Below are 71,025 nucleotides of genomic sequence, written 5' to 3'. Positions count from 1 at the left end.
CGACAGCCGCTCCCTGACACCCCGGAGTGGTTTGATTACTGGGCCTGTGTCCTGGGATCGGAGGGATTCACATCAAGGAGACACTACTGGGAGGTGGAGGTGGGGAACAAGACATGGTGGGTTGTGGGAGTGACCCGACAGTCCGCCGAGAGGAAAAGGAATCGACCTGATACCTGAGACCGGATACTGGATCATGAGGCTGTTCCCTGGAATTGGCTTTTTAGCCAACACCTCCCCTTCACCGACCCCCCTCACCCCGAGTGTGAAGCCCCGGAAGATCGGGGTGTACCTGGACTATGAGGGCGGACAGGTGTCATTTTACAATGCGGACAACATGTCCCATCTCCACACTTTCACTGAGAGAATCTTTCCCTTCTTCAATCCGGGATGGAATGACGGCGGGAAAAACTCCGCCCCGCTGACAATCTGCGGGGTTAAAGGTCACTAACAGGTCCATCCCATAATTTCACCCTGCCTCCTGCCAGCTGCAAACTGATGGGCGTCGGTCTCAGTCACAGGTGGTGCGGATGGTCCAAATGTCACCTGAGGTCAGGGCGGCTACAACCCAGTGACAATGTGTTGTTGGTGAGATTTGTTTGTTTAATCGGTGCAGGGGAACAAACTCGTGGCAACTGTTCCAGAGACTCCTGTAAAATTAAATAAAAACCTCAAGAACATCGAGAATCATCGGGGCCCAGAGACAGAGGAGAATTAAAACACGGGCAGAAATACACCAAGGGAACCAGAGACTCCAGCTGGGAAGTTAAAGGTAAAGAGGGGCAGGGGAGAGGAACTAGGGTGAGATAGAACACCAGTGGGAAGGACATGACAAAGGGACCATCCGAGACACGGCAAATTAAATAATACCCGAGGGAAGGAAAAAGTAAAAGGGGCACCAGATAGAAGTGAAATCAAAAGGGAACAGGAGGGAGTATCAGAAACATGGGAAAACCCAGGGGATGGAAATGATCAGAACATTCAAGCGTGTGGAGTGTTTACAATAGAGAGTGGACAAGGTCATCACCTGTGGAGAGAGAAGACAGGTTAACATTCCGGGAATACACCCTGCATCGGAACTGGGAACTGAAAGATCAGCAAGGGCCTGTGTAGGGCTGGGGAACTAAACGTGTTGTTTGTTTTATTTACACCTTGCTCCAGACTCTGGCTCCTTACAATGCCCATCCCTGGAATTTAGACGGTTATGGGCTGATTTAATCAAAGTTTTCAAGATATTAAGGGGAACTGATAGGGTAGAGGGTAGATAGAGAGAAACTATTTCTGCTGCTTGGGGAGTCTAGGACTAGTGGACAGAATCTAAAAATTGGAGCCAGATCTTTCAGGAGTGAAATTAGGAAACACTTCTACACACAAAGGGTGGTAGAATTTTGGAACACTTTTCCACAAACCGCAATTGCTGCTGGGTCAATTGTTAATTTTAATCCTGAGATTGATAGATTTTTGTTAACCAAAGGTATTAAGCGATATGGGCCAAAGGCGGGTGTATGGAGTTAGGTCACAGATCAGCCATGATCTCATTGAATGGTGGAACAGGCTCGAGGGGCTGAATGGCCTCCTGCTGTTTCTATCCTGAACTAATGGGGCTGATTTTAAGAGCCCCCACCTGGTGTAACCGGAGTGAGAGTCACCTGGAAATGGCACTAAAGTTTACACTGGAGCTTCAGCCATCGCCACCTTGGGTAGGGTCCTGAGATGGGCAGTGGGAACACCCGCCTGTTTCAGGGGGAAACAACGTCATTTGTAAACCGGGGTCCCGTGAAGTACAGAGGACCCGGATTGTAATTTTCAGATACAAATGGGCGGAGTGTGGGCGCGTTGAGCGACCGAACCAGCTGCTCTTCAAACACCCGCTGGAGGCCGCTCGGAAATCAGACAAAGTTTCTTTTCATTTTTTTTAAACAGATCTCTCTCTCGCTCCTAAAATCTACAGATTAAAAAAACCATATTCCTGACTTCATTTAACCATTACTTTCTGATTTACTTCATTTTGTTCACAAATATTTTCAACCTCCCTCGTGTTCCGCCCCCTTCAAGTACGTTTCTTATTCTTTTTTCATAGAAGTGCGAACGTTCCATGTTGAAAGTTTCTTCTGGATTTTTTATTCGTTCCTGGGATGTGGGGGTCGCTGGCAAGGCCAGCATTTACTGCCCATCCCTAATTGTCCTGAAGGTGTTGCTGAGCCGCCTTCTTCAAACGCTGCAGTCTGTGTGGTGAAGGTTCTCCCAGTGTTGTTAGGGAGGGAGTCCCAGGATTTTGACCCAGCGACAGTGAAGTAACGACCGATATATTTCCAAGTCAGGATGGTGGGGAACTTGGAGGTGGTGGTGTTCCCATGCCCCTGCTGCCCTTATCCATCTAGGCGGTAGAGATCGCGGGTTTAAGAGGTGCTGTTGAAGAGGCCTTGGCGAGTTGCTGCAGTGCATCTTGTAGATGGTACACACTGCAGTCACAGTGCGCCGGTGGTGGAGGGAGTGAATGTTTAAGGTGGTGGATGGGGTGTCAATCAAGCGGGCTGCTTTGTGCTGGATGGTGTCGAGCTTCTTGAGTGGTGTTGGAGCTGCACTCATCCAGGCAAGTGGAGAGTATTCCATCACACTCCTGACTTGTGCCTTGTAGGTGGTGGAAAGGCTTTGGGGAGTCAGGTGGTGATCGGAAGTGATTTGACCAAATCAGTTGTGAATATTCTTGTGCATTATTTTTTCAGTTTTAAGCCATGAAACAAGCCACTGTGACAGGTTAATGATTTAGATCAGTGTTTCTTACTAATGAAATTAATAAATTGGTTGATTGCTTCTCCAAATAGTTGTGATTATTATTTCATTGTTGCATTATATAAGTCATGAATCAGACATTACATACTTCCATTTCATTTATTTTCTTATATTAAGTCAGTATGAATAATATTTACATTCTTGTACTCTTGTCTGGTATTCTTAAGATGAGCACACTTATTGGGGATTTTACAGGTTAAGTAAGAAAACAGGAAAGGCCCTCCGTACCAGGGCTGAGAATGTCCATTACAGGTCTCCACACTCTATACTGGGTGGGTCCTTTAAATGCGCCCAGAGACAGGCTGCCTTCCACTATGTTTGGCTGATAGTCGTCTTCACTAATAATGTAAATATCAAATATTTAACAGCAGAAAATAAAAGAAGCTCTTCAATATGCTACTTTATAATAGGCTTATATTCACTAGAGTTTAGAAGAATGAGAGGGGATCTCATGGAAACTTATAAAATTCTAACAGGACTAGACAGACTAGATGCAGGAAGGATGTTCCCGATGGCGTGGGGAGTCCAGAACCAGGGGTCACTGTCTAAGGATAAGGGGTACACCATTTAGGACTGAGATGAGGAGGAATTTCTTCACCCAGAGAGTAGTGAACCTGTGGAATTCTCTGCCACACAGGCTAGTTGAGGCCATTTCATTAAATATATTCAAGAAGGAGTTGGATATATTTCTTGAGGCTAAAGGGATATGGGGAGAAAGCCGGGACAGGGTACTGAATTTGGATGATCAGCCATGATCTCATTAAATGGCAGAGCGGGTTCGAGGGGCCGAATGGCCTACTCCTGCTCCTATCTTCTATGTTTCTATAATGTTGTTCAGTTATTTTTGGAGAGCGTGTCGTACCTCTGCTCCTCGGGCGTACTCTCCTGAAATAGAGAGAAACACAAATGTTAACACACAGCAGACCGCTGGCAGAGCTCAAACAGACTAAACAAGGCTGGACTTTGCAGCATGAAAGAGCTCGAGAGTCAATAGTAAAGTGTGGAGCAACTCGCTGATCTCAGCTGCCAAAAACCTGAAGGCAAAGCTTTGGGCCTTTGAGAGGAGCGGACGAGAACTAATGGAAGGAAACGATTGTAAAGCTAATTAGCAAAGGCAGGTGGATAGTATTGGACTAATTGAGTCAAAGTTTAGTGAAGTGGATGGGCTGGTACTCAATATTACGGGCGAGTCACTGGGGAGCTGTGACTGGGTTTTTACAAACAGGTACAGGGTCAGCAAGAAACAGAAATAAGTGCTGGAGGAAACCGAGCACACAATAGAGGATGCACTGACGACAGGAAGAACGCTTGTAAAGACACTGAGAAAGGCACAACAATGTGCAGATACAAGAACATAGGAAGAGTCGTCGGCCATTCAGCCCCTCGAGCCTGTTCCACCATTCAATTAGATCAAGCACTAACTCCTAATGCAGAAGACCAAGTCATGGAGGAAGAAGTAGTTCAGAAGCCAGAGAACAGGGTTAGGGCAAAGATGCAGTTGGTGAGGTGCAGGGAGATTCTGGCTGTAGGGAGGTGGGTAGTGATGAGTGTGGTAATGATGAGGAGTTGGTTACCTAGAGATAGGTCTGTGCACATTGAAGATAAATGACAAAAGGTACTGGAGGAGCAGGAAGGGCTAAATGACAATGTAAGAAATCATGTAAGGGCTCTGAAACCTCCCATGTAAGGATGGCCTAGAAAATCAAGGCAATTTCCTTTGTTATACTTCCTGTTTATGGTGAAAAATATGTTTTGCAAAGAAAATCGCGAATATGAATAACTGTCCGTCAATCAGCTGCGAAAATAATACTGGGGCTTTGAAAAGTAAATGGCGTTCCCCTTGTGATAACAAAGGGAGCGAGATGGCCAAATAAAAACAATGGAACTGGTCAGGAACGTTGAAGTAGCTGCAAGAAGCATTTCCATTGGATAGGAGGGCGAAGGCCAGGAGGAAATGTGATCCCACATGACTTTGATTAAAGAGTGGAATCTAGACAGCAGGTGGGTGATATACAAGAACCAGGTAACATTAGCAAGGGTAAACTAGGGGCCAAAAGATGGGAACATCTACAGTAAGCTGTATAGACGGGAATGCTGAATGTATTAGGAACAAGCAATTCTGAAACGAGTCTACTGTAGCACTCGGGAACTACAGTGTTGTGGGAATATTATAAACATGGCTGACTGCAGAGGATGGTGCACAGGAACAGGAGGAGGCCATTCAGCCCTTCGAGCCTGTTCCACCATTCAGTTCGATCATGGCTGATCTGTACCTCAACTGCATTTACCCGCCTTTGCTCCATATCCCTCGATGCCCTTAACCAACAGAAATCTACCCATCTCAGTCTTGGAAATTTTGAATTGTTTGATCCTGGCATCCACAGTCTTTTGAAAGAAGTCACACAACACCAGGTTATAGTCCAACAGCTTTATTTGAAATCACAAGCTTTCGGAGCGCTGCTCCTTCGTCAGGTGAAGTGAAGAGTTGCATACAGACACAGTATATATAGTCAGAGAGTTCTGCCAGATGATTACAGGTAATCTTTCTAACTGCCCTTTATCACACCTCGGCAGAGAAATAATCACAGCAATCACAGGTGTGAATGGTGTCCAAACAGGTCAGTCAGGAAACCATTACATCAAAGAACAATGAGGTGGGGTCAAACGTTGCAGATGCTGGGGTCTGTATGAAAAACAAAAAACGATTTTTTTTGCTGGGAATCACAGCAGGTCCGGCCGCATCTTTTGAGGGAGAAAGTTCCAGATTTCCACAACCCTTTCTGTGAATGAATAAAAAAAGTATTAAGGCACAATAGAGTAGGCAGGAAGGATGTGATGCAGCCTTGGATGTCAAAGACACCTAGGAGATTAAAGCTGTTCATCCTGTGAAAGAGCGGTTCAATTTATTCCCACACCCCAGCCTTTTCCCCAGAACCCTGAAAATTAGTCTCTTCAAGTCCATGTCCAATTGCCTGTTGAAAGTTCCTATGGAATCTGCTTCCACCACCCTTTCAGGTTCCAAATCTTAACAACCCTTTGTGAAAAAATATCTCCACATTTCCCCTCTAGTTCTCGTGCCAATTATTTTAAATCTATGACCTCTGGCTACCAATCCACCCGCCAGAAGAAACAGTTTCTCCCTGTTTGCTCAATCAAAACCCCTCAGAATTTTGAATACCTCTATTAGGTGTCGCCTTAACCTTCTCTGCTCGAAGGAGAACAATCCCAGCTTCTGCAATCTCTCCACATAACTGAAGTTCCTCATTCCTACTATCATCCTAGTAAACCTTCTTACCCTCACCCTTACATCCTTCCTAAAGTGTGGTTCCCAGAATTCTACACAATACTCCAGCTGAGGCCTAACCAGTGATTTGTAAAGGTTTAGCATGACTTCCGTGTTTTGAATTCAATGCCCCCATTTACAAAGCCAAGTATCCCACAAGCTTTCTTGACGGCCTTATCAACTTGCCCAACCACCTTCAGAGATTTGTGAACGTGCCCCCCAGGTCCCTCTGTGCTTCCACAACCCTCACAATAGAACCATTTAGATTATACTGCCTCTCCATGTTGTTCCTCCCAAAGTGCACCACTTCACACTTACTGCATTCAATTGTATCGCTCATGTGTCTGCCCATTTCACCAGTCTGCCTTTGTCCTCCTGAAGTCTGCTCCTATCCTGCTCACTGTTCACTACGTTGCCAAGTTTTGTATCATCCGCAAACTTCAAAATTGTACTTTCTACACCCGAGTTCAGGTTATTTATATACAAGGAAAGCTCATCGTGAATTGTCTCGGATTTCCCACAGATTTGTCTCCATTCTGAATAATATCTAATATCATCCTTTTCCTCATTCAATTCTTCGACAAAATTCCACTCTTTTCATCCAAAATATAGCGCGATTTAGAAAATTCAGAGTCGATGAGGTTCTGCGATTGGTTCGACTGTTCCTGTGAAGACAAAAAAAAGAGTTTGTTAAAGAAGGAAGCAAAACTATCGCAGGTCACAAGCACATTGATCACCATGCTTAATAAACACTGAGCCACGCTGCTGAAAATGCACAGGGATAGAGTTCTGTTATCCGGGCATGGGGTGCATCACACGCTACCTGTACAGGTGCAGCCCACAACAGCCCACTGAGAATTCACCTTCATTTCACAGATGCTCTCTTGTTGCTTAAACTAAAAGTCTTCAAAAATGGTTTTCTTCTGCTCCTGGAATTGAAACAGCTCCAGTATATCGACAGAAATTGTCAACATCCATTTATATAGCGCCTTTAATGGAGTAAAACGTCCCAAGGTGCTTCACAGGAGTAGTACAAGACAAAAAAAAATTGACACCGATACATATAAGGAGAATGTAGGGCAGGTGACCAAAAGCTTGGTCAAAGAGGAAGGTTTTAAGGAGCGTCTTAAAGGAGGAAGGAGAATTAGCGAGGCAGAGGGGTTTAGGCAGGGAATTCCAGAGCTTAGGGCCTCGGCAACAGAAGGCACGGCCACCAATGGTTGAGCAATTATAATCAGGGATGCTCAAGAGGGCAGAATTAGAGGAGTGCAGATATCTCGGGGGTTGTGGGGCTGGAGGAGATTACAGAGATAGGGAGAGGGGAGGCGTGGAGGGATTTGAAAACAAGGATGAGAGTTTTGAAATCGAGGCGTGCTTAACTGGGAGCCAATGCAGGTCAGCGAGCACAGGGGAGATGGGCGAACGGGTCTTGGTGTGAGTGAGGATAAAGTTCAAGTCTATACGAGGTGGAAGATGGGAGGCCAGCCAGGAGTGCGTTGGAGTCATCAAATCGAGAATGAACAAAGTCATGGATGAGGGTTTCAGCAGCGGATGAGCTGAGGGAAGGGCGGAGACGGGCGAAGTTACGGAGGTGCAAATAGGTGGTCTTTGATATGCTGCGATATGTGGTCGGAAGCTCATTTCAGGGTCAAATATGACACCAAGGTTGCGAACAGTGTGGTTCAGCCTCAGACAGATGTAAGGGAGAGGGATGGAGTCAGTGGCTAGGGAACGGAGTCTGTGGTGGAGACCGAAAACAATGGCTTCAGTCTTCCCAATATTTAATTGGAGAAAATTTTTGCTCATCACAAACTGTATGTCGGAGGAGCAGTCTGAGAATTTAGAGACCGTGGCGGGGTTGAGAGAAGAGGTAGTGAGGTAGAGCTGGGTGTCGTCAGCGTACATGTGGAAACTGACGTCTGGTGGTGGTGAAAAGCGCTGTATAAATGTAAGTCTTTATGTTCATTAGGGCCCATCACCACTTTATGCTTTGCGCAGTGTTGCCAAGGTAAAAAAGCTCTTGCAAGACAGAGCACTATTTTTAAACCGTATACAGAGGAAATGACTCCTCGGTGCGGGGAAACGACCACACTCACCATTTATAAAAATATAGATGCAGACACAAAGGTCAAGCCTGCGGCAGGTGTAATCTTTGCCCGGCAGCCAGCATGCTCGGTTAAAATAAAGCTGCAGGCTTTGAAATGGGCCTACCAAGGGAAAAATTCCAGCTTGAACCAATTTCCCAATACAAATTAAATGAGATTTAATGAGCTCGGGGGAGGAGGAAAGACTGCGCAAGTGGTAGAGCATTGATTCAGTGACATGGTTTAGCTCACCACGCTGGAGTAAGTATTTAATACCAGACAAAAACATCAGCAAAAAAAGGCTCACATACAAGTTTAACTTGCTTGGCAAAGTGCTCGCAAATGAGACACGTGTTCCTTCTGAAATCGGGACAGAAATACAGTACTACGCATCACCTCACACTTGTACAGAGCTGCTTTTGAAATGGGTTTTGCACATCTCCCTACTACAGAGTTAGTGTAGAATTACAGCACACAAACAGGCCGTTCGGTCCAACTGCTCCGTGCCAGTGTTTATGCCCTACACGAGCCACCTCCCACCCCATTCGGCATATCCTTCTATTCCTGATGTGTCCTGGCCAATATTTACCCCTTAACCAACACCACCAGAACAGAATATCTGGTCATTTTTCTCTCTGCTGTTTGTGGGAGCTTGCTGTGCGTACGTTTGCCTACATTACACTGACTGCTCTTTAGAAGTACCTCATTGACAATGAAGTGTTTCGGGGGCCCTGAGGGTGTTAAAGGTGCTTCATAAATGCAAGGTATTTCCTTCAATCAACCAAACTGGCAGCCAGGGGAAAATGAGCTGCTTGGTTGGTGGAGGTTATAGGTTGTTGACTTTAATCAGAGAAATCAGAGAAAGTTACAGCACAGAAGGAGGCCATCTTGTCCGTGCCGGTCCACAAAGAGCTATCCAGCCCTAATCCCACTTTCCAGCTCTTGCTCCATAGCCATGTAGGTTGCAGCACTTCAGGTGCATATCCAAGCACTATTTAAATGTGATGAGGGTTTCTGCCTCTACCACCCTTTCAGGCAGGGAGTTCCAGGCCCCCACCACCCTCAGTGAAAACATTGCTCCTCAAATCCCCTCTAAACCTCCGACCAATTACTTTAAATCTATACCCCCTGGTTATCGACCCCTCTGCTCAGGGGAATAGGTCCTTCCTATCCACACTATCTAGGCCCCTCATAATTTTATACACCTCAATTAGGTCTCCGCTCAGCCTCCTCTGTTCCAAAGAAAACAACCCCAGCCTATCCAATCTTTCCTCATAGCGAAAATTCCCCAGCCCAGGCAACATTCTCGTAAATCTCCTCTGCACCCTCTCTAGTCCAATCACATCCTTCCTGTAATGTGGGGACCAGAACTGCACGCAGTATTCTAGCTGTGGCCTAACTAGTGTTTTATACAGTTCAAGTACAACCTCCCTGCTCTTATATTCTGTGCCTCGGCTAATAAAGGCAAGTATCCCGTACGCCTTCTTAACCACCTTATCTACCTGTCCTGCTACCTTCAGGGATCTGTGGACATGCGCTCCAAGGTCCCTCTGATCCTCTGCACTTCTCAGTGCCCTACCATTTATTATGTATTCCCTTGCCTTGCCTTAATGAAAAGACATCGACAAGCTTTGCTGCCTTTTTACTGAAATACTCCTGGATTTCCCTCAGCATTGCACATGGTTTGCAGCACAGAAACAGGCCAACTGGTCGGTGCTGGTGTTTATGCTCCACACGAGCCTCCTCCCACCCCTCTTCATCTCACCCCATCAGCTGATCCTTTCTCTCTCGTGTGTTTATCCAGCTTCCCCTTAAATGCATCGATGCTATTCGCCTCAACCACTCCATGTGGTAGCGAGTTCCACATTCTCACCCCTCTCTGGGTGAAGAAGTAATCCTGTAAAATCTGCCCCTTTACAGAGTGTGACAGGAGGGCGATAATTGCACCAGAACTGCCCCCAACTCCCGCTGTCTATTTTTCTGGATTACCAATTTGTTTTTTTTTTTTTAAAACTCAGAAGGTTGTGGGTTCAAGTCCCGCTCCAGAACCTTGAGCACAAAAGTCTAGGCTGACTCTCGCAGTGCAGTACTGAGGGAGTGCTGCACTGTCGGAGGTGCCTCTTTCGGATGAGACCTTAAACCGAGGCCCCGTCTGCCATCTCAACTGGATGTAAAAGATCCCATGGCACTATTTTGAAGAAGTGCAGGCGGAGTCCTCCCCAGTGTCCTGGCCAATATTTATCCATCGCCCAACATCACAAAAACAGGTTATTTGGTAGCTAACGCGTTGCTGTTTGTGGGAGCTTGCTGTGCACAAATCGGCTCCCATGTTTCCTGCATTACAACCGTGAGTACACTTCAAAAATACTTCCAGATCACTACAACTCGCTGTGTAAAGTTAAAAGTTTCATAAGAACATAAGAAATAGGAGCAGGAGTCGGCTATTTGGCCCTTCGAGCCTGCTCCGCCATTCAATAAGATCATGGCTGATCTTCTACCTCATCTCCACTTTCCTGCACGATCCCCATATCCCTGGATTCCCTTAATATTCAAAAATCTGTCTGGAATATACTCAACGACTGAGCCTCCACAGCCCTCTGGGGTAGAGAATTCCAAAGATTCACCACCCTCTGAGTGAAGAAATTTCTCCTCATCTCAGTCCTAAATGGCCGACCCCTTATTCTGAGACTGTGACCCCTGGTTCTAGACACCCCAGCCAGGGGAAACATTCTCCCTGCATCTACCCTGTCAGCCCTGTAAGAATTTTTTTCTGTTGCTTCATGTCTCCTCTGGTTCTTTATCGAATCACATTAAATCTGGGTCAAACAAAGTGTGACACCGAGCCACATAAGGAGAGATTAGGACAGGTGACCAAAAGCTGGTTGAAGAGGCCGGTTTTAAGGAGTGTCTTAAAGGAGGAGAGAGGTCGAGAGGCTTAGGAGAGAATTGCAGAGCTCAGGGCCTCGGCAGCTGAAGACACGGCTGCGGTTTGTTAATTTAAAAATTATACAATATATCGTGACACTCCAAATAACAGACTTGGCAGGTATGTAATTAGGAGCATTACCTTACAATGGATTCCACATTAGAGCTGCACCATCTGCAGTACATCCTGTCCCCACCAGACAGTACTATGGCTCACTCACTGGTCAGCAGACCCTGTCAGTGCAAACACAATTTCAATCAGTTTCCCCCTCTGTGTAACAATCCACAGACCCCCCCACCCTCCTCCTCGCCCCAGTCCCCCGCTCCTCCTCGCCCCCGTCCCCCCCGCCCCCGTACCCCCCTCCTCCTCGCCCCCGTCACCCCCTCCTCCCCGCCCCCCTCCTCCCCCTCGCCCCAGTCCCCCCTCCTCCTCCTCGCCCCAGTACCCCCTCCTCCTCGCCCCAGTACCCCCTCCTCCTCGCCCCAGTATCCCCCTTCTCCTCGCCCCAGTACCCCCCTCCTCCTCGCCCCAGTCTCCTCCTCCTCCTCACCCCAGTCCCCTCCTCCTCCTTACCCCAGTCCCCTCCTCCTCCTTACCCCAGTCCCCTCCTCCTCCTTACCCCAGTCCCCTCCTCCTCCTTACCCCAGTCCCCTCCTCCTCCTTACCCCAGTCCCCCCTCCTCCTTACCCCAGTCCCCCCTCCTCCCCTCCTCCTTACCCCAGTCCGCCCCTCCTCCTTACCCCAGTCCGCCCCTCCTCCTTACCCCAGTCCCCCCTCCTCCCCTCCTCCTTACCCCAGTCTCCCCCTCCTCCTTACCCCAGTCCCCCCTCCTCCTTACCCCAGTCAATTCAATTCAATTCGCTTTATTGGCATGACAAGTTACATCTTATGTTGCCAAAGCATCGAAAAACATTCATGTTTGTACACAAAAATACAGATCTATCCATACAGTGTATAAACAGATATATCCCTGAGTGTATAAATATACTTTCATATAATTTATATATACTCTTTTCTTATATTTAGTGGTTGTCCCTCTGTTTATGGCAAGCTGTAACATAGTGTGCCGCTAGTGTTACACAATTTCTCTCTTCCCCTAGTAGGTATGGGAGTTTTTGGTCGTCATTCAAATTTCTGAATTCCGGGCATATTTTTGTGAATTTTGGGTAGAAATTCTCCCTTATGCCCTGATATTTTCTACAAGCTGTGAGGAAGTGCATCTCTGTCTCCACCACTCCCTGACTGCAGTGAGAGCATATCCTGTCCTCTCTTGGTAGCCGGGTCTGCCTGTGTCTACCTTTTTTGATCGCCAGGCTATGTTCACTAAGTCTGTACATTGTCAAGGTTTTTCTCAGTTTGCTATCCTTTACCATGGTCAGGTAATCAGCCATGTTGTATTGTCTGTTTAGGGCCAAGTGGCAATTGAGTTTGCTTTGGGTTTTTGTTGTTTCTGCCCAATATGACAGATATTTTTCCTTTTGCTTAGCGACGATTGTGTTGGGTCGAATTCTTTGTGTTACGCTGTCACTGTCCTGGGGCTGGTTATTGTTAGTAGTGACTTCACTGAGTCCCAGGACTAGTTGACTGAGGGTATTCTTCTTTATGGTCCACTCTTGGCATTTCAGGGCTTCGTAATGATAGCATTGGGGGTTGCTCATTTCTAGGTGTTTCCAAAATTTGGTAGCTTTTTTTTGGATAGTGATTATTAATGGATATTGGCCTAGTTCTGCCCTGCATGCATTGTTTACGGTTTTCCTTTGAGTCCGGAGGATACTTTTACAGAATTCTGCATGTAGGATCTCAATTGGGTGTTTGTCCCATTTTGCAAATTCTTGTTGCGTTAGCGGTCCCCACACCTCACTGCCATAGAGTGCAATTGGTTCAATTAATGATTTGAAAATTTTGAGCCAAATGCTAATTGGGATTTCTATTTGGATTGATTTTTTAATGGCATAGAAAGCCCTTCTTGCTTTCTCTTTCAGTTCATTCACAGCCAGTTTGAAATTTCCCGTAGAACTGATTTTTAAGCCCAAGTATGTGTAGTTAGTGGTTTGTTCAATTTTGGTTGTTCCTAGTGTGAAATTTATTTTGGGTCCCTGATGTCTGGATCTTTGCTGGAACACAAGGACTTTGGTTTTTTGGGGATTTATTGTCAGGGCCCAAGTCTGGCAGTACGACTCCAGCAGATCCAGGTTCTGCTGTAGACCCTCCTTAGTTGGTGACAGCAGAACCAGGTCATCTGCATAGAGGAGGAATTTAACCTTGGATTCATATAGGGTGAGGCCGGGTGCTGTAGATTGTTCAAGTAGTTTTGCCAATTCATTTATCTAAATATTAAAGAGTGTCGGTGAGATTGGCGAGCCCTGCGTCACCCCCCCCCCGCCCCTGTGGGAAGTATTTTGTTTGTTTGTCTCCAATTTTAACTGCACATTTGTTGTTTGTATACATTGATTTAATTACATCATATGTTTTTCCCCCTACCCCGCTTTCGATAAGTTTTAGGAATAAACCGTCGTGCCAGATGGAATCGAAAGCCTTCTGGAAATCTATAAAGCATGCGTAGATTTTGCTTTTGTTTTGATGAACGTGTTTGTCAATTAGGGTCTGTAGGGTGAAGATATGATCTGATGTTCTGTAGTTTGGCAGGAATCCAATTTGGCTTTTACTCAAGACATTGTGCTCAAGGAAGTTTATAAGTCTTTTGTTTATGATACTACAGAATACCTTCCCCAGGTTACTGTTTACACAGATGCCTCGATAGTTATTTGGGTCGACTTTGTCCCCACTTTTGTATATGGGCGTTATGAGTCCTTTGTTCCAGATATCAGGGAAGTAACTGACACTCAGAACCAAGTTGAAGAGTTTTAGGATAGCCAGTTTCATTTTATCGTCTGTGTGTTTAATCATCTCGCTTAGTATGCCGTCTGCCCCGCAAGCTTTTCCTGGTCGCAGGTCCTTGAGTTTTCAAAAAGTTCTTTTTCTGTTATTATGGAGTCTAGCGGGTTTTGGTTATCTTTTATGGCCATTTCTAGCTTTTCCAGTTTTTTTGCATATTTGGTGTTGCTCTGGCCTTAGTGTGTTTTTCTGGTATAATTTTTCAAAGTGGTTTTCCCATGTGTCTCCATTTTGAATGGCCAATTCGTCGTGTTGTTTTTTGTGTAATGTATTCCAGTTGTCCCAGAAACAATTGGAATCAATGGATTCCTCAATGGAGCTGAGTGTATTCTTAATATATTGCTCTTTTTTGGTTCTGAGTGTGTTTCTGTATTGTGTTAGTGTCTGACAATAAGTAAAGCGTAATTCCTCGTTTTCTGGATGTCTGTGTTTTTGGTTTGATATTTTTCTAAGTTTTTTCCTCATGTTATGGCAATCTGGGTCAAACCATTTTTCATAGTTTTTTGTTTTGGGTTTGTTCTTGCGAGCTTTCAAGTTTGACCTTATTGCCAAATTATCAAAAATATTGTTTAGGTTATTCACTGCCCGATTTACGCCTTCTTTATTGTGAGTGTATATGTTATCCAGAAAGGTGTCCAAGAGAGCTTGAGTTGATTCATTGCTAATTGCTTTCTGGTATTTTTCCGTGTCGTTTTTGGCCCCTCCTCCTTACCCCAGTCCCCCCCCTCCTCCTCCCCTCCTCCTTACCCCAGTCCGCCCCCTCCTCCTCCTCGCCCCAGACCGCCCCCTCCTCCTCCTCGCCCCAGTCCGCCCCCTCCTCCTCCTCGCCCCAGTCCGCCCCCTCCTCCTCCTCCTCGCCCCAGTCCGCCCCCTCCTCCTCCTCGCCCCAGTCCCCCCCTCCTCCTCCTCGCCCCAGTCCCCCCCCTCCTCCCCCTCGCCCCAGTCCCCCCCCTCCTCCCCCTCGCCCCAGTCCCCCCCCTCCCCCTCGCCCCAGTCCCCCCCTCCCCCTCGCCCCAGTCCCCCCTCCCCCTCGCCCCAGTCCCCCCTCCCCCTCGCCCCAGTCCCCCCCTCCCCCTCGCCCCAGTCCCCCCCTCCCCCTCGCCCCAGTCCCCCCTCCCCCTCGCCCCAGTCCCCCCTCCCCCTCGCCCCAGTCCCCCCCTCCCCCTCGCCCCAGTCCCCCCCTCCCCCTCGCCCCAGTCCCCCCCTCCCCCTCGCCCCAGTCCCCCCCTCCCCCTCGCCCCAGTCCCCCCCTCCCCCTCGCCCCAGTCCCCCCTCCCCCTCGTCCCCCCTCCTCCTCACCACAGTCCCCCCTCCTCCTCACCACAGTCCCCCCTCCTCCTCACCACAGTCCCCCCTCCTCCTCACCACAGTCCCCCCTCCTCCTCACCACAGCCCCCCTCCTCCTCACCACAGCCCCCCTCCTCCTCACCACAGCCCCCCTCCTCCTCACCACAGTCCCCCCTCCTCCTCACCACAGTCCCCCCTCCTCCTCACCACAGTCCCCCCTCCTCCTCACCACAGTCCCCCCTCCTCCTCACCACAGCCCCCCTCCTCCTCACCACAGCCCCCCTCCTCCTCACCACAGTCCCCCCTCCTCCTCACCACAGTCCCCCCTCCTCCTCACCACAGTCCCCCCTCCTCCTCACCACAGTCCCCCCACCTCCTCACCACAGTCCCCCCACCTCCTCACCACAGTCCCCCCCCCCTCCTCACCAGTCTCCCCCCCTCCTCACCACAGTCCCCCCCCCTCCTCACCACAGTCCCCCCCCCCTCCTCACCACAGTCCCCCCACCTCCTCACCACAGTCCCCCCACCTCCTCACCACAGTCCCCCCACCTCCTCACCACAGTCCCCCCACCTCCTCACCACAGTCCCCCCACCTCCTCACCACAGTCCCCCCACCTCCTCACCACAGTCCCCCCACCTCCTCACCACAGTCCCCCCACCTCCTCACCACAGTCCCCCCACCTCCTCACCACAGTCCCCCCACCTCCTCACCACAGTCCCCCCACCTCCTCACCACAGTCCCCCCACCTCCTCACCACAGTCCCCCCACCTCCTCACCACAGTCCCCCCACCTCCTCACCACAGTCCCCCCACCTCCTCACCACAGTCCCCCCACCTCCTCACCACAGTCCCCCCACCTCCTCACCACAGTCCCCCCACCTCCTCACCACAGTCCCCCCACCTCCTCACCACAGTCCCCCCACCTCCTCACCACAGTCCCCCCACCTCCTCACCACAGTCCCCCCACCTCCTCACCACAGTCCCCCCACCTCCTCACCACAGTCCCCCCACCTCCTCACCACAGTCCCCCCACCTCCTCACCACAGTCCCCCCACCTCCTCACCACAGTCCCCCCACCTCCTCACCACAGTCCCCCCCCCCTCCTCACCACAGTCCCCCCCCCTCCTCACCACAGTCCCCCCCCTCCTCACCACAGTCCCCCCCCTCCTCACCAGTCTCCCCCCCTCTCACCACAGTCCCCCCCCCCTCATAGAGTCATAGAGTTTTACAGCACAGAAAGAGGCCCTTCGGCCCATCGTGTCTGCGCCGCCCATCCATCCCTGTCCAGTCTAATCCCATTTTCCAGCATTTGGTCCATAGCCTTGTATGCAATGGCATTTCAAGTGCTCATCCAAATGCTTCTTGAATGTTGTGAGGGTTCCTGCCTCTACCACCCTTTCAGACATTGAATTCCACATTCCAACCACCCTCTGGGTGAAAAAGTTCCTCCTCAAATCCCCTCTAAATCTCCTGCCCCTTACCCTGAACCTATGCCCCCTTGTTATTGACCCCCCCACTAAGGGGAAAAGTTCCTCTTTATCTACCCTATCTATGCCCCTCATCATTTTGTACACCTCAATCAGGTCCCCCCTCAGCCTTCTCTGCGCCAAGGAAAACAACCCCAGCCTGTCCAGCCTCTCTTCATAGCTGAGGCGCTCCATCCCAGGTAACATCCTGGCGAATCTTCTCTGCACCCTCTCCAAAGCAATCACATCCTTCCTATAGTGAGGCAACCAGAACTGCACACAGTACTCCAGCTGTGGCCTCACCAGCGTTTTGTACAGCTCCATCATAACCTCCCTGCTCTTATATTCTATGCCTCGGCTAATGAAGGCAAGTATCCCATATGCTTTTAACCACCTTATCTACCTGCTCCGCTGCCTTCAGGGATCTATGTACATGTACACCAAGGTCCCTCTGACCCTCTGTACTTCCTAGGGTCCTACCACTCATTGTGTATTCCCTTGCCTTATTTGTCCGTCCAAAATGCATCACCTCGCACTTTTCAGGGTTAAATTCCATTTGCCACTTTTCCGCCCATCTGACCAACCCGTTTATATCGTCCTGTAGCCTGAGGCTTTCTTCTTCGCAATTTACCACCCCACCGATTTTTGTGTCATCTGCGAACTTACTGATCATACCTTTTACATTCTCATCCAAATCATTTATGTAGATCACAAACAACAAGGGACCCAGCACCGATCCCTGAGGTACCCCACTGGACACAGGCTTCCAGTCACAAAAGCAACCTTCGACCATCACCCTCTGCCTCCTGCCACTCAGCCAGTTTAGGATCCAACGCGCCAAGGCACCCTGGATCCCATGGGCTCTTACCTTCTTGACCAGTCTCCTATGCGGGACTTTGTCAAAAGCTTTACTGAAGTCCATGTAAACCACATCCACAGCATTTCCCTCATCCACCCCCGTAGTCACCCCCTCGAAAAATTCAATCAGATTTGTCAGACATGATTTACCCTTGACAAAGCCATGCTGACTATCCCCGATTAATCCTTGCCTCTCCAAGCGGAGATTAATTTTGTCCCTCAGAATTTTTTCCAATAATTTCCCCACCACAGATGTTAGACTCACTGGCCTGTAATTCCCTGGTTTATCCCTGCTACCCTTCTTGAATAATGGTACTACGTTAGCTGTTCTCCAGTCCTCTGGTACATCCCCTGTGGCCAGAGAGGTTCTGAAAATTTGTGTCAGAGCCCCTGCAATCTCCTCCTTTGCCTCCCACAGCAGCCTGGGATACATCTCGTCCGGGCCTGGGGATTTATCCACTTTTTGGCCTGCTAAAACCGCTAGCACCTCCTCCCTCTCGATGCTAATATGTTCAAGTATGTCACAGTCCCCTTGCCCGATTTCTATGTCTGCATCGTCTTTCTCCATAGTGAACACAGATGCAAAAAATTCATTTAAAACCCCGCCTACATCCTCTGGCTCTACACACAGATTGCCACTTTGGTCCCTAATGGGCCCTACCCTTTCCCTGGTTATCCTCTTGCCCTTAATATACTTATAAAACATCTTAGGATTTTCCTTTATTTTGCTCGCCAGTGTTATTTCATGGCCCCTCCTCGCCCTCCTAATTTCTTTTTTAAGTATGCCCCTGCACTTTTTATACTCTAGGGCTTCTTCCATCTTTAGTCTTTTGTAACTGCCAAAAGCCCCCCTTTTATTTCTAATGCATTTTTGTATATCCCTTGTCATCCAAGGTTCCCTTTGCTTGTTGGTCCCACCCTTGACCTTTACAGGAACATGTTGGCGTTGTACTCTCTCTATTTCCCTTCTGAAAGTCTCCCACTGTTTTGATGTGGATTTTCCTATAAGTAGCTGCTCCCAGTCCACTTTGGCCAGATCCTGCCTTATCATATTAAAATCGGCCTTCCCCCAATTTAGAACCCTTATTTCCGGGCCGTCTTTGTCTTTTTCCATGACCACCTTAAATCTCACCGAATTATGGTCACTGTCGCCAAAATGCTCTCCTACTGACACTTCCACCACTTGCCCGGCTACATTCCCCAGAATTAGGTCCAGTACCGCCCCCTCTCTTGTAGGACTTTCTACATGTTGGCTCAAAAAGCTCTCCTGGATGCACTTTAAGAATTCTGCACCCTCTAAGCCTTTCACACTCTGACTGTCCCAATTTATATTGGGGAAGTTGAAATCCCCCACTATTTTTACCCTATTATTTTCGCACTTTTCTGAGATTTGCCTACATATCTGTTCCTCTATCTCCCCCTGACTGTTTGGGGGCCTATAGTACACTCCCAGCAAAGTGCTTGCCCCCTTTTTGTTTTTAAGTTCTACCCATATGGCCTCATTAGAGGAACCCGCTAATATATCATCCCTCCTGACAGCAGTAATTGACTCCTTAATTAATATTGCAACACCCCCTCCCCTTTTACACCCCCCTCTGTCTCGCCTGAAGATTCTATACCCCGGAATATTGAGCTGCCAGTCCTGACCCTCCCTCAACCATGTCTCCGTGATAGCAACAATATCGTACTCCCATGTGTTCAACAACAACTTCAGTTCATCCACCTTATTTGCAAGACTCCTTGCATTAAAATAAATGCCTTCCAGCCCTGCCATATTCCCTTTTGCCTTCACATATTTGCTCTGCCTTCCCAGCTGACTTGTTTTTCCCTCTGTATTTGGCTGTAAATCACCCCCTACTATAGCTCCACTCTGTACCCCAACCCCCTGCCAAGTTAGTTTAAACACTCCCCAGCAGTGCTAGCAAACCTCCCCGCAAGGATATTGGTTCCCCTCTGGTTTAGGTGTAAACCGTCTGACTTGTACAAGTCCCACCTTTCCCAGAAGCAGACCCAGTGATCCAGGAAACTAAAGCCCTTCCCCCTGCACCATCCCTTTAGCCACGCATTCATCTGTTCTATCTTCCTATTCCTATACTTACTAGCACGTGGCACCGGGAGTAATCCAGAGATTACAACCTTTGAGGTCCTGCTCTTTAATCCTTCACCTAGCTCCCTAAATTCTTGCTGCAGGACCTCATCCCTCTTTTTACCTATGTCGTTGGTACCAATGTGGACCACGACCACTGGCTGTTCACCCTCCCCCTCCAGAATGCCCTGCAGCCGCTCAGTGACATCCTTGACCCTGGCACCAGGGAGGCAACAAACCATCCTGGATTCACGTCTACGGCCACAGAAACGCCTATCTGTTCCCCTTACTATAGAATCCCCTACCACTATTGCTCTCCCACTCTTTTTCCCCCCTTCCTGGGCAGCAGGAGCACCCCCAGTGCCAGGAAGCTGGCTGCTGCTGCCTTCCCCTGGTGAGTCATCCCCCTTAACAGTATCCAAAGCGGTATACTTGTTTGAAAGGGGGATGTCTGCGGGGGTTCCCTGCACTACCTGCCTGCCTTTGTTGCTCCGCCTGATGGTCACCCCCTGTGCTGCCCTACCCTGAGGCGTGAACAACTCGCTAAACGTGCTATCCACGAGCCTCTCAGCATCGCGCATGCTCCAAAATTCATCCACCCGCAGCTCGAGCGCCACAATGCGGTCTACAAGTAGCTGCAGCTGGATGCATTTCCCGCACACATGGTCGTCAGGGACACTGGCAGCATCCCTGACTTCCCACATAGAGCAGGAGGAGCAGAACACGGGTCTGAACTCTCCTGCCATGACTTACTCCTTTAATTAATTTTTCAAATTTATTCAATACCCCAGTTACAGGTATGCTCTAGGGCGCTTTATTTACCAACTATCCCCACTACACCACAGAATTTTAACACCACAGAATTCAAGCTTGTATTGAAAAAAGAAAAATACTCACCAACCAATCACCTACCTGCTCCCTGGTGATGTCACACACTGATTACTTTTTACCTCTCTCCCCGCTGCTGAGTTGGTCTGGCCTCGCTGGTGCCTCCGGTTTTTATACCGGTCTCACCACGCTGCTCCCGCTGGTCCCGACTGGTCTCGGGCCTCGCTGCTCTCCGGTTTTTATACCGGGCTCCTCACCACGCTGCTCCCGCTGGTCCCGGGCCTCGCTGCTCTCTCGGTTTTTATACCGGGCTCCTCACCACGCTGCTCCCGCTGGTCCCGGGCCTCGCTGCTCTCCGGTTTTTATACCGGGCTCCTCACCACGCTGCTCCCGCTGGTCCCGACTGGTCTCGGGCCTCCCCTCCTCACCACAGTCCACCCCCCCCTCCTCACCCCAGTCCCCCCCTCACTCCAGTCCCCCCCCCCTCCCCTCCTCACCCCAGGTCCCCCCCCCTCCTCACCCCAGGTCCCCCCCCCCTCCTCACCCCAGGTCCCCCCCCCCTCCTCACCCCAGGTCTCCCCCCCCTCCTCACCCCAGGTCTCCCCCCCCTCCTCACCCCAGGTCTCCCCCCCCCTCCTCACCCCAGGTCTCCCCCCCCCTCCTCACCCCAGGTCCCCCCCCCTCCTCACCCCAGGTCCCCCCCCCCATCCTCACCCCAGTCCCCCCCCCCATCCTCACCCCAGTCCCCCCCCCCATCCTCACCCCAGTCCCCTCCTTCTTACCCCAGTCCCCACCTCCCCCTCCTTACCCCAGTCCCCACCTCCCCCTCCTTAACCCAGTCCCCCCCTCCCCACCCCAGGTCCCCCCCCCCCAGTCCCCTCCTTCTTACCCCAGTCCCCACCTCCCTAACCCAGTCCCCACCTCCCCCTCCTTAACCCAGTCCCCACCTCCCCCTCCTTAACCCAGTCCCCACCTCCCCCTCCCCACCCCAGTACCACCCTCCCCCCTCCTTACCCCAGTTCCCCCTCCTCCTTACCCCAGTTCCCCCTCCTCCTTACCCCAGTCCCCCCTGCTTGCCCCAGTCCCCCCCTCCTCCTCCTCCTCCTCCTTACCCCAGTCCCTCCTCCTTACCCCAGTCCTGTCTGGTCAGCAGGTTATCGGTGAAGAAGCGACTGTCCAGCTCGCTCACCAAACAACAAGAATCCAAAGTTTGAAATAAATCCCCGAGTATAAAACCAGGCGGCGGCCGCCGTGAGCCGCTCCAACTGGCCGAGACCAGAGCCCAGCGCGGCGTCACTGCCGCTCGGCCCCAACTCACTGCCCAAGCTCCGAGTCCGAGTCCGACTCCCACTGAGGCCCCGCCCGGGAACCCGCCCCTCTCTCTGAGTGACAGGCGCTCCGGCCAATCCGCTTCCCCCGGGAGAGCCCCGCCCCTCACTCTGAGTGACAGGCGCTCCGGCCAATCTACTTCCACCGAGAGAGCCCCGCCCCGGAAATACGCCCTCTTAGTCTGAGTGACAGGCGCTCCAACCAATCTGCAGCCCCGGGGGGGGGGGCTCCTCACCGGGCCGCCACTGGCCAATCAGCGCCGCCGGGAGGCGGGGTTTGCGGCGATGATTTGGGTTGACAGAGGCTCGCGCTCGGAACTGGCCGGTTGGGTTTAAATATTTATTTTTTAAGGGGCGTCAATCTGTGTCCCTGTGAGTGGGCGAGGTGTCTCCTGCTGCGATGTGCGTGTGTACAATTGGTCAGTGTGGGAGCAATATTTGTTCAGGTTGGGCTGTTTTCTCTCGAAGCCCAGGAGCTAGTCCACGTTCCACGGCCCGGGGCCCACTTCTCCCTGTCCCGGGTCGGCCTATGGCCGCCATGCTCGGCTCCCCTCCTCCCAGTCGGAATTCCTTCCCGCCGAGGAGCTGCCGGCCGATGTGCTCCAACTAGTCAAGATGGCGGCCGTGACGGTCCGGTGCTGAGATCGCGCTCCCTGTTTCGGGCGGCCAGCTCTTGCTGCTCGCTCCCGCAACCGGAGCGAGGTGCTCGGCGAGTCGGGCAGAGGCAGTGCAGCGCCTCGGCTGGAAGGAATTCTGACTGGGAGGAGGGGAGCCGAGCATAGCGGCCATAGGCCGACCCGGGAGAGGGAGAAGTAGGCCCCGGGCCGTGGAACGTGGAGCCGGCGGCGTTGAAGAGGAGGCCGAATTGGAGCATTCACATCCCGACGATGTGTTCGCGGAGTCGGGCAGAGGAGCGCAGCGCTACGAGCAGCAGATTCAACGACAAGCTGCAGCACGTCGGCCGGCGGCTCCATTTCGGGGAACTCGCAGTCCGACTGGGGGGAGGGGAGCCGGGCATGGTGGCCAGAGCAGGAGAAGCAGGCCACCACACGTGGAGCCGGCAACAGTGAGGAGGCGGCCGCGGTGAGGAGGAGGATGGAGCGGCTGAGGGACATCGTGTTCCCACTGCCACGGGAAGCCATTGTATTGACTCTGAACGCGGCGCTATATGTATGGCTGACGCGTCCCTACGGGGAACAAGCATTCCATTGTACTTGTTACATGTGGCAAATAAATCTAATCTGAATCTGAGCTGGAAAGTGGGATTAGGCGGGATGGATCCTTCCGGGCGGCACAGACACGATGTGTCGAAAGGCCTCCTTCTGGGCCATAAATTTTACTGATTCTATTCTCTGATGTGGGATACAGGGCATTCTTCATCTCCGGTATGGTCATAGCAAATCAAACCAAATGTCAATATCTCAGGCAGATATCCAGGCCAAAGCTTGCGGTGTAACAGCGGATATCTTGTAGGCTGCCTGTGAATTTCCTCTGCGGGCAGCGCTCAATGATGGGCTCCAGGGTCTGATTAGGAGCTCCACAGTCACAGGATGGAGATGCTTTAATCTTCCATCTATGGAGAAGGTGGCAGCATCGACCATGAGTGGTTCTGGGGCAGTGGATGGTTGTCCACTGTTTGTGAGGAAGGTTTGATCTTTGGAGCTAAGGCGGGTAAATGGAGTTGAGGTGCTGTAGAAGTGCATTAGCGTAGAAATATATATTCACATATACTCTCATATTAAAATGGAGTCTGCAACTTTCAGAAGGTCAAAATGGCTTCACACAGGGAAACAGGCAGGTCCATATTAGGAAGCGGTGGAAGGAAAATGATATGACTGTCTTCAGCTTGCAGGCTAGGCAGTTCTACAAACAAGATAAGCATGGTAGAACAAAAGCATGATTACCGAAGGACATTTACTGTAAACATTGTATGAATGTCCAGAACCAAAATGAGAGACAAACTGTCTCCATTGTATAAGATTAGTTAACTTTATCCAAAGGTATTCCTGCATCATGACTATTGATTATCTGTTGGCTAACCATATCTTAAGACACTGAGGCTCCGCTGACCCTCTAGTCATCTTCTTGTTGACCTTAAACATTCCTTACTCATTCCTTTCTTAGATGTTTACTTCGTTATTAATTATGTCTCACTACCATACCATGTGATAACAGGTTTTGATCTTTGTGTATAAAAAGAGGTGTTTTTGTCCATGTATTCGGAGAAGTCACGATAGCCTTTGCCTACGTGAAGCTCCCCTTGCTAGCAAGTAGATTAAATAAAGTCTGCCTTTGTCGATCACTTTGTTTCACAGAGTCTTATTGAACAGTCGAAACTTCGACAGTGCAGATCAGCCCCGATCTCATTGAAACATAGAAACATAGAGATAGGAACAGGAGTAGGCCATTCGGCCCTTCGAGCCTGCTCCGCCATTCAATGAGATCATGGCTGATCTTCGTCTGAGATCATAGCTGATCTCACCAGTTCAGGACCCCGTCCCCGCCTTTTCTCCGTAACCCTTAATCCCCTTAGCCTTCAGAAATATATCCAATTCTCTCTTGAAAATATTTATTGAATTAGCCTTCACAGCCCTCTGTGGCAGGGAATTCCACAGGCTCACCACTCTTTGAGTGAAGAAATTCTTCCTCATCTCTGTTTTAAATGATTTGCCCGCTATTTTTAGACTGTGGCCCCTGGTCCTGTGCTCCCCGGCCATTGGAAACATTCTCTCTGAATTCAGCCTGTCCAGGCCTGCCATAATTTTATATGTTTCGATGAGATCCCCTCTCAATCTTCTAAACTCCAGTGAGTACAAGCCCAAACTATTTAATCTCTCTTCGTAGGTCATTCCCGCCATTCCAGGTATCAGCCTGGTGAATCGCCGTTGCACTCTTTCCATGGCAAGAACATCCTTCCGCAGATGGGGCGACCAAAACTGTACACAATACTCCAGATGCGGTCTCACCAGCACCTTGTACAGCTGTAGTAAGGTATCCCTATTCCTATACTCGAACCCCCTTGATATGAAGGCCAACATACCATTTGCCTTCTTGATCGCCTGTTGCACCTGCATGCTCTCCTTCAGTGACTGGTGCACAAGAACACCCAGGTCCCTCTGCACTTCCCCATCTCCCAATCTATTGCCATTTAGATAATAATCTACCCTCCTGTTTTTACCCCCAAAGTGGATAACCTCGCATTTATCCACATTATAGTGCATCTGCCACGTATCTGCCCATTCCCCCAACCTGTCCAAATCGCACTGTAGCCTCCTGACATCCTCATCAGAGCCCACCCCTCCTCCTAGTTTAGTGTCGTCAGCGAATTTGGAAATATTGCATCCAATTCCCTGATCCAGATCATTTATATATATTGTGAACAGCTGGGGTCCCAGGACAGATCCTTGCGGCACCCCGCTGGTCACTGCCTGCCACTCCGAAAACGAGCCGTTTATTCCAACTCTCTGTTTTCTATCCGCCAGCCAGTTCTCTATCCACGTTAATACTTTGCCCCCAATCCCATGAGCCTTAATTTTACATGATAATCTTTTGTGTGGAACCTTATCGAAGGCTTTCTGGAAGTCAAGGTACACCACATCCACTGGCTCTCCCCCATCTATTTTACCAGTTACTTCCTCAAAAAATTCCAGCAGATTAGTCAAACACGATTTACCCTTTGTAAATCCATGTTGACTCTGTCCGATCCTTTCCCCATTTGTCAAGTGCTCCGCTATTTTATCCTTAATAATGGACTCTAGCATTTTGCCCACAACCGATGTAAGGCTTACTGGTCTATAATTCCCTGCTTTCTCTCTACCCCCCTTTTTAAATATTGGGGTAACATTAGCTACCCTCCAATCCACGGGTACTGTTCCCGAGTCAATGGAGTTCCGGAAGATGATCCTTAGAGCATCTGCTATCTCCAGGGCCACCTCCTTAAGTACCCTAGGATGTAGTTTATCAGGCCCCGGGGATTTGTCGGCCTTCAGTCCCCTCAACTTACCCAACACCATATCCCTAGAGATACTAATTTCTGTCAGCTCCTCCCTCTCATTAGTCCCTATGTTTGCCGATATTCCTGGGAGGTTATTTGTGTCCTCCTTTGTGAATACAGAACCAAAGTATGAGTTTAATTGGTCTGCCATTTCCTTATTCTCCATTATATATTCTCCCGAATCGGACTGCAAGGGACCGACTTGGGATTTTACCAGTCTTTTCCTCCTGATATACCGATAAAAGCTTTTGCAGTCTGTCTTTATGTTTGCTGCAAGTTTACTTTCGTATTCTATTTTCCCCTTCCTGATTAATCCCTTTGTCCTCTTTTGCTGTATCTTGTACTGCCCCCAATCTTCCGGTCTGGTGCTTTTTTTTGCCAGTTGATATGCCCTTTTTTTTGATTTTATGCTGTCCCTAATTTCCCTCGTTATCCACGGTTGAGTCACCTTTTTAGGTTTATTTTTATGCCAAACCGGTATAAACATGTTCTGGAATTCTTCCATTCTATCTTTGAATGCTTGCCATTGTCTCTCCACTGTCAATCCCCCCAGAAACACCACCCAATCAATCTTACCCAATTCCCGTCTCATACCCTCGTAATTCCCTTTATTTAAGTTCTGGACCTTAGTCTCGGATTCAATTTCCTCACTCTCCATCTCGACTGAGAGCTCGATCATATTATGATCGCTCTGACCCAAGGGGCCTCGTACAAGAAGATTGCTGATAAGTCCCTTCTCATTGCACAATACCCAGTCTAAAATGGCCTGATCTCGAGTCGGCTCCTCGACATATTGGTCCAGATAACCGTCCCGAAAACATTCCAGGAATTCCTCCTCCTCAGAATTTTTACTAATTTGGGTAGTCCAATCAATATGTAAATTAAAGTCACCCATGATGACAGCTGTGCTCTTATCGCACGCTTCTCTAATTTCCCTTTTTATGCCTTCCCTCACCTCCATATTACTATTTGGAGGCCTATATATCACACCCACTAACGTTTTCCTCCCCTTGCTATTTCTCATTTCTACCCATACAGATTCCGTTTCATCCGAGTTAATATCCTTCCTTTCCATTGCATTAATCCCCTCCTTTACCAGCAATGCTACCCCACCTCCCCTACCTTTTTGCCGATCCTTCCTAAATATTGTATATCCCTGGATGTTAAGTTCCCAGCCTTGCCCACCCTGCAGCCACGTTTCTGTAATCCCAATCAAATCATACTTGTTTACCTCTATTTCCACAACTAATTCATCCACCTTGTTCCTAATGCTTCTAGCATTAAGATACAAAGCCTTCAGGCTTGCTTTTTTCACACTCTCATTATGAATTAGTTTGGCCCTTTGTGTTTCTCTCCTTTGCTTATTGCTTCTCACCTTTCTACCATCTATTTCTGACTTCATATGACTTCCCTCTTTTCCACTACCTAGGTTCCCATCCCCCTGCCAAATTAGTTTAAATCCTCCCGAACCGCCCTAGAAAATATTACCCCGAGGACATCGGCTCCCTCACAGTTCAGGTGTAGACCGTCCCCTTGGTACAGGTCACTCCTCCCCAAGAACTGGTTCCAATGCCTCAAGAATTTAAATCCCTCTCCCTTGCACCACTGCTCAAGCCACGTATTTAGCTTATCTATCTTACTCTCTCTAAACTTATTAGCTCGTGGCACTGGTAGCAATCCAGAGATTACTACCTTTGAGGTCCTACTTTTCAATTTAGCTCCTAACTCCCTAAATTCAGCTTGTAGGACCTCCTCCCTCTTTTTACCTACATCGTTGGTACCTACATGTACCACGACAACTGGCTGATCCCCCTCCCCCTTCAGAATGCTCTGCACCCGCTCCGAGACATCCTTGACCCTTGCACCAGGGAGGCAACATACCATCTTGGAGTCTCGGTCTCGGCCACAGAAACTCCTATCTATCCCCCTTACAATTGAATCCCCTATCACTATAGCCCTATCCCTCTTTTTCCCACCCTTCTGTGCAGCAGAGCCAGTCATGGTGCCCTGAACCTGGCTGCTGGTGCCTTCCCCTGATAAGTCATCTCCCCCAACAGTACCCAAAACGGTAAACCTGTTTTGGAGGGAGATGACCGCAGGTGACTCCTGCACTACCTTCCTGCCTTTACCCTGCCTTTTGGTCACCCATTTACTGTCTGAGCTAGCCTTTACCTGCGGTGTGACCAACTCACTGAATGTGCTATCCACAACATCCTCAGCATCGCGTATGCTCCAGAGTGAGTCCATTCGCAGCTCCAGCGCTGCCATGCGGTCCGCTAGGAGCTGCAGCTGGACACACTTCCTGCACACATAGTTGTCAGGGACAGTGTCCCTGATTTCCCACATGGCACAGGAGGAGCATGACACGGGTCTGAGCTGCCCTTCCATGACTTAACCCTTACAATACCTTTTTATTTACTACGATTTAGCTTAATTATTGAATTCTACTTAGAATAAGTTTGTGAAAGTACTCACCAACCAGTCACCTACCTGTTTTCTGGTGTTGTATTTTCACTGCCGCCTTCTGTCCTGGAACCTTTTCCACCTAGGTTAGGCTCCTGAAATAAAATAAATTGAACCTACCTTTTCAACTTCCCCTAACCCCTAAAAGGTTAGAGGAGGTGGAAGGGTGGGAGACACTACACTGGAGTGTTTCGGGTTTAGCAACAGCTCCACCTATATAAGAGTTACTGGCCTCCTGCTCTCCCGACTGCACCAGCTGCTCCCTGGTGACGTCACACACTGATTACTATTTACCCCTCTCCTCTGCTGTTGATTTGGTACGCCTCGCAACTGCCGCCGGTTTTTAAGCCGGCCTCCTCCTCGCTGCTCTCTGCTGCTCTCTGCTGCTCCGAGTGGTCGGGCCTCGCAACTGCCGCCGGTTTTTAAGCCGGCCTCCTCCTCGCTGCTCTCTGCAGGCCTCGGTGCTCGCGCCGATTTTTCTACCGGGCTCCTCCTCGCCTCACTGCTCCCTGGAACTGGTCGGGCCTCGGTGCTCGCGCCGGTTTTTCTCCCGGCTCCTCCTCGCCTCACTGCTCCCTGGAACTGGTCGGGCCTCGGTGCTCGCGCCGGTTTTTATACCGGGCTCCTCCTCGCCTCACTGCTCCCTGGAACTGGTCGGGCCTCGGTGCTCGCGCCGGTTTTTCTACCGGGCTCCTCCTCGCCTCACTGCTCCCTGGAACTGGTCGGGCCTCGGTGCTCGCGCCGGTTTTTCTACCGGGCTCCTCCTCGCCTCACTGCTCCCTGGAACTGGTCGGGCCTCGGTGCTCGCGCCGGTTTTTCTACCGGGCTCCTCCTCGCCTCACTGCTCCCTGGAACTGGTCGGGCCTCGGTGCTCGCGCCGGTTTTTCTACCGGGCTCCTCCTCGCCTCACTGCTCCCTGGAACTGGTCGGGCCTCGGTGCTCGCGCCGGTTTTTATACCGGGCTCCTCCTCGCCTCACTGCTCCCTGGAACTGGTCGGGCCTCGGTGCTCGCGCCGGTTTTTATACCGGGCTCCTCCTCGCCTCACTGCTCCCTGGAACTGGTCGGGCCTCGGTGCTCGCGCCGGTTTTTATACCGGGCTCCTCCTCGCCTCACTGCTCCCTGGAACTGGTCGGGCCTCGGTGCTCGCGCCGGTTTTTATACCGGGCTCCTCCTCGCCTCACTGCTCCCTGGAACTGGTCGGGCCTCGGTGCTCGCGCCGGTTTTTATACCGGGCTCCTCCTCGCCTCACTGCTCCCTGGAACTGGTCGGGCCTCGGTGCTCGCGCCGGTTTTTCTACCGGGCTCCTCCTCGCCTCACTGCTCCCTGGAACTGGTCGGGCCTCGGTGCTCGCGCCGGTTTTTATACCGGGCTCCTCCTCGCCTCACTGCTCCCTGGTGGAAAAACTCTCCAGGGGCTGAATGGCCCCCTCCTGTTCCCACAACTCGCTCAGTCTGCTAATGGGCAGAGGGGCTGCCCTTCAGGTCAGATGTTAATCCAAGGCCGCGTCTGCCTCAAGTGGGTGATTCAGATCCCGCAGCAAAGAGGAGCCGGGGAGTTCTCCCGGTGTCCGGCCCAACATTCCTCCCTCAACCAGCACCGCCAAAGAGAGATTAACTGGTCATTCATCTCATTGGCTCTCTGTGGGATCTTGCTGTGTGTAAAATGACTGCTGCATTTTCCTCACTAACCACGGCTACTGCACTGGCGAGTAACGCATTGCGGGTGCAGTGAGTTTCTGGGCTGGGTTGAGACACTGTTTGATCGCAAGTCTTTCATTGTTACAAAGTGCACCGCCAGCACCTGCTGGCAGGATATCAGTGCTGCAGGAAAGAATTCCCCATTAAAACGGCCCAAGAAGCGGTGACTGTCTCTGAAGGTTCACAAGGACAGTGATGCCCCTGGAGGGGGAGGGGGGAAGGGCCCCATTGGCTCAGAGAATAAATGCCTCCAGGATTTAATGTCCTTCAGGTATATAACAGCCTTGGAGTTGATGGTGTTAGTGGAGGGTTTTGTTTGGTTGATGTGGAAGTTGGCTCTGTGCTTGTGGTTAATGGGGTAGAAATTCGACCTGGTTGTCCCGGTTTGTGGGGGTAAAATGGGCGCAGTGAGGGACAGATTTAGGGACCAATGTCTGGCGCCCAATTGGCTCGCACCATTTTCAGGCCTTCTTGGAGTTCTCCCCAGTGTCCGGGTCAATATTTCACAGAATCACACAGCACAGGAGGAGGTCACTCGGCCCTTCGTGCCTGTGCCAGCTCTTTGAAAGAGCGAAACAATTAACCCCACTCCACTGCCCTTTCCCCACAGCCCTTCTCTAGTCTCTCCACGTAACTGAAGTCCCGCATCCCTGGTACCAGTCCAGTAAACTGTACTTCCCAGAATTGGACACAATACTCCAGCTGGGGCCGAACCAGTGATTTAGGAAGGTTCAGCATAACTTCCTTGCTATTGTAATCTATGACTCTGTTTATAAAGCTCAGGATACTGTCTATTATTTAGCAGCCATCTCACCTTGTCCTGCCACCTTCAAAGATTTCTGTACAAACACCCCCAGGTCTCTCTCTTCCTGCACCCACTTTAAAATTGGACCATTTATGTTATATTGCCTCTCCCCATTCTTCCTACCGAAATGCCTCACATCACACTCTGTTGAATTGCATCTGCCATGTGTCTGCCCATTTCACCAGTCTGTCTATATCCTCCTGAAGTCTATTACTATCCTCCTCACTGTTTACTGCCTGTCCGAGTTTTGTGTCATCTGCAAACTTTGAAATGTTGCCCTTTTATAACCAAGTGAAATTGAGTTAAGATGCAGACCAACCAATATCTAATAAATGGCGGAAGAGGCTCGAGGGGCTGAATGGCCTACTCCTGTTCCTGTGTTAGCCTAGAAATTTATGTAATTAGCAATTAATGAGATCTGGAAAAGAAGCCGGACCCATTCTCAACAAAAGATCCACCCAATGCCAAGTCACCAGATAGCAGGAGAAACAGGCCCCCTGGCTGATCCTTCCCCACCCCGAACCCTGGTATCCTAAGACCCATCTCTGCACCTCCACTGTCTCTCTGCTTCAGATAGTGTGTCTCACCAGCAATCCAGCCTGGACCCTCCCTGGTCTGTGTGTCTCAGTAAACACACCAAGCAGCGCTCGGCAATTCTGACACCACCTTCTGATTTAGGCACAGACTCTGAAGACATAGTCCAGCTATTCACAATATATATATTAATGATCTAGACAAGGGAACTAGATGTAATATCTCCAAGTTTGCAGACGACACAAAGCTGGGTGGGCGTGTCTGCTGTGAGGAGGATGCCGAGAAACTCCAGTATGATTTGGACAGGTTGGGTGATTGGGCAGAAGCATAGCAGATTCAATATAACGTGGATAAATGCGAGGTTATCCACTTTGGTGTCAAAAACAGGAAGGCAGATTATTATCTGAATGGCAATAGATTGGGAGACGGTGAAGTGCAATGAGACCTGGGTGTCCTTGTGCACCAGTCGCTGAAGATAAGCATGCAGGTGCAGCAGGCGGTTAAGAAGGCAAATGGAATGTTGGCCTTCGTAGCGAGAGGGTTTGAGTACAGGAGCAAGGATGTCTTGCTGCAGTTGTACAGGGCCTTGGTGAGACCACATCTTGAGTATTGTGTGCAGTTTTGGTCACCTTATCTGAGGAAGGATGTTCTTGCCATGGAAGGAGTGCAGCGAAGATTCACCAGGCTGATACCTGGGATGGCAGGAATGATGTATGAGGAGAGATTGGGTCGATTGGGCTTGTACTCGCTGGAGTTTAGAAGAATGAGAGGGGATCTCATTGAAACGTATAAAATTCTGACAGGACTGGACAGACTAGATGCTGGAAGGATGTTCCCGATGGTTGGGGAGTCCAGAACCAGGGGGTCACAGTCTAAGGATAAGGGGTAAGCCATTTAGGACTGAGATGAGGAAGAATTTTTTCACCCAGAGAGTGGTGAACCTGTGGAATTCTCTACCACAGAAGGCAGTGGAGGCCAATTCATTAAATGTATTCAAGAAGGAGTTAGATATATTTCTTAAGGCTAAAGGGATATGGGGAGAAGGCAGGGACAGGGTACTGAATTTGGATGATCAGCCATGATCTCATTGAATGGCGGAGCAGGCTCGAGGGGCCGAATGGCCTACTCCTGCTCCTATCTTCTATGTTTCTATCTGCGACAGTTAGATTGGTGAGGATGAGGCCAAGTCGGTTTTTCCCTTGTGTTGGTTGTTTCACCACCTGCTACAGGCCCAGTCTGGCAGTTCTGTCCTTCAGGACTTGGCCAGCTCAGCCGGCAGTGGTCCTACCGAATCACTCTTGGTGATGGTTATTGAAGTCCCCCACCCAGAGTACATTCTGTGCCCTCGCTATACTCACTGCTTCTTCAAAGAGGTGTTCAACATGGAGGAGTTCTTAGGCAGTCCCTCGGAACCGAGGATAACTTGCTTCCACATTAAAAATGAGTTCTCAGGTGACTGATGAGTCCAATGTGGGACCTACAGTCTCTGTCACAGGTGGGACAGACGGTGGTTGAAGGGCCGGGTGGGTGGGGTGCTTGGGTTGACGTGCGCTCCTTGCGCTTGGCTTCCGCTTGCTCCCGGCGAAGAGACTCGAGGTGTTCAGCACCTTCCCGGATGCTTCTCCTCCACTTTGTGCAGTCTTGAGTCAGGGATTCCCAGGTGTCAGTGGGGATGTTGCACCTTTTCAAGGAGGCTTTGAGGGTGTCCACCTGGGACTCTCTTGCCTTGTCGGAGCTCCGAGTAGAGCGCTTGTTTTGGGAGTCTCGTATTGGGCATGCGGACAATGTGACCTGTCCATCGGAGCTGATCGAGCGTGGTCAAAGCTTCGATGCTGGGAATGTTGGCCTGAGCGAGAACACTGACGTTACTGATTCATCAGCTGAGGGAGGGCGGTAGGTGTTCATCAGCAGGAGGTTTCCTTGCCCAGGCATGACCTGATGCCATGAGACTTCATGGGGTCCTGATTCAATGTTGAGGACTCCCAGGGCCACTCCTATACCCAGGGATGGTGATGGAGGAGACTGGGACATTGGCTGAAAGGTCTGATTCTGTGAGTTTGACTATGTCGGGCTGTTTCTTGACTAGTCTGTGGGACAGTTCTCCCTATTTGGGCACAAGTCCCCAGATGTTAGCAAGGAGGACTTTGCAGGGGCGACTGGGCTGCGTGTGCCTTTGTCGTGTCCGGAGCGTAGGTCAATGCCGGGTGGTCCGTCCGGTTTTATTCTTAGTATAATTCTTGGTAGCGGTTTGGTACAACTGAGTGGCTTGTTTGTCCATTTCAGGGGCAATTCCGAGTCAATCACATTGCTGTGGGCCTGGAGTTCCATATCGGCCAGACCGGGTAAGGGTGGCAGATTTCCTTCCTGAAAGGACATTAGTGAACCAGATGGGTTTATGACAATCCGGTAGTTTCATGGTCGCCATTACTGACAGTAGCTTTTTATTTGAGATTTATTGAATTACTGAATTTAAATTCTCTGCACTCCTCCAATCCTGGACTCTTGCACATCCCGGATTTTAATCGCTCCACCATTGGCGGCTGTGCCTTCAGTTGCCTGGGCCCTAAGCTCTTGAATTCTCTACCTAAACACCTCCGCCTCTCTCCTCCTCTAAGACGCTCCTTAAAACCTACCACTTTGACCAAGCTTTTGGTCACCTGTCCTAATATTACCTCATGTGACTCGGTGTCAAATTTTGTTTCAGATTTATGGCGATTGGCAGAAGAACCAGAGGCGACATGAGGAAATAAATTTTTTGAAGAGCGAGTTGTTGTCATCTGGAATGTACTGCTAGCGCTGCTCTGAACCGCCTTGGGACATTTTACTAAGTTAAAGGCGCAATATAAATGCAAGTTGTTGTTGTTGAAGAGTGATCTCAGACTGGGAACCGGGGTGGCTCCGCCCACAGAAACACGACCCCAGCAGGTTCAATCAGGAAGGACTGAAACTGAATCATGGCTTCCAGACAGCAGGCCGAGAGTTTCACAGAGGATTTAAATTGTTCCATTTGTCTGGATTTCTTCACCGATCCGGTAATACTGGAGTGTGGGCACAACTTCTGCCGCTCCTGTATCTCACAGTTTTGGGAAAAGAAGGAGACAAACTCCTGCCCGGAATGTAGAGAGGAGTTTCTGGAATTAAACCTCAAGGTTAATCGGGCCTTAGCGAATCTGGCCGAGAAAGCTCGAAAATTAAACCTGAATCCGAAAGAGAAGGGAAGTAAACTTCACTGTGAGGAACATCAGGAAGAACTGAAGCTGTTTTGTGAAACTGACAAGAAATTGATCTGTGTGATTTGTAGAGATGCGCGGGAACACAGAGAGCACCGCTTCATGCCCATTAAAGAAGCTGTTGGAATCTACAAGGTAAAAGGGAGCAGATTTGATCACCTGATTATTTTATCACATTTTCATGGTCTAACACTTTTATTCTGTGATTTTCCCTCCCAATCCCAGGATCAGCTGAAATCTTCCTTAGATTCTCTCACAGAGAAGAAATCGACGGCTCTAGAAATGGAAATAAAACAGAAACAGCAGATTTCCGCAGTTAGGGTAAGGTCTCCCTGTGCTGATTTTATAGGATCTCGGTTAGTTTTGTTCCCCTTATTACGGTACATTTATTATGTTTCACATTTCATTTGGTAGGAACAGTCGAGCAGTCTGCAGACCCGCATCACATCCGAGTTCGCTAAAATGCACCAGATTCTCAGTGAGAAAGAGCAGCGTTTAATCAGAGATCTCAGGGAACAAGAGGGGGAGATTCTAGAAACAATGGAGAAAAACCTTCGAGAAATTCAAGAGAATTTAAATTCTATTCAGGAGAAGCTGGCAAAGTTGGAGAAACAGATGGAGCAAAAAGACGGGCTGACATTTCTGAAGGTGAGGATTATATTGCGGGTCAGTTCAGTGAAACTTCACACAGTCACAAAATAACTGATGATAACTGAAATAAATGCAGCATTTGCTGAATAATTCGAAACTGATTGAAGCCGATTGTTTTGTCTTCTGGAGCGGTTCTGTTGTCACCGAACTAACCGGTTCCCACACTGTGTGCAGATTCCCAGGAATACCTGCAACTTCCCAGGAATGAGTTTTCGTGATCTTAACACTTAGTTTTTGGTTATGTCCATTTTGCTCGAGTTAATATATTCCCGGAACACTCATTATAATCCAGTTACAGTTCCATGTTGTGAGTGTGTGGGTGTGTCTGGTGCGGTGGGTGTGAGAGTCACTGTGTCTGTGAGTGACACTGATGTTGAGTTCCAGTTGCTGACACAGAAATCAAACGTTTCAACGACATACAATCATAGAATGCTACAGCACACAAGGAGACCACTCAGCTCATCTTGCCTATGATAATTTAAGAACATAAGAAATGGGAGCAGGAGTAGGCCATTCGGCCCTTCGAGCCCGTTCCGCCATTCAATGAGATCATGGCTGATCATCTTCCTCAACTCCATTCACCAGCCCTATCGCCATATCCCTTGATGCCCTTACTAGTCAGAAATCTATCGACTTCTGTTTTGAATATACCCACTGACTGAGCCTCCACAGTCCTCTGGGCTAGAGAATTCCAAAGATTCACCACCCTCTGTGTGAAGAAATTTCTTCTCATCTCAGTCCTGAATGGCCTACTCTTTATCCTGAGGCTGTGGCCCCTGGTTCTAGACTCCCCAGCCAAGGGAAACATTCTCCCAGCATCCACCCTATCCATCCCTGTAATAATTTTGTATGCTTCAATGAGATCCCCTCTCATTCTTCTGAATTCAAGGGAATACAGGCCTAGTTTACTCAATCTCTTCTCATATGACAGTCCTGCCATCCCAGGAATCAATCTCGTGAACCTTTGTTGCTCTCCCTCTATGGTAAGGGGACCAGAATTGTACACAGTACTCCAAGTGTGGTCTCACCAAGGTCCTATATAATTGGAGTAAGACTTCTTTACTCCTGTACTCAAATCCTCTTGTAATAAAGGCCAGCATACCATTTGCCTTCCTAATGGCTTGCTGCATCTGCACATTCACTTTCAGTGACTCATGTACAACACCCAGGTCCCTTTGAACATCTGCATTCCTCAATCTTTCACCGTTTAGGAAATACTCTGCCTTTCTGTTTTTGCTACCAAAGTGGATAACTTCACATTTATCCACATTATATTCCATCTGCCATGTTCTCGCTCACTCACTGAGCCTGTCGAGATTCCCTTGAAGCCTCTTCGCAACTGACTCTGCCACCTAGCTTTGTATCATCAGCAAATTTGGAAATGTTACATTTAGTCCCCTCATCCAAATCATTGATCTAGATTGTGAATAGCTGGGGCCCAAGCATCGATCCTTGCAGTACCCCACTAGTCACAGCCTGCCATCCTGAAAAAGATCCATTTATCCCTACTCTTTGTTTTCTGTCTGTTAACCAATTCTCAATCCATGCTAGTATATTACCCCCAATTCCATGTGCCCTAATTTTGTCTACCAACCTCTTGTGTGGGACCTTATCGAAGGCCTTCTGAAAACCCAGATACACCACATCTACTGGTTCCCCTTTGTCTACTCCACTAGTTACATCCTCTCAGGACTCCAATAGGTTTGTCAAACAGGATTTCCCTTTCATAAATCCATATTGACTCTGCCCAATCTAAGTGCCCAGTTATTGTATCCTTTATAATCGATTCCTGCATTTTCCCAACTACTGATGTGAGGCTTACAGGTCTGTAGTTCCCCGTTTTCTCTCTCCCTCCTTTCTTAAATAGCGGGGTTACATTTGCTATCCTCCAATCTGCAGGAACCGTTCCCGAATCTATAGAATTTTTGATAGAGCTAACCAATTAATCCCACTCCCACTGCTCTTTCCCCATTCCCCTGCAAATTTTTCTTTTTCAAATATTCATCCAATTCCGTGTTGAAAGTTACTATTGAATCTGCTCCCTTCACACTTTCAATCTGTGCATTCCAGATTATCACAATTCATTATTAACAAAAAAATTCTCCCTATATTATTTTGCCAAATATCTGAAATTTATGTCTTCTGGTTAGGACCCTCCTGCCAATTAAAACAGTTTATTATTATTTATGCTATCAAAACTCCTCAATTTTGAACATCTCCATTGAATCTTCCCTTCTCCTTCTCTGCTGTAAGGAGAACAATCCCAGATTCTCCAGTCGCTCATAACTGAAGTCTCTCATCCCTGCTATCGTTCTGGCAACCTCTTCTGCACCCTCGCCGAGGCCTGTCCATCCTTCCTAAAGAGTGGTGCCTAGAATAGGACACAATAGTCCAGCTGAGGCTTAGCCAGTGATTTTTCTTAAAGGTTTGGCATAACTTCCTCGCATTTTTCTCTATACTATTTTACAAAGCTAATGTTCCATTATGGCTTTTTAACATCTTTATCAACATGTCCTACCACCTTCAAATATTTATGTATGTGATTCCCCAGGTCCCTCCGTTCCTGCACTCCTTTAAAATTATACCAATCAATTTATATTGCCTCTCAGTCTTCCTTCCAAAATGCATCGCTTCACCCTTCTCCATGTTCAGTTTCATCTGCCATGTGTCATCCCGTTTCAGCAGCCTGCCACTGCCCTCCCGAAGTCTGCTACTATCCTCTTCACTGTTTACATTTCCAAATTTTGTGTCATCTGGAATTTTTTTGAGATAAGAGAGTAGACAAGGGTAATGTAGTAGATGTAATTTATCTAGATTTTCAAAAGGCCTTCGATAAGGTAGCACATAATAGACTAATGAATAAGGTCAGAGAATGCGGAGTCAGGGGACAAGTAGCAGAATGGATAGCTAGCTGGCTTCAAGACCGATAGCAGAGAGTAGGGGGAAAGGGTAGCTTTTCAGAGTGGCAGAAGGTGGGAAGTGGTTTGCCACAAGGATCAGTGCTGGGACGGACCACTTGTTCACAATTTATATTAACAATTTAGACTTTGGAATCAAAAACAATTTCTAAATTTGCAGATGACACCAAATTGGGGGGATAGTCAATACTGAGGAGGCTGCAACAAATTACAGGAAGAGATTAATAAACTTGCAGAATGGGCATATAATTGGCAAATTAATTTCAACACATGAATGTGAGGTATTGCATTTTGGTAGGAAGAATAGGGAGGTCACTTATCACTTGGAGGGTGCGGGTCTGGGTGGAGTAGAGGAGCAAAGGGATCTCGGAGTACAAATACACACAGCACTAAAAGTATCGACACAGGTTAGCAAGGCCATAAAAAAAAGCAAACCAAGCTCTAGGGTTTATTTCCAGAGGGATAGAATTGAAAAGTAGGGAAGTTATGCTAAACTTGTATCGAACCTTCAAGATTCAAGATTATTTTATTGCCATATGTAACTAGTACAATGGAATGCTTACTCCCCACTCACTCCCACAATATAAGTATAAATATAAAAAGCAAAAGTAAAAACAAGTATATAAATATAGAAACAATAAGCAAATAAGTATAGCAATGACAGTCCAAGTTGCAGGATATGATGAACAGTGCAAAAAGCCTCTATTACCCCTGGAAGTAATAGTAATGTAATATGATAAGTATATGGTAGTATAAGTATATAATATATTTATACTAGCTGGGGAGCCCCGCGTTGCGAGGGCAATTTTGGGGCGCGAGGGCAATTTTGGGGCGTTTGGTCTCCCTGCCCCTGTGTGTCCCCCCTCTCCCTGTCATGTCCTCTCCCTGTCCTATCCCTCCCTCCCCTCTCTCCCTCCCCTCCCTCCCTCCCCTCCCCTCTCTCCCTCCCTCCCCTCCCCTCTCTCCCTCCCTCCTCTCCCCTCTCTCCCTCCCTCCCCTCTCTCCCTCCCCTCTCTCCCTCCCTCCCTCCCCTCTCTCCCTCCCTCCCTCCCCGCCCCTCTCTCCCTCCCTCCCCGCCCCTCTCTCCCTCCCTCCCCTCCCCTCTCTCCCTCCCTCCCCTCCCCTCCCCTGTCTCCCTCTTCCCCCCCCCCTGTCTCCCTCTCCCCCCCCACTCCCCTCTGTCCCTCTCTCCGGCCCCTCCCCCTGCCTAGCGCCTGAGGTCCGGTGCCGTTGCTGAGGTCCCCCGCGTATCGCGCGGCTGATGGACGGCCGCTGCGGGCGGGCGGCGCATGCGCGGTGAGTGCGGGCGGCGCATGCGCGGTCAGTGCGAGCGGCCCGCGGGAGCCGGCAAGGCCATTAGCGAGCGGGAAACTTCGGGCGGCGCGCCCGCGCTCCGTCCGCGACACCTGAGAGGGGGAAGTAGAGAGAGACAGAGAGGGAAGAGGAGAAGGAGAGAGAGGGAAGAGGAGAGAGGGAAGAGGAGAAGGAGAGAGAGGGAAGAGGAGAAGGAGAGAGAGAGAGAGAGAGAGAAATTTTTTCAGCTTCAGGCCCCGAGTCCCCCCTGCGCGAGGGGGGGGGGGTTGCTAAACACAATATAAAACTCAAATAAATTGTTAATTAATTGCCTAACACATAATTGAAATATTTACCTTAGTTCCCTAACACACAGAAAGTGTGGGGGAAAAAATCGTGGAAAATCAAGATGGCGGCCACTCACCTCGGTTCAGAAGGATGAGGCCCGCCCACACACGCACCGATTGGTCGACCGGTCAGGTCACCGAAGCGTAGGATTGGTCAATCGTCGAGTCACTCGACACTCAACTGTAGGAAGACCTCGACGTCACACGGTCGCTAATGAGATGCTAATGAGCGGAACGCTGAACGTTTTTGGGATACCGCGGGCGGGATTTTTGTCCGGCCGAAACGTAAATACGCCTATGACCGGTCCGGAATCGCAAGCTTTCTTTTGAGGCGACGCGCGCGTCGGTACGCTCTGTAACTTCCAAACGTATAGAAACCAGGCGGACAGACAGACAGACAGACATCGGGACAGACAGACAGAAGAGCCGCTTTATATATATAGATATAAATAAGTATAAGTTAAAATGCAGTGTGCGATGTACAAATGAGTTATAAGTTATAGAAGTTATAAGTTAAGGTTGAGGTACAAGAGTCCTATGTGCACACAGTCCAGTGATCAAGAATGTTCTTGTGCGCTCACTGTTCATGTGATATACAATTCCAGGGTGGAGGGGAGAATGTGACTATGATATGTGGGGCAGTGCGGTTAGCAGTTCAGTAGGCGCACTGCCTGTGAGTAGAAACTGTTCTTGAACCTGCTGGTCCTGGTTCGGATGCTGCGGTACCGACGGCCAGACCGCAGGAGGGAGAACAGTTCATGCCCAGGGTGATTGGGGTCCTGGATGATGGAGCGGGCCTTGTTCCGACACCTGGTCTGGAAGATCTCCTCGATGGACGGAAGTGCACACCCGATGATCTTTTCTGCCGTCCTCACAACCCTCTGGATGGCTTTCCTGTCCTGTGCAGTGGTGTTACCATACCACACATTGACACCACCCGTCAGGATGCTCTCTATGGTGCCGCGGTAAAAGTTCACAAGCCACTGTGTGCTTATGCCACATTTCCTCAGGCACCGTAGAGGGTAGAGGTGCTGGTGTGCCTTCTTCAGCATGGCCTCAGTATTGTGGTTCCAGGCCAGGTCATCGGAGATCTGCAGTCCCAGGAATCGGAAGCAACTGACGACTTCCACTGGTGTCCCGTCTATGCTGATGGGGCGGTGGTTCACTCGGTGGCTTCTGAAGTCACCGTTAGTCTTACCAACGTTCAGGGCAAGGTTGTTGTCATTGCACCAGCTCATCAGCTGGACTATCTCATCTCTGTACTCCGTCTCGTCGTCGTTGCTTATCAGCAATTATTGTGGTGTCGTTGGCAAACTTGATCCGGTTGTTGCTGTGTATGGCTGTACAGTCATGTGTAAACAGAGAGTACAGCCAAGGACTGAGGCAGCAGCCTTGTGGCACTCCGGTGTTGAGGACCAGAGTGGATGAGGTGTTGTTCCCTATTTTCACCACTTGAGGCCTACCAGTCAGGAAATCCAGAATCCAATTGCAGATGGGGGTGCCCAGGCCTAGGTCCCTCAGTTTCAGGACCAGCTTGGAGGGAACAATAGTATTAAATGCAGAGCTGTAGTCAATGAACAACAGTCTGACGTAAGTGTCCCTCCTGTCTAGGTGTTCCAGGGCAGTGTGTAGTGTTAGGGAGATGGCATCGTCCACAGACCTGTTCGCCCTATATGCGAACTGAACCGGGTCCAAGGAGTCGGGGATGATGCTGTTTATGTGTCATGACCAGCTTTTCCAGGCACTTCATGGCTATGGATGTTAGAGCCACGGGTCGATAGTCATTGAGGCCTGTTACCTTGGTCTTCTTAGGTAACGGCACAATGGTTGTCTCCTTGAAGCACACTGGTACAACAGACTGCTGCAGTGAGATGTTAAAAATGTCCGTGAACACAGGATCCAGCTGGTCTTGAAGACACGGGGTGGAACCCCGTCTGGGCCGGCTGCCTTCCGTGCTTTCACCCTTGGTTATACTTGGCTGCGTACAATTCTGGTCACCATATTATAAAAAGAATATAGAGGCTCTGGAAAGGGTGCAGGGAAGATTCACAAGGATGATACCAGAAAAGTGAGGGTATACATATCGGGAAAGGATGGAAAGGCTGGGAGAAGGCTGAGGGGGAATAGAGGTTTATGCTGATAGTTAGATGAGGAAAGACGGGAAGAGGCTCGAGTGGAGCATAAACGGCAGCATGGACTGGTTGGGCCGAATGGCCTGTTTCAGTGCTGTATATCCGATGTTTCACTGGCGCCTTGTATATTGAAGTCCAGGTCATTGATTATATAACAAGAAGAAGCGAAAATTCAGATTATCAGCAGCTTGTAACAATCTGGGTGTAATTTCAGCTGTCACGATATCGACGCTCAGTCTCTCTCAACTCAGATTGTGTTTTATTTATTTCAGGAGGAAGTTTGTTGGACGAGGAGGTAGGACATGTTCTTTACTGAAACTCTGCACAGTTTGGTAAAACAGCTCAGAAAAGTGTTTATGGTCAATTTATAACATCAACTGTTTAATATTTACAGCAGTAGTGAGGACTATCAAGTACTGTCAGTAGCAGATGGCGCCCTGTCTATCGGAAAGTACAACGGCCCTTTACAGTACACAGCGTGGAGAGAAATGATCGACGCCATTCACCCCGGTAAAAGTCTTCTATTCCTTTACCTGATTTATAAATCCAGATGAGAAGAGCCTAAACCGGCTCTCAGACCCCAGATTAAATGATCACATTGTCAGTTGTTAATCCCCGGGAGCCTCTCCATTCTCATATTTTGCTTTCTTGTGGGTTCCTCTGGGTAAGTGGCTGAAGCCACCAGCACTGTGTGCTAAAGCAGTAAAGGGACCTGTATAACCAGAGGACTAGAGCACCAATCTCAGGATGTGAGACTGAATTTGTAGAGGAGACTGGTCCGGCCCCGGCTGGAGTTCAGAGGACGAGAGCACCAATCTCAGGGTGTGAGACTGAATTTGTAAAGGAGACTGGTCCGGCCCCAGCTGGAGTTCAGAGGACCAGAGCACCAATCTCAGGGTGTGAGACTGAATTTGTAGAGGAGACTGGTCTGGCCCCGGCTGGAGTTCAGAGGACTAGAGCACCAATCTCAGGGTGTGAGACTGAATTTGTAGAGGAGACTGGTCCGGCCCCGGCTGGAGTTCAGAGGACTAGAGCACCAATCTCAGGGTGTGAGAGTGAATTTGTAGAGGAGACTGGTCCGGCCCCGGCTGGGGTTCAGAGGAATAGGGCACCAATCTCAGGGTGTGAGACTGAATGTGTAGAGGAGACTGGTCCGGCCCTGGCTGGAGTTCAGAGGACTAGAGCACCAATCTCAGAGTGTGAGAGTGAATTTGTAGAGGAGACTGGTCCGGCCCTGGCTGGGGTTCAGAGGACTAGAGCACCAATCTCAGGGTGTGAGACTGAATTTGTAGAGGAGACTGGTCCGGCCCCGCCTGGAGTTCAGAGGACTAGAGCACCAATCTCAGGGTGAGAGTGAATTTGTAGAGGAGACTGGTCCGGCCCCGGCTGGAGTTCAGAGGACGAGAGCACCAATCTCAGGGTGAGAGTGAATTTGTAGAGGAGACTGGTCCGGCCCCGCCTGGAGTTCAGAGGACTAGAGCACCAATCTCAGGGTGTGAGAGTGAATTTGTAGAGGAGACTGGTCCGGCCCCGGCTGGAGTTCAGAGGACTAGAGCACCAATCTCAGGGTGTGAGACTGAATTTGTAGAGGAGACTGGTCCGGCCCCGGCTGGAGTTCAGAGGACTAGAGCACCAATCTCAGGGTGTGAGACTGAATTTGTAGAGGAGACTGGTCCGGCCCCGCCTGGAGTTCAGAGGACTAGAGCACCAATCTCGGGGTGTGAGACTGAATTTGTAGAGGAGACTGGTCCGGCCCTGCCTGGGGTTCAGAGGACTAGAGCACCAATCTCAGGGTGTGAGACTGAATTTGTAGAGGAGACTGGTCCGGCCCCGGCTGGAGTTCAGAGGACTAGAGCACCAATCTCAGGGTGTGAGACTGAATTTGTAGAGGAGACTGGTCCGGCCCCGGCTGGAGTTCAGAGGACTAGAGCACCAATCTCAGGGTGTGACACTGAATTTGTAGAGGAGACTGGTCCGGCCCCGGCTGGAGTTCAGAGGACTAGAGCACCAATCTCAGGCTGTGAGACTGAATTTGTAGAGGAGACTGGTCCGGCCCCGGCTGGAGTTCAGAGGACTAGAGCACCAATCTCAGGGTGTGAGACTGAATTTGTAGAGGAGACTGGTCCGGCCCCGGCTGGAGTTCAGAGGACTAGAGCACCAATCTCAGGGTGTGAGAGTGAATTTGTAGAGGAGACCGGTCCGGCCCCGGCTGGAGTTCAGAGGACTAGAGCACCAATCTCAGGGTGTGAGAGTGAATTTGTAGAGGAGACTGGTCCGGCCCCGGCTGGAGTTCAGAGGACGAGAGCACCAATCTCAGGGTGTGAGAGTGAATTTGTAGAGGAGACTGGTCCGGCCCCGGCTGGGGTTCAGAGGACTAGAGCACCAATCTCAGGGTGTGAGACTGAATTTGTAGAGGAGACTGGTCCGGCCCCGGCTGGAGTTCAGAGGACTAGAGCACCAATCTCAGGGTGAGAGTGAATTTGTAGAGGAGACTGGTCCGGCCCCGGCTGGAGTTCAGAGGACTAGAGCACCAATCTCAGGGTGTGAGACTGAATTTGTAGAGGAGACTGGTCCGGCCCCGGCTGGAGTTCAGAGGACTAGAGCACCAATCTCAGGATGTGAGACTGAATTTGTAGAGGAGACTGGTCCGGTCCCGCCTGGAGTTCAGAGGACTAGAGCACCAATCTCAGGGTGTGAGAGTGAATTTGTAGAGGAGACTGGTCCGGCCCCGGCTGGAGTTCAGAGGACTACAGCACCAATCTCAGGGTGTGAGAGTGAATTTGTAGAGGAGACTGGTCCGGCCCCGGCTGGAGTTCAGAGGACTAGAGCACCAATCTCAGGGTGTGAGACTGAATTTGTAGAGGAGACTGGTCCGGCCCCGGCTGGAGTTCAGAGGACAAGAGCACCAATCTCAGGGTGTGAGACTGAATTTGTAGAGGAGACTGGTCCGGCCCCGGCTGGAGTTCAGAGGACTAGAGCACCAATCTCAGGGTGTGAGACTGAATTTGTAGAGGAGACTGGTCCGGCCCCGGCTGGAGTTCAGAGGACTAGAGCACCAATCTCAGGGTGTGAGACTGAATTTGTAGAGGAGACTGGTCCGGCCCCGGCTGGAGTTCAGAGGACTAGAGCACCAATCTCAGGGTGTGAGAGTGAATTTGTAGAGGAGACTGGTCCGGCCCCGGCTGGAGTTCAGAGGACTAGAGCACCAATCTCAGGGTGTGAGACTGAATTTGTAGAGGAGACTGGTCCGGCCCCGGCTGGAGTTCAGAGGACTAGAGCACTAATCTCAGGGTGTGAGACTGAATTTGTAGAGGAGACTGGTCCGGCCCCGGCTGGAGTTCAGAGGACTAGAGCACCAATCTCAGGGTGTGAGAGTGAATTTGTAGAGGAGACTGGTCCGGCCCCGGCTGGAGTTCAGAGGACTAGAGCACCAATCTCAGGGTGTGAGAGTGAATTTGTAGAGACTGGTCCGGCCCCGCCTGGAGTTCAGAGGACTAGAGCACCAATCTCAGGGTGTGAGACTGAATTTGTAGAGGAGACTGGTCCGGCCCCGGCTGGAGTTCAGAGGACTAGAGCACCAATCTCAGGGTGTGAGTGTGAATTTGTAGAGGAGACCGGTCCGGCCCCGGCTGGAGTTCAGAGGACTAGAGCACCAATCTCAGGGTGTGAGACTGAATTTGTAGAGGAGACTGGTCCGGCCCCGGCTGGAGTTCAGAGGACTAGAGCACCAATCTCAGGATGTGAGACTGAATTTGTAGAGGAGACTGGTCCGGCCCCGCCTGGAGTTCAGAGGACTAGAGCACCAATCTCAGGGTGTGAGAGTGAATTTGTAGAGGAGACTGGTCCGGCCCCGGCTGGAGTTCAGAGGACTAGAGCACCAATCTCAGGGTGTGAGACTGAATTTGTAGAGGAGACTGGTCCGGCCCCGTCTGGGGTTCAGAGGACTAGAGCACCAATCTCAGGGTGTGAGACTGAATTTGTAGAGGAGACTGGTCCGGCCCCGGCTGGAGTTCAGAGGACTAGAGCACCAATCTCAGGGTGAGACTGAATTTGTAGAGGAGACTGGTCCGGCCCCGGCTGGAGTTCAGAGGACTAGAGCACCAATCTCAGGGTGTGAGACTGAATTTGTAGAGGAGACTGGTCCGGCCCCGGCTGGAGTTCAGAGGACTAGAGCACCAATCTCAGGATGTGAGACTGAATTTGTAGAGGAGACTGGTCCGGCCCCGCCTGGAGTTCAGAGGACTAGAGCACCAATCTCAGGGTGTGAGAGTGAATTTGTAGAGGAGACTGGTCCGGCCCCGGCTGGAGTTCAGAGGACTAGAGCACCAATCTCAGGGTGTGAGACTGAATTTGTAGAGGAGACTGGTCCGGCCCTGGCTGGAGTTCAGAGGACTATAGCACCAATCTCAGGGTGTGAGACTGAATTTGTGGAGGAGACTGGTCCGGCCCCGGCTGGAGTTCAGAGGACTAGAGCACCAATCTCAGGGGGTGAGACTGAATTTGTAGAGGAGACTGGTCCGGCTCCGGCTGCAGTTCAGAGGACTAGAGCACCAATCTCAGGGTGTGAGACTGAATTTGTAGAGGAGACTGGTCCGGCCCCGCCTGGAGTTCAGAGGACTAGAGCACCAATCTCAGGGTGTGAGAGTGAATTTGTCGAGGAGACTGGTCCGGCCCCGGCTGGAGTTCAGAGGACTAGAGCACCAATCTCAGGGTGTGAGAGTGAATTTGTAGAGGAGACTGGTCCGGCCCCGGCTGGAGTTCAGAGGACTAGAGCACCAATCTCAGGGTGTGAGACTGAATTTGTAGAAGAGACTGGTCCGGCCCCGCCTGGAGTTCAGAGGACTAGAGCACCAATCTCAGGGTGTGAGACTGAATGTGTAGAGGAGACTGGTCCGGCCCCGGCTGGAGTTCAGAGGACTAGAGCCCCAATCTCAGGGTGTGAGACTGAATTTGTAGAGGAGACTGGTCCGGCCCCGGCTGGAGTTCAGAGGACGAGAGCACCAATCTCAGGGTGTGAGACTGAATTTGTAGAGGAGACTGGTCCGGCCCCGGCTGGACTTCAGAGGACTAGAGCACCAATCTCAGGGTGTGAGAGTGAATTTGTAGAGGAGACTGGTCCGGCCCCGCCTGGAGTTCAGAGGACTAGAGCACCAATCTCAGGGTGTGAGACTGAATTTGTAGAAGAGACTGGTCCGGCCCCGCCTGGATTTCAGAGGACTAGAGCACCAATCTCAGGGTGTGAGACTGAATGTGTAGAGGAGACTGGTCCCGCCCCGGCTGGAGTTCAGAGGACTAGAGCCCCAATCTCAGGGTGTGAGACTGAATTTGTAGAGGAGACTGGTCCGGCCCCGGCTGGAGTTCAGAGGACGAGAGCACCAATCTCAGGGTGTGAGACTGAATTTGTAGAGGAGACTGGTCCGGCCCCGGCTGGAGTTCAGAGGACTAGAGCACCAATCTCAGGGTGTGAGAGTGAATTTGTAGAGGAGACTGGTCCGGCCCCGCCTGGAGTTCAGAGGACTAGAGCACCAATCTCAGGGTGTGAGAGTGAATTTGTAGAGGAGACTGGTCCGGCCCCGGGCTGGAGTTCAGGGGACTAGAGCACCAATCTCAGGGTGTGAGACTGAATTTGTAGAGGAGACTGGTCCGGCCCCGGCTGGAGTTCAGAGGACTAGAGCACCAATCTCAGGGTGTGAGAGTGAATTTGTAGAGGAGACTGGTCCGGCCCCGGCTGGGGTTCAGAGGAATAGGGCACCAATCTCAGGGTGTGAGACTGAATGTGTAGAGGAGACTGGTCCGGCCCTGGCTGGAGTTCAGAGGACTAGAGCACCAATCTCAGAGTGTAAGAGTGAATTTGTAGAGGAGACTGGTCCGGCCCTGGCTGGGGTTCAGAGGACTAGAGCACCAATCTCAGGGTGTGAGACTGAATTTGTAGAGGAGACTGGTCCGGCCCCGCCTGGAGTTCAGAGGACTAGAGCACCAATCTCAGGGTGAGAGTGAATTTGTAGAGGAGACTGGTCCGGCCCCGGCTGGAGTTCAGAGGACGAGAGCACCAATCTCAGGGTGAGAGTGAATTTGTAGAGGAGACTGGTCCGGCCCCGCCTGGAGTTCAGAGGACTAGAGCACCAATCTCAGGGTGTGAGAGTGAATTTGTAGAGGAGACTGGTCCGGCCCCGGCTGGAGTTCAGAGGACTAGAGCACCAATCTCAGGGTGTGAGACTGAATTTGTAGAGGAGACTGGTCCGGCCCCGGCTGGAGTTCAGAGGACTAGAGCACCAATCTCAGGGTGTGAGACTGAATTTGTAGAGGAGACTGGTCCGGCCCCGCCTGGAGTTCAGAGGACTAGAGCACCAATCTCGGGGTGTGAGACTGAATTTGTAGAGGAGACTGGTCCGGCCCTGCCTGGGGTTCAGAGGACTAGAGCACCAATCTCAGGGTGTGAGACTGAATTTGTAGAGGAGACTGGTCCGGCCCCGGCTGGAGTTCAGAGGACTAGAGCACCAATCTCAGGGTGTGAGACTGAATTTGTAGAGGAGACTGGTCCGGCCCCGGCTGGAGTTCAGAGGACTAGAGCACCAATCTCAGGGTGTGACACTGAATTTGTAGAGGAGACTGGTCCGGCCCCGGCTGGAGTTCAGAGGACTAGAGCACCAATCTCAGGCTGTGAGACTGAATTTGTAGAGGAGACTGGTCCGGCCCCGGCTGGAGTTCAGAGGACTAGAGCACCAATCTCAGGGTGTGAGACTGAATTTGTAGAGGAGACTGGTCCGGCCCCGGCTGGAGTTCAGAGGACTAGAGCACCAATCTCAGGGTGTGAGAGTGAATTTGTAGAGGAGACCGGTCCGGCCCCGGCTGGAGTTCAGAGGACTAGAGCACCAATCTCAGGGTGTGAGAGTGAATTTGTAGAGGAGACTGGTCCGGCCCCGGCTGGAGTTCAGAGGACGAGAGCACCAATCTCAGGGTGTGAGAGTGAATTTGTAGAGGAGACTGGTCCGGCCCCGGCTGGGGTTCAGAGGACTAGAGCACCAATCTCAGGGTGTGAGACTGAATTTGTAGAGGAGACTGGTCCGGCCCCGGCTGGAGTTCAGAGGACTAGAGCACCAATCTCAGGGTGAGAGTGAATTTGTAGAGGAGACTGGTCCGGCCCCGGCTGGAGTTCAGAGGACTAGAGCACCAATCTCAGGGTGTGAGACTGAATTTGTAGAGGAGACTGGTCCGGCCCCGGCTGGAGTTCAGAGGACTAGAGCACCAATCTCAGGATGTGAGACTGAATTTGTAGAGGAGACTGGTCCGGTCCCGCCTGGAGTTCAGAGGACTAGAGCACCAATCTCAGGGTGTGAGAGTGAATTTGTAGAGGAGACTGGTCCGGCCCCGGCTGGAGTTCAGAGGACTACAGCACCAATCTCAGGGTGTGAGAGTGAATTTGTAGAGGAGACTGGTCCGGCCCCGGCTGGAGTTCAGAGGACTAGAGCACCAATCTCAGGGTGTGAGACTGAATTTGTAGAGGAGACTGGTCCGGCCCCGGCTGGAGTTCAGAGGACAAGAGCACCAATCTCAGGGTGTGAGACTGAATTTGTAGAGGAGACTGGTCCGGCCCCGGCTGGAGTTCAGAGGACTAGAGCACCAATCTCAGGGTGTGAGACTGAATTTGTAGAGGAGACTGGTCCGGCCCCGGCTGGAGTTCAGAGGACTAGAGCACCAATCTCAGGGTGTGAGACTGAATTTGTAGAGGAGACTGGTCCGGCCCCGGCTGGAGTTCAGAGGACTAGAGCACCAATCTCAGGGTGTGAGAGTGAATTTGTAGAGGAGACTGGTCCGGCCCCGGCTGGAGTTCAGAGGACTAGAGCACCAATCTCAGGGTGTGAGACTGAATTTGTAGAGGAGACTGGTCCGGCCCCGGCTGGAGTTCAGAGGACTAGAGCACTAATCTCAGGGTGTGAGACTGAATTTGTAGAGGAGACTGGTCCGGCCCCGGCTGGAGTTCAGAGGACTAGAGCACCAATCTCAGGGTGTGAGAGTGAATTTGTAGAGGAGACTGGTCCGGCCCCGGCTGGAGTTCAGAGGACTAGAGCACCAATCTCAGGGTGTGAGAGTGAATTTGTAGAGACTGGTCCGGCCCCGCCTGGAGTTCAGAGGACTAGAGCACCAATCTCAGGGTGTGAGACTGAATTTGTAGAGGAGACTGGTCCGGCCCCGGCTGGAGTTCAGAGGACTAGAGCACCAATCTCAGGGTGTGAGTGTGAATTTGTAGAGGAGACCGGTCCGGCCCCGGCTGGAGTTCAGAGGACTAGAGCACCAATCTCAGGGTGTGAGACTGAATTTGTAGAGGAGACTGGTCCGGCCCCGGCTGGAGTTCAGAGGACTAGAGCACCAATCTCAGGATGTGAGACTGAATTTGTAGAGGAGACTGGTCCGGCCCCGCCTGGAGTTCAGAGGACTAGAGCACCAATCTCAGGGTGTGAGAGTGAATTTGTAGAGGAGACTGGTCCGGCCCCGGCTGGAGTTCAGAGGACTAGAGCACCAATCTCAGGGTGTGAGACTGAATTTGTAGAGGAGACTGGTCCGGCCCCGTCTGGGGTTCAGAGGACTAGAGCACCAATCTCAGGGTGTGAGACTGAATTTGTAGAGGAGACTGGTCCGGCCCCGGCTGGAGTTCAGAGGACTAGAGCACCAATCTCAGGGTGAGACTGAATTTGTAGAGGAGACTGGTCCGGCCCCGGCTGGAGTTCAGAGGACTAGAGCACCAATCTCAGGGTGTGAGACTGAATTTGTAGAGGAGACTGGTCCGGCCCCGGCTGGAGTTCAGAGGACTAGAGCACCAATCTCAGGATGTGAGACTGAATTTGTAGAGGAGACTGGTCCGGCCCCGCCTGGAGTTCAGAGGACTAGAGCACCAATCTCAGGGTGTGAGAGTGAATTTGTAGAGGAGACTGGTCCGGCCCCGGCTGGAGTTCAGAGGACTAGAGCACCAATCTCAGGGTGTGAGACTGAATTTGTAGAGGAGACTGGTCCGGCCCTGGCTGGAGTTCAGAGGACTATAGCACCAATCTCAGGGTGTGAGACTGAATTTGTGGAGGAGACTGGTCCGGCCCCGGCTGGAGTTCAGAGGACTAGAGCACCAATCTCAGGGGGTGAGACTGAATTTGTAGAGGAGACTGGTCCGGCTCCGGCTGCAGTTCAGAGGACTAGAGCACCAATCTCAGGGTGTGAGACTGAATTTGTAGAGGAGACTGGTCCGGCCCCGCCTGGAGTTCAGAGGACTAGAGCACCAATCTCAGGGTGTGAGAGTGAATTTGTCGAGGAGACTGGTCCGGCCCCGGCTGGAGTTCAGAGGACTAGAGCACCAATCTCAGGGTGTGAGAGTGAATTTGTAGAGGAGACTGGTCCGGCCCCGGCTGGAGTTCAGAGGACTAGAGCACCAATCTCAGGGTGTGAGACTGAATTTGTAGAAGAGACTGGTCCGGCCCCGCCTGGAGTTCAGAGGACTAGAGCACCAATCTCAGGGTGTGAGACTGAATGTGTAGAGGAGACTGGTCCGGCCCCGGCTGGAGTTCAGAGGACTAGAGCCCCAATCTCAGGGTGTGAGACTGAATTTGTAGAGGAGACTGGTCCGGCCCCGGCTGGAGTTCAGAGGACTAGAGCACCAATCTCAGGGTGTGAGACTGAATTTGTAGAGGAGACTGGTCCGGCCCCGCCTGGAGTTCAGAGGACTAGAGCACCAATCTCAGGGTGTGAGACTGAATTTGTAGAAGAGACTGGTCCGGCCCCGCCTGGATTTCAGAGGACTAGAGCACCAATCTCAGGGTGTGAGACTGAATGTGTAGAGGAGACTGGTCCGGCCCCGGCTGGAGTTCAGGGGACTAGAGCACCAATCTCAGGGTGTGAGACTGAATTTGTAGAGGAGACTGGTCCGGCCCCGGCTGGAGTTCAGAGGACTAGAGCCCCAATCTCAGGGTGTGAGACTGAATTTGTAGAGGAGACTGGTCCGGCCCCGGCTGGAGTTCAGAGGACGAGAGCACCAATCTCAGGGTGTGAGACTGAATTTGTAGAGGAGACTGGTCCGGCCCCGGCTGGAGTTCAGAGGACTAGAGCACCAATCTCAGGGTGTGAGAGTGAATTTGTAGAGGAGACTGGTCCGGCCCCGCCTGGAGTTCAGAGGACTAGAGCACCAATCTCAGGGTGTGAGAGTGAATTTGTAGAGGAGACTGGTCCGGCCCCGGGCTGGAGTTCAGGGGACTAGAGCACCAATCTCAGGGTGTGAGACTGAATTTGTAGAGGAGACTGGTCCGGCCCCGGCTGGAGTTCAGAGGACTAGAGCACCAATCTCAGGGTGTGAGAGTGAATTTGTAGAGACTGGTCCGGCCCCGCCTGGAGTTCAGAGGACTAGAGCACCAATCTCAGGGTGTGAGAGTGAATTTGTAGAGGAGACTGGTCCGGCCCCGGCTGGAGTTCAGAGGACTAGAGCACCAATCTCAGGGTGTGAGTGTGAATTTGTAGAGGAGACTGGTCCGGCCCCGGCTGGAGTTCAGAGGACTAGAGCACCAATCTCAGGGTGTGACACTGAATTTGTAGAGGAGACTGGTCCGGCCCCGGCTGGAGTTCAGAGGACTAGAGCACCAATCTCAGGGTGTGAGAGTGAATTTGTAGAGGAGACTGGTCCGGCCCCGGCTGGAGTTCAGAGGACTAGAGCACCAATCTCAGGGTGTGAGACTGAATTTGTAGAGGAGACTGGTCGGTGGAATAGTGGTTAGCGCTGTTGCCTCACAGCGCCAGAGACCCGGGTTCGAATCCGGCCTTGGGCGACTGTCTGTGTGAAGTTTGCACATTCTCCCCGTGTTTGCGTGGGTTTACTCCGGGTGCTCCGGTTTCCTCCCACAGTCCAAAGATGTGCGGGTTAGGTTGATTGGCTATGATAAATTGACCCTTAGTGTTAGGGGGGTTAAATACGTGGGGTTACGGGGATAGGGTGGGATATGTGTTGGTGCAGGGGTTACGGGGATCGGGTGGGATATGTGTCGGTGCAGGCTCGTTGGGCCAAAATGGCCTCTATCTGCACTGTGTGGTTTCTGTGATTTCTGTGAGACTGGTCCGGCCCCGGCTGGAGTTCAGAGGACTAGAGCACCAATCTCAGGGTGTGAGACTGAATTTGTAGAGGAGACCGGTCCGGCCCCGGCTTGAGTTCAGAGGACTAGAGCACCAATCTCAGGGTGTGAGACTGAATTTGTAGAGGAGACTGGTCCGGCCCCGGCTGGAGTTCAGAGGACCAGAGCACCAATCTCAGGGTGTGAGACTGAATTTGTAGAGGAGACTGGTCCGGCCCCGGCTGGAGTTCAGAGGACTAGAGCACCAATCTCAGGGTGTGAGAGTGAATTTGTAGAGAAGACTGTTCTGGCCCCGGCTGGAGTTCAGAGGACTAGAGCACCAATCTCAGGGTGTGAGAGTGAATTTGTAGAGGAGACTGGTCCGGCCCCGGCTGGAGTTCAGAGGACTAGAGCACCAATCTCAGGGTGTGAGAGTGAATTTGTACAGGAGACTGGTCCGGCCCCGGCTGGAGTTCAGAGGACTAGAGCACCAATCTCAGGGGGTGAGACTGAATTTGTAGAGGAGACTGGTCCGGCCCCGGCTGGAGTTCAGAGGACTAGAGCACCAATCTCAGGGGGAGGAGAGTGAATTTGTAGAGGAGACTGGTCCGGCCCCGGCTGGAGTTCAGAGGACTAGAGCACCAATCTCAGGGTGTGAGACTGAATTTGTAGAGGAGACTGGTCTGGCCCCGGCTGGAGTTCAGAGGACTAGAGCACCAATCTCAGGGGGTGAGACTGAATTTGTAGAGGAGACTGGTCCGGCTCCGGCTGGAGTTCAGAGGACTAGAGCACCAATCTCAGGGTGTGAGACTGAATTTGTAGAGGAGACTGGTCCGGCCCGGGCTGGGGTTCAGAAGACTAGAGCACCAATCTCAGGGTGTGAGAGTGAATTTGTAGAGGAGCCTGGTCCGGCCCCGGCTGGAGTTCAGAGGACTAGAGCACCAATCTCAGGGTGTGAGACTGAATTTGTGGAGGAGACTGGTCCGGCCCCGGCTGGAGTTCAGAGGACTAGAGCACCAATCTCAGGGTGTGAGAGTGAATTTGTAGAGGAGACTGGTCCGGCCCCGGCTGGAGTTCAGAGGACTAGAGCACCAATCTCAGGGTGTGAGACTGAATTTGTAGAGGAGACTGGTCCGGCCCTGGCTGGAGTTCAGAGGACTATAGCACCAATCTCAGGGTGTGAGACTGAATTTGTAGAGGAGACTGGTCCGGCCCCGGCTGGAGTTCAGAGGACTAGAGCACCAATCTCAGGGGGTGAGACTGAATTTGTAGAGGAGACTGGTCCGGCTCCGGCTACAGTTCAGAGGACTAGAGCACCAATCTCAGGGTGTGAGACTGAATTTGTAGAGGAGACTGGTCCGGCCCCGCCTGGAGTTCAGAGGACTAGAGCACCAATCTCAGGGTGTGAGAGTGAATTTGTCGAGGAGACTGGTCCGGCCCCGGCTGGAGTTCAGAGGACTAGAGCACCAATCTCAGGGTGTGAGAGTGAATTTGTAGAGGAGACTGGTCCGGCCCCGGCTGGAGTTCAGAGGACTAGAGCACCAATCTCAGGGTGTGAGACTGAATTTGTAGAAGAGACTGGTCCGGCCCCGCCTGGAGTTCAGAGGACTAGAGCACCAATCTCAGGGTGTGAGACTGAATGTGTAGAGGAGACTGGTCCGGCCCCGGCTGGAGTTCAGAGGACTAGAGCCCCAATCTCAGGGTGTGAGACTGAATTTGTAGAGGAGACTGGTCCGGCCCCGGCTGGACTTCAGAGGACTAGAGCACCAATCTCAGGGTGTGAGAGTGAATTTGTAGAGGAGACTGGTCCGGCCCCGCCTGGAGTTCAGAGGACTAGAGCACCAATCTCAGGGTGTGAGACTGAATTTGTAGAAGAGACTGGTCCGGCCCCGCCTGGAGTTCAGAGGACTAGAGCACCAATCTCAGGGTGTGAGACTGAATGTGTAGAGGAGACTGGTCCGGCCCCGCCTGGAGTTCAGAGGACTAGAGCACCAATCTCAGGGTGTGAGAGTGAATTTGTAGAGGAGACTGGTCCGGCCCCGGGCTGGAGTTCAGGGGACTAGAGCACCAATCTCAGGGTGTGAGACTGAATTTGTAGAGGAGACTGGTCCGGCCCCGGCTGGAGTTCAGAGGACTAGAGCACCAATCTCAGGGTGTGAGAGTGAATTTGTAGAGACTGGTCCGGCCCCGCCTGGAGTTCAGAGGACTAGAGCACCAATCTCAGGTTGTGAGAGTGAATTTGTAGAGGAGACTGGTCCGGCCCCGGCTGGTGTTCAGAGGACTAGAGCACCAATCTCAGGGTGTGACACTGAATTTGTAGAGGAGACTGGTCCGGCCCCGGCTGGAGTTCAGAGGACTAGAGCACCAATCTCAGGGTGTGAGAGTGAATTTGTAGAGGAGACTGGTCCGGCCCCGGCTGGAGTTCAGAGGACTAGAGCACCAATCTCAGGGTGTGAGACTGAATTTGTAGAGGAGACTGGTCGGTGGAATAGTGGTTAGCGCTGTTGCCTCACAGCGCCAGAGACCCGGGTTCGAATCCGGCCTTGGGCGACTGTCTGTGTGAAGTTTGCACATTCTCCCCGTGTTTGCGTGGGTTTACTCCGGGTGCTCCGGTTTCCTCCCACAGTCCAAAGATGTGCGGGTTAGGTTGATTGGCTATGATAAATTGACCCTTAGTGTTAGGGGGATTAAATACGTGGGGTTACGGGGATAGGGTGGGATATGTGTTGGTGCAGGGGTTACGGGGATCGGGTGGGATATGTGTCGGTGCAGGCTCGTTGGGCCAAAATGGCCTCTATCTGCACTGTGTGGTTTCTGTGATTTCTGTGAGACTGGTCCGGCCCCGGCTGGAGTTCAGAGGACTAGAGCACCAATCTCAGGGTGTGAGAGTGAATTTGTAGAGGAGACTGGTCCGGCCCCGGCTGGAGTTCAGAGGACTAGAGCACCAATCTCAGGGTGTGAGAGTGAATTTGTAGAGAAGACTGGTCTGGCCCCGGCTGGAGTTCAGAGGACTAGAGCACCAATCTCAGGGTGTGAGACTGAATTTGTAGAGGAGACTGGTCCGGCCCCGGCTGGAGTTCAGAGGACTAGAGCACCAATCTCAGGGTGTGAGACTGAATTTGTAGCGGAGACTGGTCTGGCCCCGGCTGGAGTTCAGAGGACTAGAGCACCAATCTCAGGGTGTGAGAGTGAATTTGTACAGGAGACTGGTCCGGCCCCGGCTGGAGTTCAGAGGACTAGAGCACCAATCTCAGGGTGTGAGAGTGAATTTGTAGCGGAGACTGGTCTGGCCCCGGCTGGAGTTCAGAGGACTAGAGCACCAATCTCAGGGTGTGAGAGTGAATTTGTAGCGGAGACTGGTCCGGCCCCGGCTGGAGTTCAGAGGACTAGAGCACCAATCTCAGGGTGTGAGACTGAATTTGTAGCGGAGACTGGTCCGGCCCCGGCTGGAGTTCAGAGGACTAGAGCACCAATCTCAGGGGGTGAGACTGAATTTGTAGAGGAGACTGGTCCGGCCCCGGCTGGAGTTCAGAGGACTAGAGCACCAATCTCAGGGTGTGAGACTGAATTTGTAGAGGAGACTGGTCCGGCTCCGGCTGGAGTTCAGAGGACTAGAGCACCAATCTCAGGGTGTGAGACTGAATTTGTAGAGGAGACTGGTCCGGCCCGGGCTGGGGTTCAGAAGACTAGAGCACCAATCTCAGGGTGTGAGAGTGAATTTGTAGAGGAGCCTGGTCCGGCCCCGGCTGGAGTTCAGAGGACTAGAGCACCAATCTCAGGGTGTGAGACTGAATTTGTGGAGGAGACTGGTCCGGCCCCGGCTGGAGTTCAGAGGACTAGAGCACCAATCTCAGGGTGTGAGAGTGAATTTGTAGAGGAGACTGGTCTGGCCCCGGCTGGAGTTCAGAGGACGAGAGCACCAATCTCAGGATGTGAGACTGAATTTGTAGAGGAGACTGGTCCGGCCCCGCCTGGAGTTCAGAGGACTAGAGCACCAATCTCAGGGTGTGAGAGTGAATTTGTAGAGGAGACTGGTCCGGCCCCGGCTGGAGTTCAGAGGACTAGAGCACCAATCTCAGGGTGTGAGAGTGAATTTGTAGAGGAGACTGGTCCGGTCCCGGCTGGAGTTCAGAGGACTAGAGCACCAATCTCAGGGTGTGAGAGTGAATTTGTAGAGGAGACTGGTCCGGCCCCGGCTGGAGTTCAGAGGACTAGAGCACCAATCTCAGGGTGTGAGACTGAATTTGTCGAGGAGACTGGTCCGGCCCCGGCTGGAGTTCAGAGGACTGGAGCACCAATCTCAGGGTGTGAGACTGAATTTGTAGAGGAGACTGGTCCGGCCCCGGCTGGAGTTCAGAGGACTAGAGCACCAATCTCAGGGTGTGAGAGTGAATTTGTAGAGGAGACTGGTCCGGCCCCGGCTGGAGTTCAGAGGACTAGAGCACCAATCTCAGGATGTGAGACTGAATTTGTAGAGGTGACTGGTCCGGCCCCGCCTGGAGTTCAGAGGACGAGAGCACCAATCTCAGGGTGTGAGAGTGAATTTGTAGAGGAGACTGGTCCGGCCCCGGCTGGAGTTCAGAGGACTAGAGCACCAATCTCAGGGTGTGAGAGTGAATTTGTAGAGGAGACTGGTCCGGTCCCGGCTGGAGTTCAGAGGACTAGAGCACCAATCTCAGGGTGTGAGAGTGAATTTGTAGAGGAGACTGGTCCGGCCCCGGCTGGAGTTCAGAGGACTAGAGCACCAATCTCAGGGTGTGAGACTGAATTTGTAGAGGAGACTGGTCCGGCCCCGGCTGGAGTTCAGAGGACTAGAGCACCAATCTCAGGGTGTGAGACTGAATTTGTAGAGGAGACTGGTCCGGCCCTGGCTGGAGTTCAGAGGACTATAGCACCAATCTCAGGGTGTGAGACTGAATTTGTAGAGGAGACTGGTCCGGCCCCGGCTGGAGTTCAGAGGACTAGAGCACCAATCTCAGGGGGTGAGACTGAATTTGTAGAGGAGACTGGTCCGGCTCCGGCTACAGTTCAGAGGACTAGAGCACCAATCTCAGGGTGTGAGACTGAATTTGTAGAGGAGACTGGTCCGGCCCCGCCTGGAGTTCAGAGGACTAGAGCACCAATCTCAGGGTGTGAGAGTGAATTTGTCGAGGAGACTGGTCCGGCCCCGGCTGGAGTTCAGAGGACTAGAGCACCAATCTCAGGGTGTGAGAGTGAATTTGTAGAGGAGACTGGTCCGGCCCCGGCTGGAGTTCAGAGGACTAGAGCACCAATCTCAGGGTGTGAGACTGAATTTGTAGAAGAGACTGGTCCGGCCCCGCCTGGAGTTCAGAGGACTAGAGCACCAATCTCAGGGTGTGAGACTGAATGTGTAGAGGAGACTGGTCCGGCCCCGGCTGGAGTTCAGAGGACTAGAGCCCCAATCTCAGGGTGTGAGACTGAATTTGTAGAGGAGACTGGTCCGGCCCCGGCTGGACTTCAGAGGACTAGAGCACCAATCTCAGGGTGTGAGAGTGAATTTGTAGAGGAGACTGGTCCGGCCCCGCCTGGAGTTCAGAGGACTAGAGCACCAATCTCAGGGTGTGAGACTGAATTTGTAGAAGAGACTGGTCCGGCCCCGCCTGGAGTTCAGAGGACTAGAGCACCAATCTCAGGGTGTGAGACTGAATTTGTAGAGGAGACTGGTCCGGCCCCGGCTGGAGTTCAGAGGACTAGAGCACCAATCTCAGGGTGTGAGACTGAATGTGTAGAGGAGACTGGTCCGGCCCCGCCTGGAGTTCAGAGGACTAGAGCACCAATCTCAGGGTGTGAGAGTGAATTTGTAGAGGAGACTGGTCCGGCCCCGGGCTGGAGTTCAGGGGACTAGAGCACCAATCTCAGGGTGTGAGACTGAATTTGTAGAGGAGACTGGTCCGGCCCCGGCTGGAGTTCAGAGGACTAGAGCACCAATCTCAGGGTGTGAGAGTGAATTTGTAGAGACTGGTCCGGCCCCGCCTGGAGTTCAGAGGACTAGAGCACCAATCTCAGGTTGTGAGAGTGAATTTGTAGAGGAGACTGGTCCGGCCCCGGCTGGAGTTCAGAGGACTAGAGCACCAATCTCAGGGTGTGACACTGAATTTGTAGAGGAGACTGGTCCGGCCCCGGCTGGAGTTCAGAGGACTAGAGCACCAATCTCAGGGTGTGAGAGTGAATTTGTAGAGGAGACTGGTCCGGCCCCGGCTGGAGTTCAGAGGACTAGAGCACCAATCTCAGGGTGTGAGACTGAATTTGTAGAGGAGACTGGTCGGTGGAATAGTGGTTAGCGCTGTTGCCTCACAGCGCCAGAGACCCGGGTTCGAATCCGGCCTTGGGCGACTGTCTGTGTGAAGTTTGCACATTCTCCCCGTGTTTGCGTGGGTTTACTCCGGGTGCTCCGGTTTCCTCCCACAGTCCAAAGATGTGCGGGTTAGGTTGATTGGCTATGATAAATTGACCCTTAGTGTTAGGGGGATTAAATACGTGGGGTTACGGGGATAGGGTGGGATATGTGTTGGTGCAGGGGTTACGGGGATCGGGTGGGATATGTGTCGGTGCAGGCTCGTTGGGCCAAAATGGCCTCTATCTGCACTGTGTGGTTTCTGTGATTTCTGTGAGACTGGTCCGGCCCCGGCTGGAGTTCAGAGGACTAGAGCACCAATCTCAGGGTGTGAGAGTGAATTTGTAGAGGAGACTGGTCCGGCCCCGGCTGGAGTTCAGAGGACTAGAGCACCAATCTCAGGGTGTGAGAGTGAATTTGTACAGGAGACTGGTCCGGCCCCGGCTGGAGTTCAGAGGACTAGAGCACCAATCTCAGGGTGTGAGAGTGAATTTGTAGAGGAGACTGGTCCGGCCCCGGCTGGAGTTCAGAGGACTAGAGCACCAATCTCAGGGGGTGAGACTGAATTTGTAGAGGAGACTGGTCCGGCCCCGGCTGGAGTTCAGAGGACTAGAGCACCAATCTCAGGGTGTGAGAGTGAATTTGTAGAGGAGACTGGTCCGGCCCCGGCTGGAGTTCAGAGGACTAGAGCACCAATCTCAGGGTGTGAGAGTGAATTTGTAGAGGAGACTGGTCTGGCCCCGGCTGGAGTTCAGAGGACTAGAGCACCAATCTCAGGGTGTGAGACTGAATTTGTAGAGGAGACTGGTCTGGCCCCGGCTGGAGTTCAGAGGACTAGAGCACCAATCTCAGGGGGTGAGACTGAATTTGTAGAGGAGACTGGTCCGGCTCCGGCTGGAGTTCAGAGGACTAGAGCACCAATCTCAGGGTGTGAGACTGAATTTGTAGAGGAGACTGGTCCGGCCCGGGCTGGGGTTCAGAAGACTAGAGCACCAATCTCAGGGTGTGAGAGTGAATTTGTAGAGGAGCCTGGTCCGGCCCCGGCTGGAGTTCAGAGGACTAGAGCACCAATCTCAGGGTGTGAGACTGAATTTGTGGAGGAGACTGGTCCGGCCCCGGCTGGAGTTCAGAGGACTAGAGCACCAATCTCAGGGTGTGAGAGTGAATTTGTAGAGGAGACTGGTCTGGCCCCGGCTGGAGTTCAGAGGACGAGAGCACCAATCTCAGGATGTGAGACTGAATTTGTAGAGGAGACTGGTCCGGCCCCGCCTGGAGTTCAGAGGACTAGAGCACCAATCTCAGGGTGTGAGAGTGAATTTGTAGAGGAGACTGGTCCGGCCCCGGCTGGAGTTCAGAGGACTAGAGCACCAATCTCAGGGTGTGAGAGTGAATTTGTAGAGGAGACTGGTCCGGTCCCGGCTGGAGTTCAGAGGACTAGAGCACCAATCTCAGGGTGTGAGAGTGAATTTGTAGAGGAGACTGGTCCGGCCCCGGCTGGAGTTCAGAGGACTAGAGCACCAATCTCAGGGTGTGAGACTGAATTTGTCGAGGAGACTGGTCCGGCCCCGGCTGGAGTTCAGAGGACTGGAGCACCAATCTCAGGGTGTGAGACTGAATTTGTAGAGGAGACTGGTCCGGCCCCGGCTGGAGTTCAGAGGACTAGAGCACCAATCTCAGGGTGTGAGAGTGAATTTGTAGAGGAGACTGGTCCGGCCCCGGCTGGAGTTCAGAGGACTAGAGCACCAATCTCAGGATGTGAGACTGAATTTGTAGAGGTGACTGGTCCGGCCCCGCCTGGAGTTCAGAGGACGAGAGCACCAATCTCAGGGTGTGAGAGTGAATTTGTAGAGGAGACTGGTCCGGCCCCGGCTGGAGTTCAGAGGACTGGAGCACCAATCTCAGGGTGTGAGAGTGAATTTGTAGAGGAGACTGGTCCGGTCCCGGCTGGAGTTCAGAGGACTAGAGCACCAATCTCAGGGTGTGAGAGTGAATTTGTAGAGGAGACTGGTCCGGCCCCGGCTGGAGTTCAGAGGACTAGAGCACCAATCTCAGGGTGTGAGACTGAATTTGTAGAGGAGACTGGTCTGGCCCCGGCTGGAGTTCAGAGGACTAGAGCACCAATCTCAGGGTGTGAGACTGAATTTGTAGAGGAGACTGGTCCGGCCCCGGCTGGAGTTCAGAGGACTAGAGCACCAATCTCAGGATGTGAGACTGAATTTGTAGAGGAGACTGGTCCGGCCCTGGCTGGAGTTCAGAGGACTAGAGCACCAATCTCAGGGTGTGAGACTGAATTTGTAGAGGAGACTGGTCCGGCCCCGGCTGGAGTTCAGAGGACTAGAGCACCAATCTCAGGGGGTGAGACTGAATTTGTAGAGGAGACTGGTCCGGCTCCGGCTGGAGTTCAGAGGACTAGAGCACCAATCTCAGGGTGTGAGACTGAATTTGTAGAGGAGACTGGTCCGGCCCGGGCTGGGGTTCAGAGGACTAGAGCACCAATCTCAGGGTGTGAGAGTGAATTTGTAGAGGAGACTGGTCCGGCCCTGGCTGGACTTCAGAGGACTAGAGCACCAATCTCAGGGTGTGAGACTGAATTTGTAGAGGAGACTGGTCCGGCCCCGGCTGGAGTTCAGAGGACTAGAGCACCAATCTCAGGGTGTGAGAGTGAATTTGTAGAGGAGACTGGTCCGGCCCCGCCTGGAGTTCAGAGGACGAGAGCACCAATCTCAGGGTGTGAGACTGAATTTGTAGAGGAGACTGGTCCGGCCCCTGGCTGGAGTTCAGAGGACTAGAGCACCAATCTCAGGGTGTGAGAGTGAATTTGTAGAGGAGACTGGTCCGACCCCGGCTGGAGTTCAGAGGACTAGAGCACCAATCTCAGGGTGTGAGACTGAATTTGTAGAGGAGACTGGTCTGGCCCCGGCTGGAGTTCAGAGGACTAGAGCACCAATCTCAGGGTGTGAGACTGAATTTGTAGAGGAGACTGGTCCGGCCCCGGCTGGAGTTCAGAGGACTAGAGCACCAATCTCAGGGGGTGAGAGTGAATTTGTAGAGGAGACTGGTCCGGCCCCAGCTGGAGTTCAGAGGACTAGAGCGCCAATCTCAGGGTGTGAGACTGAATTTGTAGAGGAGACTGGTCCGGCCCCGGCTGGGGTTCAGAGGACTAGAGCACCAATCTCAGGGTGTGAGACTGAATTTGTAGAGGAGACTGGTCCGGCCCCGGCTGGAGTTCTGGGTAACATTTTGATCAACATATCAGGAAGACCTGCGGCCATTGGAGAGCTTGCGGTAAAAGGCAACTAATCTGATAGGTCGGTTTAGGCACCTTAGTCAAGAGGAGAGGCTGCAGAATCTGGGAGTCTTTGTACTGGATAAGGGAGGGCTTGGGGTGATCTTACTGAAGTTTTCAAGATCTGAAACTGCATAGAGACGATACACATCCATGGGTTTAACACATTAACAATGTCAGCAACATATTAGGGATAACCTCAAGAAGGTTGAGGGTAGGTTTAATGGAGGTACTAAAATTGTGAGGGATTTTGATGGAGCAGATGAGGAGAACCTGTTTCCTTTGCCAAGTTGGTCTGTAACCAGAGGTCATTGATTTAAAATAATTGGCAGAAGAACTAGAGTGGAAATGAGGAGAAATTGTTTCCCACAGAGGGTTGTTAAGATGTGGAAAGCGCTGTGTGACAGGGTGGTGGAAGCAGATTGCACAGCAACTCTCAAAAGGCACGGACATGGACTGGGAGAGCACTAAAAGCTGGGCTGTGGGCCTGAATTGGACAGCTCTTTCAAAGAGCCGGCACAGGCATGATAGGCCGAATGGCCTCCTCCTGTGATGTAAGATTCTATGGTTCTAGTCCAACCGGTAATTGGGTTGGTTGATTTTTCAGGTGTCCGGGGCAGTCTCTCATCTCCCCCCCCCACTGTCTCCAGTGGTTTGCTGGCCTTTATCTACGAGTTGGGGATGAAAACGATGTAAATCGACCTCCAGGACGTAAACCCTGGAGTGGCAGCAGATTCCATTTTTCAATTTCAATTTTTATTTGCCATATGTAACCAGTACAAGTACAAATACAATGGAATGCTTACTCCCCGTAGGGACGCGTCAGCTATTTATACAGCGCCGCGTTCAGAAAGTCAATACAATGGCTTCCATTGGCAGTGGGAGCACGATGTCCCTCAGCCGCTCCGTCCTCCTCGGCACCGCGGCCTCCTCCTCACTGTTGCCAGCTCCAAGTGGTGGCCTGCTTTCCCACTCATGATCCGACCTCTGGCTGCCATGCCCGGCTCCCCTCCTCCCAGTCGGACTGCGAGCTTCCCGCCATGGAGCTGCCGGCCGACATGTTGCAGCGGGTCGTCATGGCTGCTGCTTGTTGCGCTGCGCTGCCTCCGCCCGACTCGCCGAACACATCGTCGGGATGTGAATGCTCCGGTCGCCGCGGCCTCCTCCTCACCATCGCCGGCTCCACGGTCCGACGGCCCGGGGCCTGCTTCTCCCTCTCACTGTACGGCCTCTGGCCACCATGCTCGGCTCCCCTCCTCCCAGTCGGAATTCCTTCTTGCCGAGGAGCTGCCGGCCGACGTGCTCCAGTGGGTCGATGTGGCTGCTGCTGCTCACCGCGCTGCGCTGCGCTGCCTCTGCCCGACTTGCCGAGCACTTCGCTCCGGTTGCGGGAGCGAGCGGCGAGAGCTGGCCGCCCGAAGCAGGGAGCGCGATCTCAGCACCGGGCCAACACAGCCGCCATCTTGAGCATGAACATAACCCAGAGCCTGGGTGGTCACTTTAAAAAGGAAAGTGTTTGAATAAATCACAGCAAGAAACTAAATCACTGACTGTGTTATTTTAACTTTCCCCCAGCTCCAGCCTCTCTGACTCTGGATCCGAAAACAGCGAATCCCTGGCTCATCCTGTCTGAGGATCGGACCAATGTGAGAATCGGAGACAAACAGCAGCCGCTCCCTGACACCCCGGAGAGGTTTGATTACTTGCCCTTTGTTCTGGGATCGGAGGGATTCACATCAGGGAGACACTACTGGGAGGTGGAGGTGGGGAACAAGAATGAGTGGATTGTGGGAGTGGCCCGAGAGTCTGCCGGGAGGAAAGGAAGAGTCGACCTGAGACCGGATACTGGACTGTGTGGCTGTTCCCTGGAAGAGGCTATTTAGCCAACACCGCTACCTTTTCCACCCCCCTCACCCCGAGTGTGGATCCCCGGAAGATCGGGGTGTACCTGGACTATGAGGGCGGACAGGTGTCATTTTACAATGCGGACAACATGTCCCATCTCCACACTTTCACCCACACTTTCACTGAGAGAATCTTTCCCTTCTTCCATCCGGGATCGAATGATGACGGGGAAAACTCCGCCCCGCTGACAATCTGCGGGGTTAAAGGTCACTAACAGGTCCATCCCATAATCTCACCCTGCCTCCTGCCAGCTGCAAACTGATGGGCGTCGGTCTCAGTCACAGGTGGTGCGGATGGTCCAAATGTCACCTGAGGTCAGGGCGGCGACAATCGAGTGACAATGTCTTGTTGGTGAGATTTGTTTGTTTAATCGGTGCAGGGGAACAAACTCATGGCAACTGCTCCAGAGACTCCTGTAAAATTAAATAAAAACCTCAAGAACATCGAGAATCATCGGGGCCCAGAGACAGAGGAGAATTAAAACACGGGCAGAAATACACCAAGGGAACCACAGACTCCAGCTGGGAAGTTAAAGGTAAAGAGGGGCAGGGGAGAGGAACTAGGGTGAGATAGAACACCAGTGGGAAGGACATGACAAAGGGACCATCCGAGACACGGCAAATTAAATAATACCCAAGGGAAGGAAAAAGTAAAAGGGGCACCAGATAGAAGTGAAATCAAAAGGGAACAGGAGGGAGTGTCAGAAACATGGGAAAACCCAGGGGCTGGAAATGATCAGAACATTCAAGCGTGTGGAGTGTTTAGAATAGAGAGTGGACAAGGTCATCACCTGTGGAGAGAGAAGACAGGTTAACATTCCGGGAATACACCCTGCATCGGAACTGGGAACTGAAAGATCAGCAAGGGCCTGTGTAGGGCTGGGGAATAGAAGGAGGGGGAGAGAAGAAACAAATGGATGGTGAATTGTAGAGAGGAACTGACTGGGTGGAATGAGCTGTGAGCTGCAGGAACCCGGTGACCTTCCTGCCTGTAATGTTGCTCCACAGGCGGAAGGTGGCGCTACATGGCGGTGTTTGAGATGAATTAGTGCAACACCTCTGCTGCCCAGCGCTGTTATTAAACTGCACCATAGAAGCGGCATTTATTAAACACACAGCGATTCGGGGCTTAATTACACCCCCGAAGCATGAACTAAACGTGTTGTTTTGCTTTATTTGCACCTTGCTCCAGACTCTGGATCCTTACTTTACCCATTCCTGGAATTTAGAAAGTTAATCGGTGACTTGATTGACATTTTCAAGATATTAAGGGGAACTGATAGGGTAGAGGGTAGATGGAGAGAAATTACTCCTGCTGCTTGGGGAATCTAGGACTAGGGGCATAGTCTAAAAATTGGAGCCAGATCTTTCAGGAGTGAAATTAGGAAACACTTCTACACACAAAGGGTGGTAGAATTTTGGAACTCTCTTCCGCAATTGCTGCTGTTAATTGTTAATTTTAATCCTGAGATTGATAGATTTTTGTTAACCAAAGGTATTAAGCGATATGGGCCAAAGGCGGGTGTATGGAGTTAGGTCACAGATCAGCCATGATCTCATTGAATGGTGGAACAGGCTCGAGGGGCTGAATGGCCTCTTCCTGTTCCTATCCTGAACTGATCGGGCCAATTTTAAGAGCCCCCGCCTGGTGTAACCGGAGTGAGAGTCGCCTGGAAATGGCAATAAAGTTTACACTGGCACTTCAGCCATCTCCACCTTGGGTAGGGTCCTGAGATGGGCAGCGGGAATGCCCGCCTGTTTCAGGGGGAAACAACGTCATTTGCAAACCAGGGTCCCGTGAAGTACAGAGGACCCGGATTGTAATTTTCAGATACAAATGGGCGGAGTGTGGGCGCGTTGAGCGACCGAACCAGCTGCTCTTCAAACACCCGCTGGAGGCCGCTCGGAAATCAGACAAAGTTTCTTCTCATTTTTTTAACAGATCTCTGTCGATCCTAAAATCTACAGCTTAAAAAAACATATTCCTGGCATCACTTAACCATTACTTTCTGGTTTACTTCATTTTATGCACTTATTTTCAATCATCCTCATTTTCCGCTCCCTTCAAGTCCGTTTCTTTTTTTTCATAGAAGCGCAAACATTCCATGTTGAAAGTTTCTTCTGGATTTTTGTTTTAATCGTTCCTGGGATATGGGGGTCGCGGGTAAGCCTGAAGAAGGTGTTGCTAAGCCGCCTCCTTAAACCGCTGCAGTCTGTGTGGTGAAGCCTCTCCCACAGTGTTGTTAAGGAGGGAGTTCCAGGATTTTGACCCAGCGATGATGAAGGAACGGCCGATATATTTCCAAGTCAGGATGGTGGGGAACTTGGAGATGAACTTGGAGGTGGTGGTGTTCCCATGCGCCTGCTGCCCTTGTCCTTCTAGGCAGTAGAGATCAGGGGTTTGGGAGGTGCTGTTGAAGAGGCCTTGGCGAGTTGCTGCAGTGCATCTTGTAGATGGTACACACTGCAGTCACGGTGCGCCGGTGGTGGAGGGAGTGAATGTTTAAGGTGGTGGATGTGATGCCAATCAAGTGGGCTGCTTTGTGCCGGATGGTGTCGAGCTTCTTGAGTGTTGTTGGAGCTGCACTCATCCAGGCAAGTGAAGAGTATTCCATCACACTCCTGCCTTGTAGGTGGTGGAAAGGCTTTAGGGAATCAGGAGGTGCTCAAAAGTGATTTGACCAAATCAGTTGTGAATATCCTTGTGCATTATTTTTTTAGTTTTAAGGCATGAAACAACCCACTGTGACAGGTTAATGATTTAGATCAGTGCTTCTTACTAATGAATTGAATAAATTGGTCGATTGCTTTTAAAAACGTTGTGATTAATTTTATATAATGCATGCAATCAAATAATAATCAGACATTACATACTTCCATTTCATTTATTTTCTTATTTGAAGTCAGTATGAATAATATTTACATTCTTGTACTCTTGTCGGGTATTCTTAAGATGAGCACACTTATTGAAGATTCTACGGGTTAAGAAAGAAAACAGGAAAGGCCCTCCGTACCAGGGTTGAGAATGTCCATTACAGGTCTCCACACTCTATACTGGGTGGGTCCTTTAAATGCTCCCAGAGACGGGCTGCCTTCCGCTATGTTTGGCTGATAGTCGTCTTCACTAATAATGTAAATATGAAATATTTAACAGCAGAAAATAAAACAAGCTCTTCAATATCCTACTTTATAATGTTGTTCAGTTATTTTTGGAGAACGTGACGTACCTCTGCTCCTCGGGCGTACTCTCCTGAAATAGAGAGAAACACAAATGTTAACACACAGCAGACCGCTGGCAGAGCTCAAACAGACTAAACAAGGCTGGACTTTGCAGCATGAAAGAGCTCAAGAGTCAATAGTAAAATGTGGAGCAACTCACTGATCTCAGTTGCCAAAAACCTGAAGGAAAAGCTTTGGGCCTTTGAGAGGAGCGGACAAGAACTAATGGAAGGAAACGATTGTAAAACTAATTAGCAAAGGCAAGTGTATAGTATTGGACTAATTGAGTCAGAGTTTAGTGAAGTGGATGGGCTGGTACTCAATATTAAGGGCGAGTCACTGGGGAGCTGCAAGAGGGATTTTTGCAAACAGGTACAGGGTCAGCAAGAAACAGAAATAAGTGCTGGAGGAAACCGAGCACACAAGATAGAGGATGCACTGACGACAGGAGGAACGCTTGTAAAGACTCTGAGAAAGACACAACAATGTGCAGATACAGGAACATAGGAAGAGGAGTCGGCCATTCAGCCCCTCGAGCCTGTTCCACCATTCAATTAGATCAAGCACTAACTCCTAATGCAGAAGACCAAGTCATGGAGGAAGAAATAGTTCAGAAGCCAGAGAACATGGTTAGGACAAAGATGCAGTTGGTGAGGTGCAGGGAGATTCTGGCTGTCGGGAGGTGGGTAGTGATGAGTGTGGTAATGATGATGAGTTGGTTACCTAGAGATAGGTCTGTGCACATTGAAGATAAATGACAAAAGGTACTGGAGCAGCAGGAAGGGCAAAATGACGATGTAAGAAATCATGTAGATAGCAGAGGATGCACTGACATAGAAACATAGAAGATAGGAGCAGGAGTAGGCCATTCATCCCCTCGAGCCTGTTCCGCCATTTAATGAAATCATGGCTGATCATCCAAATGCTTTCTCCCCGCATCCCTTGATCCCTTTACGCTTTAGAAATATATCAAACTCCTTCTTGAATATATTTAATAAGTTGGCCTCATCTGCCTTCTGTGGTAGAGAATTCCACAGGTTCACCACTCTCTGGGTGAAGAAATGCCTCCTCATCTCAGTCCTAAATGGCTTACCCCTTATCCTTAGACTGTGACCCCTGGTTTGGGAATCCCCCGCCATCGGGAACATCCTTCCTGCATCTAGTCTGTCTAATCCTGTTAGAATTTTATAAGTTTCAATGAGATCCCCATCATTCTTCTAAACTCTAGGGAATATAAGCCTAATCGACCCAATCTCTCTTCATACGTCATTCCTGCCATCCCAGGTATCAGTCTGGTGAATCTTCGCTGCACTCCCTCCATGGCAAGAACATCCTTCCTCAGATAAGGCAACCAAAACTGCACACAGTACTCAAGGTGTGGTCTCACCAAGGCCCTGTACAACTGCAGCAAGACTTCCTTGCTCCTGTACTCGAATCCTCTCACTATGAATGCCAACATACCAGTTGCCGCCTTAACCGCCTGCTGCATCTGCATGCTTACCTTCAGCGACTGGTGCACAAGGACACCCAGGTCTCGTTGCACTTCCCCTTCTCCCAATCTATTGCCATTCAGAAAATAACCCATCTTCCTGTTTTTGTCACCAAAGTGGATAACCTCACATTTATCCACATTATACTGCATCTGCCCAAATCATACTGGAGTTTATCTGCATCCTCCTCACAGCACACACGCCCACCCAGCTTTGTGTCATCTGCAAACTTGGAGATATTACATCTAGTTCGCTCGTCTAGATCAATAATATATATTGTTTACAACCACCACCTAGACTGAAGGGTGTGTTGATGCGGGGGGTGGAGGACACAAGTACAGTCACAAGATTGGTAAATGAAACACAGCAGTTAGCTGTGTTTTATTTTTAGAAAACGGGGGGAAAAGGTTCACGTCTGGCAAAATCCATACACATATGACGTTCAAAAAGAAAAATGAAGAACAAAACCATCACCCGCCCCGGGTGGTTAGGAAGGCAGTCCTTAAATCAATTTCCTCCAAAAAACAATAAGCCAGGGTTACTTTACCACTGGATCTTTCTCAGCCGGTCAAGGGATTGTCCTGGCCCTCTCCTTAGGCACTGGCCCTGAAGGGATGCACAATTTGCCTTTTGAACTCCTGAGCTAGTGGGTAGATTTGCCTCCGGTGTGTTGGAGGTGGGTGTGGCCTCCACCTGAATTGGAGTGAGAGGGGGACTTTGTCTCCATCTGGTGGCCACATACCGTTCATCCACCACAAACCGCCCCCAGAGCTCACATATCCGCCCCCCCCCCCCGAGCTCCGACCTCCGGGAAGGGGCACAGGCAGACCAAAGGGCCTCACATCTGGAATATTTCGACACCAGGTAACCGTCGAATCTTCTATTCTTTGTGTCACAGTGGAATGCCTCATTTGTTCCTTGAAGGCTGAAGGGAATGACTGATTCCCACAAAATCTTTCAAAGGCAGCAGACATCTGATCCAACAGAATCTCCTTTTCTGAGAACTGGACTCCAGTTAGGACTAGCTGCCTGTCCATTTGAGACACCTTCAAGCACTTGAGCGGCCTCTTGAGACACAACTGTAATCGCACCAACAACTGGTTCATGGTTTAAAATTTCATTTATCTTTTTCTCCACTGTAATCCTCTTTACCTCTTTTTGCCAATGAAATCCTATTTGTCCCACATCCGTGTCACCAGTCTTCTTCAGATTAGACCATGGAGTGTACACAACATTTATGTTCAAAGTCACACAACACCAGATTATAGTCCAACAGTTTTATTTGAAATCACAAGCTTTCGGAGCGCTGCTCCTTCATCAGGTGAAGTGGAGAGATGCATAAAGACACAGCTTAGATAGTCAGAGAATAATGTCAGATGATTACAGGTAATCTTTCTAACTGCCATTTATCACACCTCGGCAGAGAGATAATCACAGCAGTCAAAGGTGTGAATGGTGCCCAAACAGGTCAGTCAGGGAAACATTACATCAAAGAACAATGAGGTGGGGTCACAAGGGGTCAAATGTTGCAGATGCTGGGGTCTGTATAGAAAACAAAAAACAGACAAAAAAACATTTTTTTGCTGGAAATCACAGCAGGTCCGGCCGCATCTCCAACTTATCCCCAAGCTCAGTTGTCAGGCGGGTCTCCAGCGGCCCTTAAAGGCAGTGCTGGAGGCTGCCCAGGGAAAGATAATCAAACAATGGGTTCATTTCGGGGGAGCGAGGAGGATCAGGAATGCTACTCCCCATTCCACAGAAAGTTGTCAGCACCATTTGCAGTTAGTGTTTGTTGGG

The 71,025-nt window shown here is 51.1% G+C and overlaps 1 long non-coding RNA gene and 1 pseudogene across 4 annotated transcripts; one reads left to right on the top strand and one right to left on the bottom strand.

The window, feature by feature from the left end:
- Positions 1-5,203: 5,203 nt before the first annotated feature.
- On the bottom strand, positions 5,204-21,840 carry LOC147096298 (uncharacterized). 3 transcript variants are annotated; one of them, XR_015074609.1, is made up of 4 exons: positions 21,693-21,840; positions 11,225-11,316; positions 6,392-6,738; positions 5,204-5,570 (listed from the first exon to the last, which is right to left on the bottom strand). It is a non-coding gene; the product is annotated as an uncharacterized LOC147096298 (long non-coding RNA). The 3 variants fall into 3 exon arrangements; XR_015074608.1 differs by lacking the exon at positions 21,693-21,840 and adding an exon at positions 20,573-20,920; XR_015074610.1 differs by lacking the exon at positions 21,693-21,840 and adding an exon at positions 20,588-20,920.
- Positions 21,841-33,657: 11,817 nt separating this feature from the next.
- Positions 33,658-65,677, top strand: LOC147096297 (zinc-binding protein A33-like; annotated as a pseudogene). Its single transcript, XR_015074597.1, has 6 exons — positions 33,658-34,690; positions 34,781-34,876; positions 34,970-35,203; positions 42,169-42,191; positions 42,291-42,406; positions 64,191-65,677. The product of XR_015074597.1 is annotated as a zinc-binding protein A33-like (transcript).
- Positions 65,678-71,025: the final 5,348 nt, after the last annotated feature.

This window comes from Somniosus microcephalus, unplaced genomic scaffold (assembly GCF_052327205.1).
Source record: "Somniosus microcephalus isolate GS21.2 unplaced genomic scaffold, FLI_Smic_1.0 unresolved_chr1, whole genome shotgun sequence".
In the NCBI taxonomy this organism is placed as follows: Eukaryota; Metazoa; Chordata; class Chondrichthyes; order Squaliformes; family Somniosidae; genus Somniosus; species Somniosus microcephalus.
This window is presented reverse-complemented; position numbering and strand designations above follow the sequence as displayed.